Source organism: Oryza brachyantha, chromosome 8 (genome assembly GCF_000231095.2).
Source record: "Oryza brachyantha chromosome 8, ObraRS2, whole genome shotgun sequence".
In the NCBI taxonomy this organism is placed as follows: domain Eukaryota; kingdom Viridiplantae; phylum Streptophyta; class Magnoliopsida; order Poales; family Poaceae; genus Oryza; species Oryza brachyantha.
In genome coordinates this window covers 3,111,118-3,172,065 of record NC_023170.2, presented here as the reverse complement: position 1 = coordinate 3,172,065, position 60,948 = coordinate 3,111,118, and the positions used below count along the sequence as shown (strand labels likewise).

Genomic DNA, 60,948 nt, shown 5'->3' with positions numbered 1-60,948 from the left:
TTATAGATGTATATGAATAGTAACACACACACATATATATATATAATACATTACTTATATATAAATACATAAAAACTAAAATATTTTATAACCTAAAACAAAATAGGGAAATTTGCAAACGTGTCATTATAATTTTGCAAAGTTGGAGATTTGTCATTGGTATCTCAATGACATGTAGGACCCGCATGAGTCAATTAATGACATATGGGTCAGGATAGCATATCTCCGATTTTGCAAAATTATAATGACATCTTTACAATTTTCCCAACAAAATAAGGGAATACTTTGCTAACAAGCTTTGCTTGAGCTGAGCCACTAGAAGTAAAGCTAAAAGACCAACCTATAATTGGCTTGTTCAAAACATGATATAAAGAACCGGACCTAGGGATGGCAATTCCTCTCTTGGGCGCACGGCCCTATAGGGACCCGTCCCTATGTAGATGGGCATGGATGGTGTTTTCGCCTCGTGGGTGAGCTGGGTCAGGGCCCCAATATTTTTCAGGGGTTAGGGAAGGGGCAACATGTTACCCACGGGTACCCGTAATAGATATGGTAACTTAGGGTGTATTTGGTTTAAGGTTGGGTTGTGACTGAGCCAATCCATTATTAGGGTTGTTTGGTTTGGAGATGGGTAGGACGGCTTGGACCCATGACAATAACATTCCTTGTAGATCTGGGTCCAACTCGTCTGTCAAAATCAGCTTGACTGAGCCAACCTACCTGTATCGAGTGACGTCGTCTGCTAACCATCATCAAACTTGCTCTTGCACGCACACATGTCGTTGCTAAGCTCACTCCTTTGCGTGCTTCCACCTCGCCAGCTATCGCTCCTCTGTGCACACTAGATCCGACCGTCGTGTCGTAGGACAGGAGGGAGAGGAGGAGGACGACGAGGTGGCTATTGCTCCTCCGCATTCCAGATCTAGAGGATGCAAATGTCGATGTTCGGTACTGCTTGCTTATATAATAGCCCGCTAGGCCATCGTGCTGATACGCCTTGTGTGTTGTGTCCTGGTGGGTTCTATGATGAGAAGCCTGCTCGGTGTCACGAGGTCATCTTTGCCGTCGTGAACGCGCGGTGCATGGACTGGCAGGCACACGGGCGGAGCTGCACGGGGACGTTCCTCGGTGACCTATTGGTGGTGGGCATGGCAAACTAGTGGAGGCTGCTGGTGCAGGGGCTCACGTTGTTGGTCTTCCTATGTGCTCATGCTGATGAGTACGTACGACCATAGCTGAGCTCGCTAAACACGGGTTTTGACGGTGCACAACAAGTCGACCTCACATTCTCAGCAGGTGCATGTGTTTTGTTGGGCTGCACAGTGTGCAGAGTTTGGCACTTGTAGGTCTTTTTTATAAATGCTTTGTTGTTTTAGTTTTGACCTAACGTTGTCCATCCCACTCCACCTCCATCCCTAAACAAAAAATAATGTCCATCCCACCCCTAAGACAACTGAAGACATCCCATTCCCCCAAAAAAGGAATGGGTCTAACCCATCCCAAAGTCATATAAAATCTTATCAACCGTAACCCTAAAAATCTTTTCACCATCCCTATCATAGCCCTCATCCGTCACCGCCGCCTTTTGATGCCGCCCATCTGCCGTTACACGCCTTCCCCTAGACAGGCGCTACGAGACACCCCCTACCCTCTACATAAGCGTTGTCACCGGCCGTTGGACGTCGCCAGCCGCTGGTTGACATGCTCACTGTCGCTTGATGTTGCCGGTTGCTGCATATCGCCAGGGATGCGGATTCCCACTCACCCATCGGGTTCGCTGCGAGGTTAGGGCCGAGGAGAGGAATTTGGGGGCAGAGTGTTCCTGCCAACCCGACCCTGCCTCGTCCCTTTGTCAATTCTAACCAGATCGGACCAACGGTTGAACTAGAAATACACCATCACCAGTGATCCCGATGACTTAATTCTACTCCCTGCAATTGAACGGTAAAAAACCGATGAATCTGACGATTTTTGAATCGAGGACGGTTTTTTTAAATTGAATCCGTTTTTAAAATTTTCATATGACAATATTATTACGAGTTTATTGGGTTACTGCCCTACAATTATCTTTTCTATGTTGTGCTTATACAATAATAGATATATTAGTTTATTTATATATGTTTTAGGGATTTATGTTGGTTGTATATTAAAATAATATATAATATTAATAAATAACAAACCGATGATTGAGTGGAGAGATCGGGTGGATGTGATTTTTTCTTTACTTTGGTTGAAAATCACTCCCTCGCCTGACACCGTTAACCCAAAAGCTGCCCTTCCGAGGCACAGATACAGCGGCACGGCGCCGAGCGAGCCGAATCAAATCGAAACCCTCCTCCCGATTCCGGCGGCATCCCATCCCTTCCCGGCGGCGATCACCGGCGGCATGAACAAGCGTCCCCGCGACGACCCCTCCTCCTCCTTCGCCTCCGCCCCCAAGCGCCAATTCGGCGCAGGTAACTCCTCCTCCTCCTCTCACCAACCCCCAACCCAGCCAAATCCTGCGCCCTGCCCACCCTAATACGAGGGCGCGGCGGCGGCGGCGGGCGGTAGCTAACTAGGGTTTTGGTGTTTCTGGGTAGGCGGCGGCGGCGGGGCAGGAGGGTATGGCGGGCAGGGGTACTCGGAGGAGCGGAGCAGCGCGCGGCGGGTGGCGGACCACTACAGCGCGCGGTCGAACCAGACGCTCGAGGAGCGCGAGAACAGCCCCATTATCCACCTCAAGAAGCTCAATAACTGGGTACACCGTACACCTCTTGTTTTTTTTTTCTGCCCCCATCTGTCAAATCCCTAAAATCGGTAAATCAGATGATGCCTACACTTCTGGTACATCTCGCAAGCGGCCATGCTCACCCTTCAATCTTGCTGTGGGCAGATAAAGAGTGTTTTGATCCAGCTGTACGCCCATCCGGGGGACTGCGTTCTTGATCTGGCTTGCGGGAAGGTGATCAGCGTGCTGAGCATTGATTGGAAATATAATGATTTTGCAGTAAAAAAAATAGTGCTAAATTGTTTCAACTGTTTTTGGATCTCAGGGAGGTGACTTGATAAAGTGGGACAAAGCCAAGGTTGGATATTACGTAGGAGTTGATATCGCCGAAGGCTCGGTTAGTCTCCTACCAAGGGACATCTATGCTATATATATATATATATATATATATATATATATATATATATATATATATATATATATATGCATTCAAATTATTGTTGTAACATGACATCTGCTCAATGATTTGCTTTCTCTGTGTAACAATTTGGTGTAGTTGAATATGTAATGTGTACCTCCCAAACATTTAAGAGGAGTATACACATATTCAATCTCATCCCACTGCACCACTGCAATTTGTTTGTGTGGTTAATTGGTTATTATTCCAAATCTAAGGATCTAGAAAGCCTTATAGCATATTATTTCTGATCTTCTAGGTCTCAAGTAGCCAGTAATAGAATTAACATTGTTATTGATGTATTTGCATTACTTTGGAGCGCAAGTAAATAAAATGACCTTTAATTACAGATAAAAGACTGCATGACTCGCTATAATGGTGACACGGATCAACAGCGAAGGAAGAAGTTCAGTTTTCCTGCACGGCTTATTTGTGCTGATTGTTATGAGGTAAACAGAAAACAAATGCTACATTGTATTTTCCAATAATCTGATGTGATGTTTTATTGTTATGCCCTGTATGCACATCACACAAACACATTGAAAATAAGCTGTATTCCCTTCCATAAAACTGCTCTTGACAGACTTAGATTTTGCTAATGGTAGATGTTCCTGTCTTAATACTTTGACATAAGAACACTTCACCCTGAACTCTCGTATTCTATTCAATTATGTTAATTGTTATTTTACTGATTCTTTCCTTTTTTTATGTATTAGGCTCGTTTGGATGAGCATTTATGTGAGGATGCTCCATTTGACATATGTAGCTGCCAGGTGAGTGACCAACCTATATATTTCATGGCTATGACTTATCATTGTTCATATCCACTGCTATTGTTGTGTGGGTTTAACTGATTATTTGGGAATTTAGAAACTGCCACTTTGCCATTGCAACTTTATATTTTCTGAATTTTCTCTGAATACAAATGTTTTTAGTACAGTCAGTATCGCCAATTACCAAGCACAGTGCTTTCTTCTGTGATTTTGAAATTGAAAGGATCATTGATTCATGAGTCGTGGCTTTGTTCTATATATTGTACATGATAAGACCTAAACATGTTTAAATATTACCTAAATATTGCTTTGGGTGTTAATTGCATCTTCCTATTTTGAACTTCTCTTTATATTTTTTCAGTTTGCGTTACATTACTCATGGTCTACCGAGGCACGGGCAAGACAAGCCCTCGCTAATGTATCTGCTTTGCTTCGTCCTGGAGGCATTTTCATCGGGACAATGCCTGATGCTAATGTCATCATCAAAAGGCTTCGAGAAAGTAGGTTGTCATCTTCACAGGGTGACCTATATTTTTATTATTTTTCTTGAAATTGTAATTGCCACAAGCTGCATATCTTCTGTTCTCTCAATTTTTCCTATCCTCAGCTGATGGAATGGAATTTGGGAACAGTGTTTACTGGATTAGTTTTGGTGAAGAGTATGCCGAAAAGGTAGTTCTGTTCATATGTTCATGATAACTGCTTTCTGTTTGGTCTTGGTACCAATTTATCGTTTCTATTTTTGATATTTTATAATGGTGTAGAAATTTCCTGCATCCAGACCTTTCGGTATCAAGTACAAGTTTCACTTAGAGGTAACTTCAGAATTAGTTATAATTTGTTTATCTTGTCTGCTTTGTTTTGTGCTTCCATACGGTGGTTATCTTAGCACTTGTGTCTTTTAGTTGTTTTAACTGAGTACAGAGTTACGGACAATCTCATTGAGTATTATCTCAATTATTAACTAAGCAAATTAGAAAATTTGTGATTTAAACGAATTTCATCCTGGTGATTCTGTATTCTTGTCTGGTTTATTCCCTTGTTTAGTTTAATTCCAAACCAGTGATTGTTTGCATTGGAAATATCTCAAGTGCTGTGCACGCATTTACACCTTGTTGGTTTGTTACAAACTATAGGTTCTTTCAGGTTACACATCACATAATATCAATATTGGCAGTGATTACTATTACTTTATCCTAGACATTGTATTTGGAGTTTAGAAGCAATATCCTTGCCTTCCTTGGACATTATTGTTTGTTAAAGTATTACCCTTTTCAGACACAAACAGTTCATGTTACAACTTGTTTGCCTATCTGAACTTTTTTAGACTTCTGTCCTACATTGTAGCTTCAGACTAATGTTGTACTGGCATGCCGGATGTTATTTTTTCTCCAGTGTGGCATCCTTCTTTGTTTTCTTTTTAGGTGAAGTTTGGAAATTTATGATGTAACGAAGTCTTTGGCAACATGCAGGATGCTGTTGATTGCCCAGAATGGGTTGTTCCATTCCATCTCTTCAAACTACTGGCAGAGGAGGTGCAATTTCTTCTCTTGTTTCAACTATTATAGTCTTACCGAGTAACAGTCTAAGCTTTTTTCCCCTTTATTTGCAGAATTTTGACTGTAAAATTTGTTGAAGTTCATTTTATTTTTCATGTGTGCCACATGATCTCCTTTATATTGCATATAGTACTATACAAAATTACAAATAGATGCCTGGATTTCTGACACATGTTCCAAATGTAATTGCAGTATGACCTAGAGTTGGTTCTAATGAAAAATTTCCACGAATTTGTACACGAGTACTTGCAAAAGCCAGAGTTTGCCGAACTCATGCGGAGGCTAGGTGCTCTCGGTGATGGAAGGCAGGACCAAAGTAAACTTCCACTCTGAACCAAGCAGAATTTCTACCTTGACAAAAATCACTATCGCCACATTAACAACGGAATCTTTGCTGCAGGTACACTGTCCCGGGATGAATGGGAGGTAGCCTATCTCTACCTTGCATTCGTTTTGCGCAAGGTACACTACATAATTTCATCACTTACTCGTTTCATTTAACGTTGGAACCGCATCATCCTTTTGCTGAAATGTAATCTTGCAGCGGGGCCAACCGCCCACCCAGCGGAGGGCCAACAATGCAAACAGAGGAAAGATGTTCCTCACAGAGAGCGACATCGATGTCCTTGGGGTATAAAAGCAGAACTGTTACTCTAGAGCTCACTAACAACTTAACGATTCAGTGCTTCATACAGCATAAAAAAGAAGAAGAAAAGTTGTATCTTTAGTAGCTCACCAGTTGTTCCTCCTCCAAGCTGCACTTGTTGTATACTACATGTATAAACCTTACAAGGGACTTGACATGCAATTTTGCAGAAATGAATGAATAATAGGTACTCGTGATAATCCTTGATGGGCTCTCCTTTTTCTCCTTTGTATTTCACTCGGAATATCCTCGTAATCACGAACACCAAACAGATCGAGGAATGGATATAAGATCATCAGGACCCTGATACGTAATTATCAAAGCATAGAACAATTCGTGTCATTATTTCTTTGAGAGAATAGATGTATAAATCTGCTTGTTTGGAGTAAAATAATATTTCCGTCACCGGGGAAACTAGAAGCATTGCGACTAGAGAATTATCTTACATGGGCTGGGCCTCTTCATTTTTTGTTTACCTGGGCCTTGAACTCCATAGATATTGACTAGAGCAGTAAAGCTGAACATAGAACAGTTTAGTACCGCCTCGGCAGTTTAGAAGAAGCTGGAGCTGGTTATAAGCTTGAGCCGGGGCTCTAGCAGCACGACCTTACTTGAACAGGATCTGTTCTATAGGCTCGTACCGTTGCATCCTTTACCGTAAAGGAGGCAAGCACTCAAGCCTGGTTGATGAGACCAATGACCTTCTGGGCCAGAGCGTGATTAACGGCCAGGATTGCTCCTCTGATCGGAAGCATCCGACGGCTGTAGAGGATCGTTCCTACCTGGGTTACTCCGCGTAGGGTTGGCTCAGAGGTGGTCTGACAGGCTCTCACAATACTTTTTTCCCAACTTACTCCCTCCGTAAAAAAAAAAAGGTTTTTCCAACTTACTCCCTCCGTCAAAAAAAAAATTGTAATATTTTTTTTCCAACTTACTCCCTCCGTAAAAAAAAAACTCTCACAATACTTCCAACTTACTCCTTACTCCCTTAGTCAAAAAAAACCAATTCTTCGGTTTCTGTGTCCAACATTTGACCATCCGTCTATTTGAAAAATTCGACCATCCGTCTTATTTAAAAAGTTTTTAGCAAATTAGAAAAAAATAGTCACACGTAAAGTACTATTTGTGATTCTGACATGCTCTCACAATACTTCCAACTTACTCCCTCCGTCTAAAAAAACCAATTCTCCGGTTTCCATGTCCAACGTTTTATCATCCGTCTTATTTGAAAAATTTTCAGCAAATTAGAAAAAATAGTCACACGTAAAGTACTATTCGTGATTTATCATCTAATAAAAACAAAAATATCAATTACAAAAAAAATTTAAATAAGACGAAGATTCCCTCTGTCCAAAAAAACCAATTCTCTGGTTTTCGTGTTCAACGTTTGACCATCCGTCTTATTTGAAAAAATTTTCAGCAAATTAGAAAAAAATAGTCATACGTAAAGTACTATTTGTGATTCTGACAGGCTCTCACAATACTTTTTTTTCTTTCTTCCAACTTACTCCCTCCGTCAAAAAAACCAATTCTCCGGTTTCCGTGTCCAATGTTTGACCATCCGTCTTATTTGAAAAATTTTCAGCAAATTAGAAAAAATAGTCACACGTAAAGTACTATTCATGATTTATCATCTAATAAAAACAAAAATATCAATTGCAAAAAAAATTAAATAAGACGAAGATTCAAAAATTGTAGATAAAAAGTAAAAAGTTGGTTTATTTTGGGACGGAAGGAGTATTTTTTTGAATATCCAAATATCCACCCTGGTCACTAGCTTAAATATGCAAAAAAAAAACCCGAAACATTTAGGCATTAATACGAATGACATACTACACATGGTCTTTATTGTGTTGTCCTCGAATAAAGATTGATATATCAATAAATTTACTTATCTCACGTGAAAAATGATAATATTTATAGAACACTTAATACTTATTCGTATTACTAACATTATTAGTGATTTCACTATTAAATTTCAACAATAGTGGTCTAGAGCATTGACCGATTTTATGATTAGCGTAATTGTGCCATATTGTTGAACACAAACTTTGGTTTCTTGGCATCATTGTCAGCTCGTGCTACTGCACATGTTGCACCAATATTGTGATTGAACTTTGGTCTAAAAATATATAGTGTACATTTGTAGAAATATTATAATTAAAATTTTATATATTTATCTTTATATAAAGTATCTAATATATATATAAATGTGTTTGAATTGTTCTAATTGGAAAGGTAATTATCACATGGAATCTCTATAATGGGTAAGATAATTTTTAATTTAGAAAGTAAAATCCCACGTAAGTAGAGGTGGAGTATACCCTAACCTCGGATATTACGAAGATTGTTTTAGCCATTAGATTTAAAGAACGATGAATAAAAGATGAAGAATGAATAAAATTAATTAGTGTAATGCATTACAGCAAACCCAACAGATCATCCATTCTGAAAACACATAATATGATGAAAAAAGGTTCCAATAGGTAATCTATTTCATTATCCGAAAACAAAGTATCATCTCTAAATATGAATGTTCTTTACCCTTCCTCCATATCTTAATATCCAATCATATAAGGAAAGATCAATAATACATGAGAGGATATAGTTGTAAAATATTAATAATATATATATAAATAAGATAATATAAATGTTCTGTTGAAGTGATAGCTGATGTGAATAGAGAATTTATTTTAGATGATCCTCCGAATGACAATATGGATGATGACCTGTTGAGAATAGTCTTTAGTAGTAGTCAACAATAAATACAAGTTATTTTCGATGGATTTAAAGCACAATCATTCCCTGGGCGATCGAGCAAAAAAGCTCATGGCCTCCCCAATCTTCTTTTTTCTTTTCTGTCTTCTATATACCCTATTTTTCTTTTGCAAGCTTTTTCTTCCAACATTTTCTGCTATTGGTGATTAATTAAATACAGTCAAGGTATTTTAAACAAACAAAATATGGCTCACGTTTTACTTTAATCAACATTTCCCATAATTGGCCACGATTAAGTAAATACAAACACAGTCAAGGTATTTTAAACAAACATAACTATATCACCGTTTTCTTTAACTTTCATCAACTTTTTTTTTTAATATCCTCCTTGGTCACTAGCTTAAATATGCAAAGAACCATGAGACATTCAGGCATTAACACGAGTTACATACTATAACGCATTGTCTTGGTGCTGTCCTCAAATAAAGCTTCAAGGACACACAGGACAAACTATATATATATATTACATGCAGTAATAGTAGGAGTTAACAACACGATACAAGTTATTTTCGACGGATTTAAAGCACAATCATTCCCAGGGGGGTCGAGCAAAAAAGCTCACGACCTCTTGAACAGAATAACTAGGATGACCCCTATGGCCAGAGCAACGAATGATCCACCAGCAGCCATCTCGGCGAAAGAGTGTGAGCCGCCCTTTCCAGTTGATGCCTGGTTTTCATCAGGTTTGCGGAACATATCTTGGAAGAAGTGGGTTATATTGTCGACAATATCAATCACTGTCTTCTTTGCATTATCCACAAAGTCAGCAAAAGGGAAGCCTGTAGGCTTCTCCCCAAGGTGTACATTCTCCGAGGCGGCGTCTACAAGTTTCTCTGGTGACTCTACTGTGGCAGTATCCTCGGGGAAAGTATAAACCAGACCTGTATCACAGGAAGATATGTTATGGTTGAATCATCTCCAGAAGAAAGGCAATAATGGTAATACAGTTTGCTTGAATAGGAGAATGGCGAAAAATTAGTCGTCGATGTGATACAGACTTTGCTGGTGGGTCTTGTAAAATTCCATGACCTTCTCATTTTTTAGAACTGCTTCCCAAACATTTTTATCTGATGCAAGGGATGCAACGACTCCCTGGAGACCAAGACAAACAAGATTAGTGAAACATGAGCTCTCAGAGTGACTCAAGCTGTATTAAATGATCCATCATAAAAATTTTATGTAGTGATGAAGTGTCATGATACTACAAATATAGATGACACACCATACGAGTAACATACACAAATCATAAATTGGTTGATGTCTTCCAGTTTCCTAAATACAACAAATCTTCAACAATAACAGTGCATGAACTTTGCCCGATGCCATGGTCTATGCATATCCAGATGTTCCCCAATGAAACAAATTTAAAAAACATGGTATGGGATATCCTAATTCAGAAATATAACTGTTCAGTGTGTGTAGATGATCATAACATCTGACATATATTGTCCATAAGACCATAACAGCGATAAAAATACAAAACAGTGTAACACAGACCTGAGCTTCGGGGCTTGATTTCAGCAAGGTAAAAGCTTGCACTACATGTCCTGGCATAGCAGGAATTATTGCATCAGCTCCCAGCTTGCTAAGATCTTTATCCTGTTCTTTCACAACTTCTACGGGAGCCTCGTTGAAATAAACCCTGCAGCCAATCATTTTGTAACAACCAAATAAATATATGTATGCCACAAATTAAATTTAAAGAGAAAAAAATACTGTGCAGATGCAGATTAAAATGTTCATCGCTGCATACAAGGTTCAATGAATTCACAAACAATTTTAATTTAGTGCACACAAATATTTCTCTTCCCAACAAAGCATGAATAGTGGTAGGTTTAAATCCTAGCATGTTCCATGATTATATTGTTGAATTAACACGCGTAGGAAGGCCATTATAAACCTAACGCACAAGTTCTGGGATCTGGGTTGACTGGCATTGCAGAGAAGTATTGAAGTCCATGATCCCATCTTAAGGAGGAGGAGACATGCCCTTCTCAGTGGTGTCTACAATCAGGATACATCTCAGCCTTAAGAAAACCGGATTCACCTTTCAATTGAAGCTGATGAGAGTAGTAATGTGTGGAGGGCTAGAGGCTTAGGAACAACCGAAAACAATGATTTTGTTGAACTTTGTTTATAGAACACAAAATATCATTGGAAGTTTGTATTTCGAAAATAAAATACAATAACGACACAACGTAATCTATTTTTTGTCTCACAATTTTAAATGGAGCAGCCGTGAACTGGACCATGATTGATCAGTGATCACCACACATCACAATTGTAACCCAAAAGCTTAACGCTCTAAACAAAGATGCGATTCATTTCCTATTCCTAAAAACCTAAAGTACTGACAAGTGACAACTTTTCGATCCCACTAACATACCCAAAAGAAATCCTGAGCTCCGTAATCCGAATCCTAACACTTCGCAGGCCAGCAAAATCATAAGCAGGAAACAAAGCGCTAATAGATAATCCAGACCATGTCACAAAGCATCCCCGATTTATCATCCTCCACAATAGATATATGGCCTCCCTCCCCGAATCCTGATCAAATCGACGAATTGGCAAACTAATCCTGTAAAAATTCGCGATATTTCACCTGTCTATGGCGTCCCTAAGCTCGGTTGTGGCCACCTCGGCCTCCTCCCGCGACGGCGGCGCGAACACCAGCCTCGGCTTCCCGGCCGCCGTCACCTCGGGCTCCGCGGCGCCCACGTCCCTCCAGTCCGCGAACTCCCAGTCGTCCATCTCCCACGACGCCGACGCCCACTGCACCCCCGGGGCAGCCACCGCGGGGACCTCGCCGCCCGCGGCGGCGGACACCAGCGGCTGCGCCGCCACGGCCGCGCCGGCCTCGGCGGAGGCGGCCGCCGTGGCGAACGCCGGCGCCGCGTGGCGGAACCTTCCCGCCGCCCCGCCCGCGATCCCGACCTTCGCCGCCGTGCGCATCACGCCTCCTCCCATGGCGACGACGAGCTCTCTCTCTCTCTCTCTCTCGATCCCCACCTCCCCCTCTCTCTCACCTCGCTCTCCTCCTATAGGTGCGGAGTAATTTACATAAAAGCCCATCAAATTATGCGAAATATTAATAGGGGTCCCTAGAGTGGAGATTTTGGTGGAATAACGTCATTTTCAGGGTGTTTTGTGAAAAATGTTGAAATGGGAAAAGATCTCCACCGTGTTGATGAGATAAGAGCGGAGTTGACTTAGCTACGAAGTTATTCGGAGGACGACGGGTGGGGTGGGGACAAGGGGTGAGTGGATGACATGTGGGGCCCACGTGGTTTATTCTTTTAATCCGTGTTGCTTTGAGTGTGTTATTTTTAGTGAAAAAATGTTGCTGAATGCTGATTTTCTCTTACTTTGCGTAGTGGAGTAAGGCATTTGGAGTTTTGATAATCGCTTTTAATTTTAGGATCATAATCTCACTAATGATATTTGGATGATATACGCATGGTCAATGTATCCAGTGTTGTGTACAGTATTGGTTTCTACTCTCTAGTTTATCCAAACATGCATGCTGGATTGAATAAATAGTTACAAATTATCCAAACATGCATGTATCGGATTAATTGCAGCATACTCATACATGCTCATGCGCAGACGAAATAGCAGACGTCTAAAAACATAAAGAAGTGTGTTTAAGTAAATTCCTAGATCAAATCATCGATCTGCACCTCACAACTATGCATCGGTGTAGAGAAGTAGCGGTCTCCTGCCAGTTGGGCCTGAACGGCATGGAGTATACGTGCAACGCGCGGAAGTGTGTATTTGTTGCGTGCGTGGTCCGCGGCCTGGCCCAGAAGCGGCCCATTGCACGAACAGGCCGGCGAACGATCGCGTGTGACGGTGCGAGTGGGATGGCGAGCGCGGCGCGCGACCTGGTGCAGAACGGTCCATGAGGACGAAAGAAAATGACAGAATCGTCAACGTTTTTTTATAATAATATAGATACAGATATAGAGTAATAAACCGTTTTGTTTATGTTAAGTTAAGCGGAATAATGAGGCTATATAAGCATCGCGGTGACGCGGCTTCTGTTCGAGAGCTGAGACGGACACGGCTTCGGTAGAATCGAGAGAATAAAAAGATATTTGCAAGCATGGGCCTTGAAGAAACGGAAGTAACGCGAGCGAGGAGCTGAACATTAGTACCGCCTCGCCAATTTAGAAGAAACTGGGGCTGATTATAAGCTTCAGCCGGGACTCTAGCGGCATGACCTTACTTGAACAGGATCTATTCTATAGGCTCGTACAGTTGCGTCCTTTACCGGAAAGGAGGCTTTTCCTGGTTGATGAGACAATGACCTCTGGGCCAGAGCGCGTGATTAACGGCCAGGATTGCTTCTCTGGTTTACTCCGGCGTAGGGTTGCTCAGTTGTCTGACAGGACTCACAATATTTTTTTTTTACATTTGTTGATTGCAAATTAAGCACAGCTTTATTTACTTAGGTGTTTAATAACACTGGGGAAATTCGGAGAGCGAGTGCCGCCTTTACTGTTTACTACTACTAATTACCTTTCCATTCCCCTGTGTGGCTGTGTTTGATTATCTTTGTTAACCAAGTAATTATGATGCTCATACACGATTCATTAATTACATTACATTGCATAATTAATTGGTTGTTAACCAAGCCACCTATGTCTTCTATAACAAAATGTCTAGTTTCACATAGATGGACAGATATCTAAGCAGCCATGTCCTCTGACAGGAAAGCCTGGCCTGGCGCACGAGCTGAAAGATGACCATGGCAACCAAGTAGCTGCACAGCAAAGACAGTACAATGTCAGATTATCGTGCTGCTGGGCTAATCGATATGAGAACACTACAATAGATTGTCAACTCATAGAACAAAATTACAGAACAAAACATTCGCTACAGGATAAAGAAATAATAACTGGACAAGAAACATAAAGGCTCAAGTGTACACAATAATATCATTGTGATATAACAAAGATAAACATTGGTTAAGAGCATGTTTACCTTGGCATTGACACCATCAGGCACAATTCTACCCTCACTCTTGAGCTTGACATACTCATCACGGCTGAACTTGGTGAAACCCCTGAACAGGAATCACAAAATTAGAAATGGACACAAAGCTCATGATATGCAGGAAAACTATGCATCACCTAATTTGGTACTTACCACTTTCTACTCTCAATGATCTTTTGGCGACCAGGGAACTTGAACTTGGCACGACGGAGGGCTTCACTGGCATGGATAGCATTGTTGGGCTTGCACCGCACTGACAGGAGGACTTGGCCAATATCCACCCTAGCACAGGTTCCCTGTGGCTTCCCAAAAGCACCCCTCATTCCGGTCTGGAGCCTATCTGCCCCAGCACACGAAAGCATCTTGTTGATACGGAGCACATGGAATGGGTGAACACGGACCCTGAGGTGGAAGGCATCCTTTCCTGCAGACTTGGTCATGTACTTGTTGCACGCAATACGGGCAGCCTCAAGAGCCTCACTAGAGACACTCTCCTTCTCCCAGGAGACGAGATGCACACAGTGGGAGAACTCATCCACACCCTTCCTCTTCATCCCGACATCGTAAATCCTGATCTTGGGGTCAGGGACACCACGGCAGTACCTTTGGCTTGGGTAGGGCTTGTTCTTGATCTGGCGATAGCACCTTGCGGGTCCTAACCAAGGCAAAGCCACAAAGTCTTAGTTACTAACAAGTGACAACTCGCCAAAAGAGGCAGACATCAGTGTAAATTGTAGTGCAGAGATGGTTGATAGTAAACATCCTAAAGCACCTACAACCCCATCATTTTTAATCCAAACAGCATAAATAATACTCATAATAGGGCATGCCTGACTTGTTTGCAAACTACAATATGATCAATGATCAGGGAACGCAAAATGACCATGGAAGCAACGGAACTGAATACAGGGTGCCCAACCAATAACTAACGCACAAACAAGACATTTGTAACTAGCGAAAACTAGATTGACTACATGGAGCGAAAACTAAATTCACTACATGGATTCTCCCCAATAATCAGCACAAAAACAAGCCATTTCTAACTGGCGAAAAGTGAGACTTACATCTGCCAGTTTGCTAAGAGCATAAGAATACAGTTCATTTAATCATATAATAATACACCATTATCCTTGAGACCATCAGATACTTCACTCCTAAGGTTAAAACTAAGGAGATATGCATTATGCGCACACACGAGACACCTAAAAAGCATAGATCAACACCGGCAACAGAAGGCGCCACGGATCTAAACCCAGACTCGCACGCGAGCGAGCACCGACCGACGCGCCCAAGCCCCCCCGCATTAAGCAAGCAGCCGCGTCGACCGATCGAACGCCAGGACAGCAGCAATGCCAACGAGTGGTAGAGAGCGAGACGGTGAGTGAGACATACTCCTCCCCATGGCGGCGAGGGGCGGCAGATGGACGCGTCCGCGGCTAGGGTTCGGCGAAGCGCGGGGTGGAGGCCTATATCGAGTGTGGTTGCGTGTTGGGCTTGAGGAGCCCATGGAAGCCCATTCCAATTGGGCCACTTGCAGGCCGGTCGATGTGCTGTTCCGGCCCAAAATGATTGGGCCTCAGGTAGGCCAATTTACGACTGCGGGCTGCGGCCCAATGTGTATGGGGAAGCACGTAGGCCGCACTATCTTCCGGCCCAAATTGTTTTGGGCTGCTACTGCAAGCTGTTTCGGCCCAAATAGCTGTCAAATGCAAAAAGCCCATGCGGCGATAGAAGTCGTATGCAATGCCCAAAGCGGTCGATGCATCGGTGTGTTAAGCTCAGCTTGTAAACCAACATTTTGTCTTTGAGTATCCAATGATGTCAACTCTTAGACTATGCTTGACCATTAACCTTATTCAGAAAAATCAATATTATCATTTATTCTGTTGGGACTGATTTTATTGTTAAAGGTGCTTTAAGATGCTTTTTCATAATTTTCCTAAAATTCTAAATAAGACAAATGATCAAATGTTAGATAGGCCTAAAAGTCAAAATAGTCATATATTTAGAAATGAAGAAAGTATCACTCTATCACACTTTATACTCCTTAATTATATATTATAAGTCACTGTTCTAAGTCAAACATCTTCGAGTTCAATCAAGTTCATAATAAAATGTACTAATATATACGAACCAAATTAGTTTATTTAAATACAACTTTATTATATCTTATTATGTTTGTTATGTGTTGAAATTATTTCTATATTTTTTAATGTATTTGGTCAAACTTAAAAGATGTTTGACTAAACCAAAACTAAAGTGATAGGAAACTTTTAAACCCTCGAGGGATATCCCCTTGTTTTGGTGCATATCGTATAAATGTTTAAGAAAAAAATATATGATAAATAAAGATGTGACATATTACTACACAAATATACAAGATTATATCTGACTTCTATAAGTTAAAAAAGATAAATATGACTCAGAGTTTACCTATGATAATCAGAGTTTAATTTATAGTTTTTGTTGAAGAGATTGTATTTTGTTAAAACACATCACACATTAATCTATCTTATCAAATTATTTTAATTTATTTTATAGCTATTTGGATTAAAAGAAAAACAAAGATATATGTTTTCGAATGATTAGAATCTTATTTTTTTAACTTGACTTATAATACAAGATACAGGGAATATCTCCTGGCTTACTCTACCATCGTCCTGGTTGCTCTCAGGTCTCACCCAAGCCCTTGGTGTCTGAATATGGGAATGGAAGGGCCAAGTGCCAAACACTAGCTAGGAACTGTTTCTGGTCTCTCCAAAGAAGAAAATATCTCAGCGTAGGGTTTGGCACTAAAAGTCAACAGCTCTCTCACAAAATATTTTTCCAAGGTTGACTTTGCACTACCTAGAGTACTTCAAAGAAACGACACACGCTCAGGCCCAATTTTTTTTTTTCAAAAACATCATATCAAATTTTTGGACACCTAAATAAAGTATTAAATATAAATAAACCAAAAAACTAATTGCACAGTTACGGAAAAAATCTCGAGACGAATCTTTTAAGCCTAATTAGTCCATGATTAGCCATATGTGCTACAGTAACCAACATGTGCTAATGACTGATTAATTAGACTCAAAAGATTTGTCTCACGGTTTCTAGGCTAGCCGTGAAATTCGTTTTTTCATTCGTGTCCCAAAACCCCTTCCGACATCCGGTCAAATATTTGACATGACACTTCTCCCAAAAAATTTCTCCATCTAAACACTCTCTCGCACATCCAAGTGTGTTGACACTGGCATCCAAGCCAAACATATTCCATCGTCGAAGAGCAAGTTCAATAGTATAGCCAACTACTAGCTCTCATTTATCTATAGTCAATCTAATAGTCAATTCGTATAGTAGTTAACTATAAAACTATCTTGTCCTACCTGTCATATACACATTGTGTCTTAAAATCCATATTACAGTTGACTATAGACCTTAGCCTACTTCTTTTCTCTCTTGTCTTCCTAAAATATGTTTATAATCCGCTAGGTCTCTGCATGTGGCGATCATGAATTCACGATGAACACGGCAACCAAAAAAAAAACAAAAGGTGATCGATGGGATCTCGAAAGCTAGATCATCGATCGCGTTGACCAAACCGAGTCCACACATTGAGATAATCAGAGGATCATGCGTCAAAACTAAAGCCTCTTACAGTATTAATGATCATCATAGCTCGATCGCGTCGTGTCAACGCTGGACAAATCGATCGATCGATCAAAGCATGTGTGCAAAGACGTCGTCCTCTCTCTCTCTATCTCTATCTCCTAGCTGCTTTCTTTCTTTCTCCTCTTGACATAAACATCCACTTGAGTTTGTTCTCCATCGCTAACTAGCTAGCCTTTGCCAATTACCACGCCCCCGGCCCGTTTCTCTCTAGTCAACCCCCGTTGACCCTTTCAACTGCTGCGTGCTTTGGCTTGTGTTGTTTTTTCTGATGTTTAATTATTCGGGACAAATTTCTCGAACGGTTTAGTCCATATAATATTTGAGTAAGTACACATATATGCAACATTAAAACTTTTCGATCGATTGTTCCAACAAATTGGACATCATTAGATGGCCTTGTTGACAAACATCATCAGTTTATACACGAGTATAGAAAGAAACGTAGGGTCTATTTAGAGAGTTTTAGATTCTAAAAAGTAGATACTTGTTAGTCAACTTCTGAGAATTTAGAAAATCTCCTAAACCCAGCTTCTCCAGCTTCTGGATTTTTAGTTCATTTTTTTAAATCTGTAACTACAGAATCTCAGAAGCTGTGGACCGTTTGGGGTAGCTTCTGGCAGAAGCAGCTTTTAGGAAAAGTTATAACCGGATGAAGCTCCCCCAAACAGACCCAAAATATTAATACTCCCTCCATTTCATAATGTAAGATGTTTGACTTTTTTTGCTTACAATGTTTAACTATTTGTCTTATTCAAAAAATTATGGAAATATCATTTATTTTGCTTATGACTTACTTTATTATCAAAAGAACTTTAAGCACGACTTATCTTTTTTATATTTATACTAAAGTTTTGAATAAAACGAATGGTCAGACGTTAAAAAAAAAAATTAAACACATGAAACGTAAACGGAGGTAGTAGATTCTAGCCTGTAGCAAATTCTCTTATACATGGACGAATTGAACCACTTCCAGGTAGCGTACCGGGAGTCATTGTCTTTGCCTTTTCTCTACAACGATTTGTCTTGAATCTGGACCATTAGATGGTCTCATAGAACATAGAGCCATCAATCCATACGATGATACATACGGTCTAAAGTAGACTAGTTAAGGGCATGTATATCAGTAATAAATAATTAAATTGCTTCATGTCACTGTCATGTGGAATTAATATAGGGCTTGCTTGGGGAGTTTTTTTTGCTACAGCTTTTCTCAGAAGCTATCCTAAACGGTACACAGTTTCTGAAAATCTATATTTACGTATTCTGAAAAATAAACTAAGAATCCAAAAGCTGAAGAAGGTGGGTTTAGAAGCTTTTTCAGATTATCAGAAGCTGGCTACCAAGCAGCTGTTTTTTAAAATCTAAAGCTCCCCAAACATGTCCATAGTAGCTCAGAGCAAAAGCAATAGCAAGAGCACATAGCGAGAGAAGCACGGACTTTCCTGGGCACAGGATAAATGGATATGAGCGATGGAAATTAGGTGATGGCTATGGAAATTAGCTACCCCTCTATTTTTATTTTTATCCATTCATTTTATTTAGAACTTTTGTACAATATAAAAAATATAAGTCATGTTTAAAAAATTTATTTAGTAATAAATTGAATCATACGTATTAAAATGTTTCTAAACTTTTCTATTTAGACTAAAATTTCTCCAAACCAAAACCAGTTTAAAAAGACAGAACTGGTCTCAACTGTGTGTGGCCGCAGTGCTCGCAATCGAGGAAGATCGATGGGGGTGTGTGCGCACTGTGTAGGTACGTAGTACGTGTGAATATAGTATCAAGTGCAGCTGGATCACGCGTGCGTGCGTCAGTGCGCAGCTGGATCGCTTTCCTTTCCGGAGGGGCACGCGTGCAACCCTGCGTGGGGCCCACGCCTGTGGTACATTCCTCAAAGCCTGGCCTACCTACCTACTTTATCTTATCTACGACCAGACTATGAGTCAGCTATAAGCATATTTTAAAAATATAAAATAAGAGAAAGAAGAAATATGTGCTACTAATTTGTACGCAGCTATATACGGGTTTTAAGATAAAATGTGTGTATGACATATGGGACTATATATTGATGTTTTGTTGGTAATTATTATATAAATTGGCTATTAGATTGACTATACATAAATTATACATAAATTAGAGTAAGCAGTTGGCTATACTATCGAACTTTGCTCTAAGCATGACGTCAGCGTCTTCTTACCCGCGCAATTTCTTCTGCGGCTGTGTTCAGTTTAATTTTTTTTCAAAAATATTACATCGAAACTTTGAATATTTAAATAAAGCATTAAATATACATGAGCATTAAAACTAGTTATACGGTTATGGATGAAATCGTGAGACGAATATTTTGAGCCTAGTTAGTACATGATTAGTCATAAGTGCTACAGTAACCAACATATGCTAATGACGGATTAATTAAACTCAAAAGATTGTCTCGCAGTTTTCGAATAAAGTCTGACTATGTTTAATACTTTAAATATATGACCTCTCGTGCAAAATTTTTTGTGAACTGAACGCAACCAAAGTATAATCAAGTAACGATTAAAAAATAATTTATGGATAAAAATTCTGAATACATGATTTATCAATCGAAAAATAAAGACAGAAAAATAAACAGTGACAAAGAAAACCCTAAAATCAAGTCAAAGTTTATGTTTCAACTTTCAAAATTTAGCTTATAAAAATAAGTATAAATGAAAAACAAGTCTTTTCCCTATATACTACTATACTAGCACAATCCCTGTTGTTACGGAATAAACGCAAACTGAACTCTATTTTGAATTTTGAAGGTTTTTGGTTGCCAACTTTAGTTTATAAGGTAATGGACAACAGGGAGCTGGTAGCGGGTTGCTGTGGACAAGGCCATCACTGAACACCACCTCTACTCTCCTCTCCTCTACTCTCTTTTGTAAGTATAGATAATCTCGTATGTAGGGACGGTATGCTCTTGCATATTATACCTCTGTTCCACAATGTCTTTAATTTTATACATAAATCTGGATAAATGTATGTTTAGATTCGTGCAGAAATATGATATTTTTTTTAGAACAAAGAGAGTATATATGTTGGTTTCTTGCATATTTCAGTTGAGGAAATTGTTATTTTCCGATCCTCAAAACGTGGTGTCACTAGAATGCCAGTCCTAGCTTTGGCTTCTCCAAAATGCAATTCTAAGACTGGTGCAACACACTGAAATTCCAGTTTCATTCATTTGATGTAAAAAAATATTTTTGCTCTTTATTCCATAGTTAGTTTAACAAATGGAATAAGTACACTTGAGATTCCTCAATTTATTGTTCAGTCTATTTTTCGTTCTTGGATCGTAAAACCGGACACAACCAGTCCCTAAACTATCAAAACCGACGCAAAAGAGGTCTCTCGGCGGTTTTGGCTAACTTGTGCCTACATGGTGTTAACTCCAGATTTTGGAAATTGCCGTTATGAATTGAATGCACGATGAAATAAGTTCGATCTCCTGCCTAGCTGGTCGACGGTTTACCTAAGTTCTTGTTGTTGTTTTGATCTATTCATAGTTTGAAGTAGTGATAGGTTCTCGATCAAGTCCCCGCGAGTTGCTTTATTCAACTTGGTGACATAAATCTATTCAACTTGATTATGTCTCGGTTTGGTCCGATCAATCTAGTTGACTAGGTTTGTATTGGCAGATTAGATCAAGCGCTCGTGAGGGCTTATCGCTGGAGTTCTAGCCAGCACTATCTCAGGTAATTTATCGGTTTATTTGTTAAACTTATCGATCTTCATGTTTCCTATAAGTATATTGTGCTCGACTACATACTCACTACTATAGAACCAGTTATCTGTGATGGGCCTAAACCCATATTTGTGACGGACAATAGTCTGGTCAGTGATGAGTGGTCACTGATGAGAAAAACCTATCATTGACGGGCTAAAATCCGTCACCGATGGGTATCATTCTTTAACGGGCCAAAAGTAAAGCCTGTCACCGAGATGCTCATAGTTCGTCATGGATGACTCATCTTTGACGGGCTAAAACTATAGCCTGTCACGGATGAGTCATCTGTGACGGGCCATGAGATACGGCCCGTCACGGATGACTCATCCGAGATGGGCACTTATTACGGCCCTTCACGGATAGTGAAATAAAAAAAATAATAATTTGATTTATTTTCTGGCCTCACGATGTTGGTAGCGATGCTGTCAAAAAAATAAATGAAGCAATATATATACACACACATATATCCATCTATACATTATATTAATTTCAACACTAAAATAAAAACTACAGCATGTAGAAATTTTTCAGATTAGTAGTGCACTAAAATAAAAACTACAACCAAGTAAAATTAGTAGTGTGTTAAAACTACATCGCCCACCGCCGTCATCGTTGCCAAGGTTGTTGTCGCCGCGCCGCCCCCGCTCCCACCGCCCACTCCCGCCTACGGATCCGGGCAGGACGAGGCTCGCGTCGCCGCCCACTCGTCGTTGTCGTCGGCGTCAACACCGCTGCCACCACCCGTGTCGTCGTCGTCGCCCACTCGTTGTCATTGCCACCCATTGTCGGGGTCGGCGCCACCACGGAGGAGGCAGCCCGAGCGATGGGGCGACGTGCCGGCCGCCACGCGCACGCCGCCCACTCGAGCTCGGCGCCGAGAGAGGAAGAGAAAGAGAGGAAGAGGAGAGAAAGAGTGAGAGAGGAAGATAAAGAGTGAGGAGAAGGGAAAATATCAGAGGAGGACAGAGAGAAAGGAGAAGGAAATATAAAAATTTTGAAGTGGTGAGGAGGAAAAATTTTCACGAGAAGTTTTTCATGTCATCTTTGACGGGCCATAATTATGGCCCATCACGAATGACTCATCCGTGACGGGCACTAATTTTGGCCATTCACGGATGACTCATTTCATCTTTGACGGGCCTTTATTTTGGCCCTTCACGGATGAGTGTCATCGGTGACGGGCGTTGATTTTGGCCCTGCACGGATAAGTCGTGTCGGACGTAAATTTTAGCCCGACACAGATAATATGTCATCGGTAACGGGCCAAGCCGAATAGAGTCATCTACAACGGGCTTTATTTTGGCCCGTCATAGATGAGTGTAGGTGTGACGGGCTTCTAGATTCCGTCACGGATGACCTGTCAAATTTGTTAGGTTCTGTAGTAGTGACTGTCTCGGTTAGGTTTGATCTATGTACGTTTAGTTCGATCTAGCTATAGGAACTTGTCCGATCAGTTAAGATTAGTAAATAGATTGACGGATTACGCTGGTCTGATATCTGATTACTCATACACTACAATGCTTTACCGATTTTATGCATGATCACGTTTAGGTTTGAACTGTCTTGGTTAGGTTCGATCTTCTAGATCTAACGTGAGCATGTGTGAGTTTGGTTATTATTGTTTTGTACTTGTAATTGCTATATTAGTCCAATCTACCTTAAATTCCATGTTTAGTTTTCTATCAGCTGCTGATTGTACGTGTGTAAGCACCGGATTGGTCCGATCGACTGGTTAATCTTAAGACTGTCTCGATTAGGTCCAATCTTTTATGATTATCTAGTTGATTGAGATATTTGGCGATTATCCTACTTCGGATTCAAACGATAGGGCATATTATTATCTACCATCATGAAATTCCTGTAAAGCCGATCGTCTAGTTCATCGGCTAGGGTTCTGAAACGGAATTGACTATCTGACCGATAGCGATTTTTAGGTTTAACTGCTTTTCCATGTTATATCTTGTCAGTTACATGATCAAACTGATTGGCATGCCCAGCAAATCAAAGAGTTTAGGTCCTACACTGGAGTGGTTTTAGAGCAACTCCTAGACCTTCGTGTGTGATACGTTGTTGTTATTTTCAGCGTCAACACATGGCTAGTTTGACTAAGTCTTCGTTCCATATGATATTGACATAACGCTTACGTGACAATTATATATGAGAAAAACAGTAGACCCACCTGTCAGCTGCACACAAAAAAAATGAATAAAAATGGCAGGCCCATGTGGGCCCACAGTTAGCCTACCATATTTATTTCTTTTGGGTAGCTGACTGTGGACCCAGGTGGGCTTACCATTTTCACTTTTCGGTGTGTGTAAATGAGTACGCCATATCATAGCCATATGACTAAACTAAATTGATTAATATTGTTGGGTTAACCTATCTGTCTGTATGTTCACATATACTTGTGTGCTCTCCTAAAAGCGAGCCCCTAACATTAATCCTAGAAATAACAAGGTCTAGAACTATCTGTCTATATCTTCACATATACTTGGGTGCTCTCATAAAAACGAGCCCCCAACATTAATCCTAGAAATAATAAGGTCTAGAAATTCTCACATATATCAAGAAACTATAAATTCAACATTAATTGGAGATAAAGAAAAATATTCCAAGTAGAATATAATGTAATATATAATAAAATTAGGATTAAAAATGTAATAAAATAATTAATTAGATTACAATGCAAATTTTAAAGTAAAAATAAAAATTACATTGTAAAATTCTATACACAAAATAATGAAAATTAAAAAAGAATCCATGCAGAACACAATGTGAATCAAATAAAATTCAGAACAACAAATATAATAAAATAAACAAATTGGTTACAATACAAATTATAAAGTAAAACAAAACTTCCACTACAAACTGTAAATAAATGAAATTTGGGGCAGGAAACAAAGAATTTTTAAGCACTCAAATGCTAGTAAAACTCTTAAGTAACATAATAGATTAATTAAATAGATGAATTACAAGTCCGTTTCTATTTCCATTATGTATGCCTTTGGTCTAAAGACGACATATATGTAAAGTTGTATAGTGGTTTAATAACAAACTACATCCTGCTTTTAAGCTGGCTGATCTAGTAGATAGGATTTTATAGATAAAAATAAATCAAACCAATAATTTGTGCACGATGAAGGTAAAAAAAGTTTGTGTTCCAAATAATAGTTTAGTGATAAACTAAATTTTAATGATAGTTAAAAAGTAAAATAAACTTGAGTGTTTGGATTGCAAAATATAGATAAAATAAAATCTTTATATTAGATTTGGGGAGGAAAATTAAATTTGAAAGTAAAAAATAGTTAGAACAAAGATTTATATGATTAAATAAACTAGTTTTCTATTCTTTATCCCATGTACTTGCACATGCTGATGGCTAGTTATATTATAAAGATCTCTTGAAAAGAAACTACCATCTTCACTTTGATTTTTTTTGCACTAATCAAAGAAAATAAATTATTTAGGCGATATGGATACATATTTAAACACCCATATATATTGATATTGAATTCTTTTTGAAAGTTCAACTTGAAACATATTCAAAGCAACATGTTTGGAGATCGACCAGATGGGAGTATAACTGAACACATAAATCGAAGTGGACAAAGTTTGTATTATTATTTGGTTACAAGCGAATTAGTTTAATTTGTCCAAGCATTTATCATTCATATTTTGTGTACGTGGATCTCAACTTGAAGGAATTATCTAGTACTTCGTGCCAATAGTTTACATATATCAACAGCTTTCAACTAGTCTAAATTAAAAATGTAAAATATAGTAACAAACTCATATTATATAGGAAAAAGCCCGAATTGCACCCCTAAACTAGAGAGTGTGTACAAATTATCCCCTGAATCTCAAAATCGGACATTTTTTACCCTTATTTGGTAGTACTGAATTGATAACTCACTGGAGCGACTTTGACCGTTTTTTGGATATGCACATGTATGGCCACGTGTACTAATTAATGTAAGCCAAAACCAGTCTCAAAGCTGCTCATGACGGTTCTTTATCTGGTTTTGCCAATTATTGAGGATGAAAAATGTCCTTTTTTGTAATTCTTACCTATCCAATAGTTCATGTGTGTAATTTGTACCCTTTTCCTCTATATATGGTGCCAGGCAATATTATTATGGAACCAATCAAATTGAAATAAATCCCCACTAATTGATTTTATTTCCATCAAAATTAGAGTAGATTAGAGAGGACCACAACACATAAACAAACTCTAGCGTTAGGCGTAATACTACTACTATCAACAACATGATCAATCTTATCCCATGTCAAACATGAATTGTTATTTATCAGGCATTTAATTTGGAGCCTAGCTAGCTCTCGTTACCAAGGCCACGTGTGGATTTCATATAAATCGATTGGAGAGAGGCCACTCAAAGATTGTCCGAGCGTCCTCTCTGGAGAGTATAGTGCGTCTCACACACATACTGGAGATCCATCGATCCATCACTCCAAATATATACGTACTTAATTAACTACTCTCTCCGTTTCACGATATAAGACTTTCTAGCCTTCTCTAATTTTATATAAATGCTAATAAATCTAGACATATATAAATTATATATTCATCGATTGATGAATTTAGACAGGGGTAGTAGCTTAATTGTGATTCTAGACAATTAATTTCTCAAGAAACTGTACCAGCAGTATCAACTCAATTCCTCTCTCTAGCTAATTAATTAAAAATTGTCGTAGTCTCAGATGCTGAGTAAATGCTAATCATGATGGGAGGAAATGGCATGTGATAATGGGTCGCCGTCATACCGTGGACGACCCGACTAACCTTTCCTCTTTCTTCTGCCGGTCAGAAAACCTAAATTCTCTTCTTCTTCTCCCAAGTCTACTCGATCAATCCCCCATTCGATCTCTTCAGCCCTACTTTGGTTCCAATGGCTTATATAAAACCACGTATCGTCGTCACCTCCCCACTCACCTCTCTAAATAATAATTAATTAATCTCCAATAAATCTCATGATTCATTATTAATTGTATTACTCTCTATGTTTCGTGTTATAAGTCACTTTATATTTGTTCTAAGTCAAACATCTTTAAATTTGATAAAATCTATAGAAAATTATATCAACATTCGCAATTAATACAAATTAAATATGCTATGAAAAAAAATATTTTGGTATTGTAATCGATACCGCTAGTGCTTTTTTTTACAAATTTACTCAAGCTTAAAGATTTTTGACCACAGACAACCCAAAAGTACTTTATGAAATATAGATAGAGTATTAATTACTCAATATTGTTAATTCTAAATATCAGCACTTCTAGCCTTCTTAACTCTTTTCCAAATTGAAATTGTACTCTCTCCGTTTTTTATTTGACGATGTTAGACTTTTGAATCTATGTTTGACCATTCATCTTATTAAAAAAAGTTATACAATTATTAATTATTTTTTTATCATTTGATTTATTAATAAAGTAACATTAAGCCTGACTTACAACTTCTCATATTTGCAAAAAGAATTGAATAAGACGAATGGACAAACATATATCCAAAATTTAATGGTGTCAAATAAAAAAAAGACAATTGCTAAAAAAAAATCAGAGGGACTAGCTACTTTTTTTTAATATTTTCCATATTTGTCCTTCTCCCTCTTCTAAACAGATGGCTTCAGTGCCTTCTCGAATGCGGTATAAATGAAGGGCAACAAAGTCATTTGAACTGCTAAAATGGAATTAGTTTGTAATCAAGGCGAATCGTCTCATTATTTTCCTAGCTACTTGCCCACTACACCTGATAGGCGAGCACTTGCCCACATACTCAATTGCTCACCACTAGCTACATGCTTACCTGAGCCTCTCCTCCATTGCTAGCTTGCTCGATCGAAGCCTCGAGCTAGCAAGAGAACCAAATAACAAGATCAATCCAGCATATATATACATATATAGATAGATAGATAGATAGATATCGTATTGATTAGCTACTTTGATCGTTGTAGCAGCTAGCTAGATATGGCAGATCACCAGGAGATGATCCACGCGCCGGCGTCCATGTACGGCGGCGGCGCGGCCGCGAGCAGCGCTACGACGACGACGGGGGGCCATGGTGGTGACTGGTGGAGCGCCGCGGTGTCGTCGTGCTCGGCGCCGGAGCCGACGATGCAAGGGTTCGGCGGCTGGTCGGCCGCGGTGGTCGTCGACGGTGCCTCCAACACGTCGAGGTCAGCTGGCAACGCTGCTGCTTCCTCGGAGTCGCCTGGATCGAACTCGCTCGCCACCGGCAGCTCCGTAACTTTCCAAGAACCCTCCGGCGTCGCCGATCCGGCCGCCATCGCCGTGCATGCACAGACGGTGGCCGGCGGCGGCTGGAATCAGCAGGCTTTCTTGTGAGCTCGATCAGCTAGCTAGCCATAGCTTCAGCTTATATTACTACTCTTGCATGGAACTTAATTAATTTTCATGTCTCGTGATCATATGTGTACTGCATGATGATTGATGAATTGATTACACATATAAAAAGTCTATAACCAAATAGAAGTATATTCTAGCTACATGCTTAATTAATTGCTTATAAGTGGGATTAGTCCATCTATGTATACATGTGTGATTATTTAACAGTTGGCTATATTGATTTATTAATTATGCGTCTGATTTCTGATCAGAGATGGAAGTGGTTTCCATGGGTACATGAGCTCAAGAAGCGATCATACTCATCATCATCATCAGATCAACACGCCAAGCTTGATGAGCCACTCATCATCAAATAACAGCGTGATGCTGCAGCAAGAGCATCACCATGACCAGAACTACCAGTTCTTATCCAACCTCGGGTTCGAGCTGCTCTCGTCGCCGACCTCACCGTACGGCGGCGGCGGCTTCCGCTCCTCGCTGCTCAGAAGCCTCACGGAGCCCGCGGCGGCGGCCAAGACGAACTCATCGCCGGCCGCCGGGTCGTTCCAGCAGTATCATCATCAGCCGGCGGCGATCAACCTGCAGCCGCCAGCCGCCGGAAGGGAGACAACCAACAGCACGGCGCCGTATTGGAACCCTTCCTCCGGGTTCACCGTCGCGGCGGATGGAGCGGCCGCACTAGGTGCCGCCGGCGGAGGAGCTCCGGCGAGCCTTTCAGCTAAGGTTGGCACACACTTACACATATGCACATACTCCAGTTGATAGTTTTATGCATACACTAAAACTAGTTAACAGATATTAGGTGTTTTGCCATGCTTGGTTCTGGAACTTATCTAGACCGTTTATTTTTCCTAATCCAATGTATCGGATCTATTTAAACTACCACAACAACTGGTAGTAGGATACTAGTAGAGAGTATTATAGTCAATCTCTAACTAATATACATGTATATAATTAACGCACACTTCTGATCGAGTTATTCTGACATTTAGTTTGTTCTTGTATCTTTGTAGAGTGCATTAGAAGGAGTAGGAGACTCCAGCTCAATCATCACCAAGAAGGCAAAGGTTGACTCCACGCCACTCAAGAAATCGAGAACGGGGACGCCATCAGCATTGCCGACGACCTTCAAGGCATGTATATTCCCCCCTCTGGTAGTAAATATTAATTGGACGTTTAGGACAATATTCAGTGAAACCTTTGAAATTTCTAATAAAATTTTGTATATGCAAACAATATGCATTAGTGTTGGGAGAAACAATATAGTTACGCATACTCTGGCCACTAGAGATGGAAATAACTGTCTTTTGATATTCTAAGTAGTTTTCCTGTTTTTATTTAAGCTCTAGCTAATTTTGTAATGGAATCGTTCGTTATGCAACCCTAGTAATAATTGGTTGTACCTTCTTGAACCAAAGACTATAACGTGTCTGTTATAAAAATTATGTAAACACTAATACACATTTTAAGTCAACCATTACATTGACTGAATCACTAGCTAACAGATGATCAACCATTACAGGTTAGTAACCGTTCGTCAGAATCACTATTAACTAGATAGTTCCTTTTGCTTTACTATTTGACGCTGTTAACTTTTAAACACACATTTGATTATTTATTTTATTCAAAATAACTTATGCAATTATCGTTTATTTTTTTATAATTTATTTTACCATTACAAGTACTTTAAGGGTGACTTATATTTTTGCATGTTTATATAGTTTTTTTTGAAGAAGATGAATGATCGAATGTATATAAAAAATCAACGGTGTCAAATGTTAAAAACCGGAGGAAATATATCAGCTATGGACTAGTGTACATTGAATTTCACATAAATTATTTTTCAGGTAAGGAAAGAGAAGCTTGGGGACAGGATCACAGCACTCCAACAACTAGTCTCCCCTTTTGGAAAGGTGAGTGCATGCACCATATATGTACATACTATACTATACATCCCAACATCTATAGTGTTCTTGAAGCTTCAAATTCTTGTTGCAAATTAAGACCGAATTTAAGTAGCTAGCTAATTAAGATCGACCAAACAACTCTTCCCCTTTACAACAACAACAACAAAACATGATGGATCAACATCGGCGTGCAGACGGACACGGCATCGGTGCTCCACGAGACAATCGAGTACATCAAGTTCCTGCACGATCAAGTTGGTGTAAGTGCGCATCTACCTGCAATATTTTGTTCTACCTTCTCCTTTTAATCATATTCATGTGGAAATTAACATTGGTCCAAATATATGATCTAATCCAACACCTACTACATTCATTCATTCATTCATTGCACTACATATAATTTTCCCATATAATTTCTCTTCAAACATTAGTTCTTTATAAATATATAATAATGTTCTCATGTATGTCTTATGTATATATATATTTCATATATGCAGGCACTTAGTGCTCCTTACCTAAAGAACAGGCAACAAGTGCCCCACTTGAAGGTACTATTATATATATACACACTACTCCTCAAGTGCTAGTTCATTTTATACTACACACAATAATATATATTGCTTTTCTTCTCCTTTTCACACATATTGCTATCGTCATTGTTTGATCATCAAGTATTACATATGCATATATAGTGCATAAAATACATATGATCCATATATGCATGCTTAATTACTGTATGAACATGCATGCTTCAATTAATTCAGAGCTCCGGCGACAATAATAACTCGAAGCAGGGCGGCGGCGGCGCCGGCGAGGCAGCGGCAGCGGCGGCGAGCAAGAGAGACCTCACCGGAAGAGGGCTGTGCCTGGTCCCGATATCGAGCACCTTCGCCGTGGCTAGCGAGACGCCGGTCGATTTCTGGACGCCGTTTGGCGCCGCCTTCCGGTGACTATAGTTAACAGCTGAGATCATCAGGAGCTAGCTAAGCTCAGCTAGCTTGATTACTACCACTAATAATTTATAAAAATGGCTCACTAAAAGATGCTCACATATATGCATGACGACAATTAATACGTATGTACTGTTTCATGGCAGTACACATATTATCCTAATTAATTAACAACTGATTAGTACTGAGCTAATTAATGAATACTTGCTAGCTAGCTAGTGTAATGTAGCATATATGTACTGTAAGTGAATTAGGTATATATAGATGAACCGTTGGAATGGATGCTTGAAGATTGGATTCATTCTTGAGGTTCATCGATCAGAGAATAAGGGGATCAGGAAATATACTGACTGGGGCATGAAAAATTAAGCTGAAAGTCATTATATATAACTGATCAAGCATAGTTAACCAGTTGCATGTTGTTCTAATTGGTGGGGGTATATACATGTTGAGTATATATGTAATAATAAGTCTGGACGACTGATGTGATTAACTTGTCAAAGTGTTGGCACTTCCGTCTTATCAGCGGTAATTTCTTTAAGAAAGCGGTTTCTAAAGTGAATCAAGTTTGTAGCAGTTCGATGAAACACCAACAGCTCCGGCATATATATTACTATTGGAGCCAACTCCGATACATTTTACTGCATTGATCTATTTTTATCGGACGGATATAATTAAATTATACTACCAACAATATTAGATGTAGTAAAAATTTGAAGTGGTAATATCATCTTTTTTTTATGATCTTTATTGCAAAAAAATACAAAATACTGCTAATCAAGTAATTAACAAAGAAAAAAACCCTTTTTCTACTTGTATTATAATACTACCAATAAAAAGCACTGGAGAGTTGCCCATTACTATTTCTTCGTAATGTTTCGATCTGTTAATGTGTACAATAGTACACTAGCTAAATGTCCGTATTTTACTATGGTTAAAATAAATATATTATAATATTGTCTACAATAATAAAAACATATTTTTTATGAAATGTGTTACACATTTGTTTCTATAGGAATATTAAAATTGATTTGATTTTGAATGTGGCTTAACCCATTTAGATTCGATTGTTTCATAATTTCAAGGGATAATTTGTAAAATTTTCAATGTGAATAGGTGGAGCGACGGATTCATTTCTGTCACAACTACTATATTCTTTTAAAGGACTATAGAAATGTATTGCGCATTTTTTTAGGAATATTTACCTAATATGATTTTATATATGACAATTCATTTAGATTTGATTGTTTTCTAATACCAAGAAGTTTAAATGGTAATTTGCAGTGGGAGTACGTGGGGTGACAAATTCTCCACCACTACCAGTACATTGTTTTAAAGGAGTATCGATATATGTAGGTGTGCTCCGTTTTTATGGGTTGACAAATACACAACAGCTCCGTTTTTATGGTTTGGCAAGTACAACAGTGTAGACGGTTGTTGTCTATTTGACACACACAAATAGCTAAATAGATAGCTTGTATAATGACTTGTCTATTTGTTTGTCTACAAAACATTTAATTTATCCTTTGATACATAAATCAAGTTAATCAATAGTGCTAGCAAATAGACAAGACACGACGTACAACAGTGCTAGCGGTGTCGGTTTGACATTAGAGCACACGCCCCTACCATCTCTTCGCGAAGAGACGCTGTGGCCGTCTGTTATATGGGTTGGGTTTTTTTTAAAAAAATATCGCAACATACAGACGGCTTATATACCGTCGTTGTACGTGTTATGATGAGTTGTTAGTTCAACTCAAACGTAACGTGCTCTAACCAATGACGATCCATTACTACTAAACAATAAAACACCACATTGGTACCGCCGCATCAGTGCTGATTTTTCCTAACCTGCACTGATATAGGAGCTTCATGCCCTCTTAGACCTTGCACACCCTAGTTGGTTAGCGACGGTTCATAAAAGACGACACCGATCGATGAGAACATATCAATGCTACTTTAATTTATGAGTAATTTTATAGTCTTTAAGCAAGTTCTAGTTTCTATGTAAAATTTAGTACCTCCTAATATCTAAGGTATCATGAGATACTAATTTTACATTATAAGTTTGGTACCTCTTGGTACCAACTCAAGGACTGTAAAATTGCTCTTAATTTATTAAAAAAACAACAATAATAATATTTGTATTAGTTCATTTAAATAATCAGCATTAACATGTGCGATTATAAATGGCCATATGCGCCGGGCTTTAATGGGGGCACGGGCACGGCCCGATAAAGCACGGCCCAAACACGGGCCGGCACAAACAATCGCGTGCTCGTGCCGGCCCGGCCCGTGACTATGTGCCGTGCTTGGGCCGTAACCCCGGCACGGTGGGCCGGCACGAGCATGGCCCGTTAACGGGGATGGCCCGATATGGCCCGTTTTATATGCCTATTTGTTTCTTATAGCTTTATATGTGTGATTTCTATGCCTAAAATTATGAATTTGAGGAGTTATGTAATTTTGATTGTCTAGTTGATAATGGATGTCTGGATCATTGGGTGGTTTTCATTGTTAACAAGTGTTTTTTTTATTTTTGAACTATTGACTAGCTGTTAATTTTATATTTTGAGATCTGTGTCTGGAGTTTAGGCCGGCACGGGCACATCGGGCCTAACGGACCGGCACGGCACGTATAAAACATCTCCGTGCCGTGCCTGGGCTTATTGCAAAGCACGGCACATGGCACGGCACGACACGACTAGCCAATTATGCCTATCGTGCTCGTGCCTATTCGTGTCCGTGTCGTGCCGTGCCGGGTGGCCCAGATGGCCATGTATATGTGCGATATCAAAGCCAGTTTTTTTAAAACAACCAATACACATAATGTTGAACTGAGCTGAGCTGATTGCGATTAACTGTTTTAATGCTAAGTCTTGATCTCCCCTTCTCCCATCTCGGCTCCCATCTCTTCGCACACTTTCCTCGCTCGTCTTCTCCACTCCCCTAGATCTACCTCAGTGATCACGCCTCTTCCCGGCCTCCTCCCTTCAATGAGGTGGTCGAGCATGCCTCGATCGATCTAGAAGGCCATGCCGACGATGCCTCTCCCTTGCCTTCTCCCCTTCGATATGTGGATCCAGACCACCCACCATTGACATGGATGAAGTTGGTGACAATAGCAAGCATGTATGAATGCGAGAGTCTCTCTTGCTCTCTCTCTCTCAATCCTAGAGATTTCATGCCGTGCAGCGCCCCTTCCCCCTAGTGAGCCGTGCCAATGGATTTGGCCTCCACGGGTTTTCCATGGCGGCGCGGCGGTTGTGCAGGAATTGTAGTGGCATTGGCCGGCGGTTGCTGCTACTGACCCGGTGGAGGTCTCCATGGAGCCACACGACTAGAAGCACGGTGAATCTCCTTCGTCACATGACGAGTTCGAGGAGTTTGAGATCTACCAAGGCATGCATCGATCCATTTACTTACCTTTACCTTTTTGCCGAAGATCTCGGTGATGTATGGATGCATTCGTGTTGTGGATTTGCAGTGTTACATGAGCTTAGTTGAGCAAATGTGACTATCTTGTTCTTGATCTTTGATGTGAATGCTCCTGTTCTTGATCTTGTTCTATGCATGGCATCATGTAGATGTGAAGATGAAAGGCCCCTCGAAGCATCGCCACTAATTAATGTGTTAAGCTGGCCTCCTTTTTTCTTGGCTCGGGGCACACATTAGTGCCTCGCAAAAGATGAGCTTCCCTCGTCAGTGAAGGAATTACAATGCCACAGTTCGCAATCCGACACCGATAACTATTCTGAACCAGCACTGGTGGAGTTCCCTTACTAGTGATTGTGGCCTAAAATGCAGCTCCCTATGCTAGGCATTGGACGAACAAATTTTGTGGTATATGCTAATTAAGGTTCGAACATGATAATAATGAACTACTATGGGCACTATATTACCTTAAAGATAGAGTAGACTAATTCTATAGTGCACCAATTTATTTTACTAATTCAATATCCTCCATTCATCATTCTTTAAATCCCATGACTAAAATCATCTTCACAGGATCAAACGGCTAATATAGGCCCCAACTCCATTACACAGACTTTCTATATATATTAGAGATTTTTTAAATTAGAAATTATCTTACCAATTATAGAGTTTCCATATGATAGAAATTATATTTTCAATTAGAAACAAGGGAAATACTTTCTTTATATATTAGACTTTATATAAAGATAAATATTATGAACTATTCAATCATAAGGTTCCTATAAATATGCATGGTAAATCTTTAGAATCAAAGTTCAATCACAACATCTGCGTGGCATGGCCAGCATGGCAAGTTGGCATGCGTGGCATGGGCAGCATGACAAGTCGGCATGAGAAGTCATTAGAACGCTACCAATGATACTAAGACAATGTAGTTCATATTCAACACCATGTCGTAGTTGCGTTAATTATAATACCGATCAAGGATCTAGACCACTTTGGTTGGATGCCAAAATAGCCAAATCATAAACAATAACATTAGAGATAAATTTCTAGTAAATATAAATGATTATTTGGGGTTCTAAAACTTTTTTTTGGCACCACCTTTTTATGTGAAAATTCCTTGATTTGTCGAATGATGCATCACTTTAGAATATTTCTTTTAATTGTTGAAAGATATGTGCACCCCGTGATAATGATGAACGGGAAAGACAACCAATTAAAACATCATTAGTAATTTGACTTTGTTAACATTTGTCATATGTTTTAGACCGAAAAGAACTCCTGCGATAAATATTTGCTATGTATTATATGATTACTTACTATTCAATTTTAATATATTTTTATGTACTATAAGAAAACAAGGCGAAAGTTGTTTTTAAACTCATAAAAAATTAGACTATTAATTATATGTTATTTTGAGAATCGCACGATTGTTTCCTTCATTTAGTATATACAAATGCAAACAAATTTTTATTTATTACGAGAAGACGTATAGTTGTATTGGATGTAAAACATGTTTGTATAAATTAGCTTTTATTAAATTTAGCTTTATAGAGTTTAAATTTTTGTGTTAATATTAGATAATGTAAATGAATTATTTAATTAAAATTTTTCTTGCAATGTATGAACTTAATCTTGTACTGATTCTGAAATTAATTTATTAATTTTGTTTTGTAATGTTTCTGAAATTAGTCCTTGCAAGTTTGAAAATTGCTGTCCAAACTCAAAAACTTGTGATTGCAATACATGCACCCTATAGTTAATTTGAAAGCTACAACAGTCACTATGAACTGGTCGTTTGCTATTATTTTTTTGGAGTTTGTTTAAATATTAGTCAAATTAACAATATTTTGATAGACAAATAACTTTGATTGTTTTGCTAATAGATAAACAACTTTGAATGCTATTTGCATATTTTTATAAATTAGAAATTATCTCTTCTAATTATAAAATCCTCATATGTTAGACATTACCATTTCAATTAGAAACAAAACAAACAATTTCTATATATCAAAGACTTTATATAAAGATAATGATACAAACTTTCAGATTATAAAGTTTCCATAAATATAAACTACATATATTAAGAATCAAATTCCAATCACAACATCTATGCGCTGGTGTAGTAGCACATGCCGGCGCGAAATGTTGTTAGAAAACAACAACGATAACAAGACAATTAAGTTTGTGTGCATCACCATGCCATAGTTGCACTAATCATAAAATCAATAACTAGTGTCGGACGTCCAAATAGTCAAATCACTAACAGTAACCACAAAAAAATCTCTAGTAAATATAAATGAGTATCTGGTGGGCCTCACCGTGCACCTGCCGCCCTCGCCCCCGTTCACCCTCTAGCCCAAGAGAGAGTTTAGGGCTATGACAGGTGGGCCCCACCACTAAAAAAGAAAATGCTAACTGGACTGTCATGTGTACGTCACGTATGACAAAACTGTTTTGGATTGAGTCTAGGGGGTAATTTGCCCAGTATTGAAAGTTCAAGGTAAACATTGTCTAGTTTTCGGGTTTAGGGGGTAATTCGGCCAACCACGATAATTCAGGGGTAATTCATACTTTTTCATTGGAGATGGAAAATCTGTCTACTCAATTATAATACCTTGCAAATTCTTAGTAAAAAATGAAATTGGCTGATACGATGATGATATTAGGTAGTATAGATATCGTTATTGGGCCGTGGCTAGAGGGTTTTCTTTTCTTGACTGACAATTGCTAAATGACACAATATATATTTCCGATTAATAATTGAAATTAAAAAAATGTCGTGATGGACAATACACCTTAGCATTTGTTAGCTTAGCTTTTGGATCAGGTAGCTCTAACTAATCCTAACAGAAGATGTGATTGGCATGGAAATGTTTTGAGTACGAAGAGCCCTTCACAGCACGACATTACCATCCATGGCAACATCTATCCAACAAACCAACTATAAGCAATCTTTGCTGGCATTTAGTCATCCAGTGTAGACACCTGTGTCACTCGCATGGACACAAAACCATCCATGGAGTCCCAGGCGTGCACAACTCAAATCAGTTTCATGAACAAAAAAATATCTAATGTACTTCAACACCGTTCGCATGTGCAATATTCTTTTGAAAGTTGCACATGGCTAATTTCTGTTGGTTTCATCATCGAAACACTTAGCCTGATATTACAATCCTGACAGTGAAAGGTTTTCACTTGGGCATTCTTGATATGAACAGATTGGGATATACAATATATACAACCAAGATACCAGATCCATCAGACCATGATAGACATTCAGACAGATGCAGAGCTACTCTTGTGCTCACCACTAATTTTATTATGTATCACTGTTTTCGAGCTCCCTCTTGCTTCAATTAATATATAAGAAAATAAAATGAGCTTTTTAATCTTTGACAAATAACCTAATTTATCATATTTTTAGTATAAAATTTTAATACCTTAAGATATAATGTAACTTAAGTTATCAGAATTTCTATCGTGCTTCGAGCGTTGCAAGGCTCATGTCGTTCACAAGACTTTCCCCTGCTCCATCGGTGCCAAAGCTGCTGTGTGCAAAGCACATAGGTTCTTTGGGCTCTGGGAGCTCAATGTCTTTGTTATCCAAGCTGGACACCACCCATGACATTAGCGGCCGAGCATTTGGGTTGTTTTGTACAGACAAGAGTGCAATGTGGATGCATCTTAGAGCTTCACCAAGTGAAGAACTCTCAGTGACGGAGGAGTCGACTAAACCGCCCATGCTCCCATCCTTCCATAAGCTCCATGCCTAATCCAGTCAAATCATATTTTCTCACACATTTGCATCTGGTATATATTTTGTTAATTAAGTTGTGAATACTTTGAAACACTTACATAGGCTATGAGGTTGGAATGGCCAGCTGATGGGTCTATGACCTTGCTGATCTTCAAGCCACTCACAATCTCCAGGAGAAGCACACCAAAGCTGTAGACGTCGGATTTGACAGAAATTACGCCTTCCAGTGCATATTCAGGTGCCATGTAACCGCTGTATTGACAGTTCAACACACAAAATTTAAATTTCATGAAATCAAGTATAAAGGAAAAAATAATATATTTTGACTGTGGAGTTAATTACTCACTATGTTCCAACAACTCTGTTAGTATTTGTTTGTTGCTCGTTCCCACCAAAGATCCTAGCTGTGCCAAAATCAGATATCTTGGGGTGCATATCAGCATCCAACAGTACATTGCTTGCCTTAAGATCTCTGTGAATTATTGTCAGCCTTGAGTCCTGGTGGAGATAAAGAAGGCCTCTAGCAACACCTTTTATTATCTTGAACCTTGTTGTCCAGTCAAGTGCTGAATCACTTGAAGGATCTGTAAATGATGGAATCACAAATGCATCATCAATACATGCACATTCCTTCCACTGAAAGTTGAGCATTTGCAATGGGTGGCTAGAACATACTGAAAAGGAAGGCATCCAAGCTTTTGTTAGGTAGGTACTCATAAATTAGTAGTTTTTCATCTCCATGAATGCAGCAGCCAAGAAGCTTAACCAAGTTTCTGTGCTGCAACTTGGCAATCAGAAATACTTCATTTTTGAATTCCACTACACCTTGCCCAGAACCTTTGGCGAGCCTTTTGACAGCAATATCCTTATCACCTTCCATTATTCCCTGCAAAATTGAATGGACATCAAACCAAACAAGTTATAAATTCCATTGAATTTCCGGTGCTGACATTATCTGTGCCAGCCTCATTACCTTGTAAACAGTACCAAATCCTCCATGACCAAGTATGTTGGAATCAGAGAAGTTGTTCGTTGCGGAAGCAATCTCTCTGAAGCTGAAAAATGGAAACTCTGTTTTCCTGTCAGACAGCTCACTAGAGGTGCTACTGTCTCCCAGCATCAGTCCACTGAATACCTCGTTGCTCCTCTGCTTACCTGACAAAAATGCAGGTACAATTTATTCAATTTGCTTGGATTTAGGGACAAATGAAAATGACAACACTTCCTGGGGTGTACCTCGAATGCAGCAGATCCAAATAAGCATGCATATGAGCATCAGCAAACTGGCCACAGCTAGCAGCACAGTTCCTAGGATATTGGTTTTTCTCTTGTTACCTGCACACATGTAATTCACAGATAGCCATCCATCTCAGACATCACATATAAGGTCAAGTAATGTTCATACCGCCTATCTGTTTTTTCTCATTGTTTTTTTAATAAAATATGGCCACATTGATTCCTCTTTTCATATAAAAGGTTTCTCCATCTCACCAGCCACAGTAGAATAAAATGTTTGTATAAAGGTAATGTTTTTTTACCATTCTTAAAAAGTAAAGTTTAGTACAAAATTTTAGTGAGGTTTACTCCAGCCCTTCCTTTTGTACCGCGAGGTCACAGCACTAATATCCTCACTCGTGCTATCTACCTCACGATCAAGTTGGTACCTCAAGGTACCATGCAATCGTGACCGTTCGATCTATCATCACCAACAGTCAGGATTTTAGTACCAACTTAATCGTGAGGTGGATAGCACGAGTGAGGATTTTAATACCTCCCGGTACTAGTATCTCGCGGTACAAAAGGAAGAACTGAAGTAAAGCTTAATTTTGGTATCTTAAGATTATATCTTAATATACTAAATTTTTACACTAAAAAATATGTTATCTCGAGTTATTTCAAGGAGAAAAAAGAACTCATAGAGGTAAGTAGGTGAAGAGAAGCAAGAAACCATACCGTTTAACCTACCGTTTAACCTGGTAACTCGAACGTAGAGGTCCTCCCCTCCCTGGGAAACCTTCTCCATATCGATGAGCTCGCCCATCCACACGAGGCACCTCGTGTTATCTCCTTCACTAGCCCCGATGCTAATGTTGGAGTAAGCATACGCAACGCAGGAGCAGTTGCCCCTGCACTCCGCCGTGCACTCGTCGAAGCTTCTGTTCCGGACGTGGACGAACCTGTCGGGCACCTTCATGCCCGGGTACACCAAGAAGCCGTTCCCATGGCCGCACCGCAGCGCCCTCCTGCGCCGGCATCCCCGCGAGAACGTCGTCTTGCTGCCGCCGCCGCTGCTCCATGCTGGCTCGAAGCCGTCGAGGCACTTGCAGGTCGAGACGGTCTCCGTGTTGTCGCAGTAGCCGTTGGGGCCGCAGTAGCCATAGACGTCGCACTCGCGCGCGGGCTCCGAGAAGAGGGACGCCCACGCCAACGTGTTGCTCTGCCAGAAGAGCATGTTCACCTTGCCCAGGTAGTCGATCTCCATCCTGATCAGCGCGCTGGAGGGCCCCGCCGTCGGCATGCCGAACGACATGTACACCTCGTCGCCGTCGTGGTTGATCGCCATGTAGATCGTGGAGTTCATGAGGTTGTCGTTGTCGTTGCTGTTGCTGTAGCTGCCGAGGAGGAGGTAGCTGTGCCACACGGGGCTTCGCCGGTGCGGCGCCGAGCCGTGCCAGATGAAGCGCTGCAGCAGGTTGTCCGGGTCGGCGCCGTAGGAGAAGGGGCCCGGGGACGGGTCCTCCGCGCCGTTCCACGAGACGAGGCGCTGCAGTGGGTGCGTGTTGTGGCTGAGCCTGAGGTTCATGCCGGGCAGGAGGGTGTCGGTCGGGTGATCGAAGCTCTGCCACAGGATCGCGTTGTCCGCCAGTGACCGGAGAACGAGGTTCCCGGTGTTCTCGATCATGGCTTCCGTCGAGACGTTCCCGGTGACCGCCGCCGCCGCCGCCGTCGTCGTCGTCCAAACGACATGGCCATTGCTATCGGACAAGGTGAGACCGCCGCCGGAGCTGCCGGTCAGGGCGAGCGCCGCGGACGAAGCATCGGTGATCGGCACTGCGCGGTTGGCCACCCACACGACGGTGAACTCGGGGATGTTGTTGTACCATATGCCAACATAGTGGTGTTTCTTGGGGTTGGATGGGGAGAAGAAGCCCAGCGCAAAGGTGCCATCGTCGGAGACAATGGTGCTACCGGGAGAGAGCGGCTTACCGGCGACCAGCCGGTTGTCGGATGCACAAAGATGAACTGAACTGAGTACCCAACAAAGAAGAAGAAGAATGATGTTAGAGAATCGAAGGGAACACATTAGCATTTTTTCTTTGGTGCCCTGACTGTAATGAAAATGGTTATGGCACCAAGGATGTTAATGGGGATATTAGAAGCAATAATAAGAGGGTCAGGTTGCCTTAAAAGTTGGAGCCAAGGAACAAAAGGGAAGTTAAGCTGTTCTACAATTGGTACTAGCTCCTGCCGTCAGTTGCTTGCTGGATATGATACTAATAATGATGTGATATTCTGAATGATGTGCTCCTCCCCTCAATTTTAAGATAAGCACATAGAAAAATGTTATTTGGAGCAAAAAAAAATTGCACAGCAGAAAGAAGTCAAGATATTCCTTGTAGGTCATTTGAAGTTTTTTTTAATACCATAGAATTTGGGAAATATCTGGGAAAAAGTATAAAGTATGTTGACTAGAAGTATGGAAGCCTCACTGAAGTTTTATGCCATAAGGTTCATTTAGTTTTCATTCTTAGTCAATAATGTCCAGGTTTCCTTCTCTGTTACGTATTCGCGTAATGGAATTAAAGGGAAATGAAGGAAAATACTTGTGTGTTTTAAGTAGAGCCTGATTCAGAGAAACTATGCAGTTTATAGTACTAGGCGAACTATTCAAAAAAAAATAGTACTAGGCGAAATTGGGAACAAGACAAGCTCCAATGGAAGAGAAAAATATTTAATTTATAGTATTCTATATGTTACATATGGATAAAATATAAAACATGTCCACTAGGTTTTCAGGTCCTAGGTGGGCATATCCACATGTAAAAAATTGAACCAACGCTCATGCCCATCTAGCATAGTAAAATTACCGTCCCTACCTCGATGGCTCAACCGGTTAGAATGTTTGCAGATAATAATTTGCAGAATATCCATAATATGTTGGTCATCGAAACGTAAATATTTGTATGGTTTGAATTTTCTACTAAAATGCAAGTACTTCTTATATTATTCGCAATATCACTTATCTTATTAATTACTTAATATTCAAAATTGTCCCTCGTTTATCCTCACGCTTCTATTCATTCCTTGTTTATTAAGTGAACTATAGTTTCTTCCTCTAACCTTAGTTTATACTAAATAACGTGGAAATTCTTATATTTTGGGATGGAGGTAATAGTACCGGTGAAACTTCCAGTTTGCAGAATAGCCCTAGTTTTATGTTTGGGTCACTGTTGCAAGTTTTGAACTTCTGTATTGGCATGTTTTGACTATGTGTCACCATCCTATCATCCTTCATGATCTTCGCCAGTTTGATCAAGACGCTTGCAAGTTCCACTGAATTGAATGGGAAAGCTGAACTCAAGTCAAAAGGTGCTGTGCTGCATCTTGAAGTTCATGGGAGTGCCAAGTATATGTTTCAAGTCACAAGAACCTGCATTTTGAAGCTTCTGAGAGTTTGAAATACAGGTGAGCTAATTAGTGGCTTAGCCTTTAGTTTGAGCAGTGGTTTCCCATTTGATCAAGGGAAAATATCCCTAGGTTTAGCAAGCCAAACCCGCTGGAGGTGTGCCCGGCATTGTATCAACAAAGCAAGAAAAATCTCTTGATTCAGTATTCAGAAACCAACTGTTCTTGTCATTGGCAGGAGTAACATTTTACAGCACAAGGCGCACGCAGATAACTACATAATCTCATTTGCAGGAGATGCCAATTTTTTAACTTTGAGCAGGAGTTTTTGTGTCAACGAGAAGTTAAGGAAAATTATTTATTCAGTATTCAGGAACCGGTTGTTCCTGTCATTGACAGCAGGTGCAGTTTACAGCGCAGAACGCATGCAGGCAGCTGCTGCTCAGCAAAAATGTTACTACGATGATTTACAGCATGAGCAGAGTTGCAGGGAATGCAGATTCAGATCGCATGCTGAACATATCCAGATGCATGCTTTGGGATAACTGCATGATCCCATCTCATGTCAGAGGATAAGTTCTTCAGGATAAGTTGGTTGGTGTGCGTGCAGGACAGCCCGAAAGGGAGAAAGAAACTGCAGAAGCAACAGATCGATGTCTTTCTGACGGCATCGAGATCTGCTGACTGGTACTACTGAACGCATCAAGAATAGAAATCGAATAGAATGCATATGCACAAAACAGAGTTTTGGAAAACATGAGAAAAATAAAAGAATAATCATTTATTAGTCAAAACGTAGCAATGTTTAATACACCTTTTCCGTTTTTTATGTTTGATGTTGTAAACTTTTGGACACACGTTTAATCATTCATTTTATTTAAAAACTTTGTGTAAACATATAAATATATAAGTTATGTTTTAAGTATCTTTAATGATAAAATAAATAATATTTACATATTATTTTTAATAACATGAATGGTTAAACGTAGATTCTAAAGTCAATATCACCGAACTAAAAAAAACTAAAGAGCATACAAGTTAATGCAAATTAGATTTGGATGCTTTAATCCATGAAACATGAGCAAAAGGTCTCTTTCATTAGAAGAAAAGATATATTCCGTATGAATTTTGTTTGGTTTCATCATATAACATTTTTCTTCTAAGTGACTATTGAATCCTAAAAAAATCATACATAATATCTCACTCCATATAAGTTTTTGGGAAAATTTAATAGGATTTTTATGCTTTTTCGCTCCTTAAATTTATGAGTGTGTTTTTGCAGTCGAATCAAATGGTCATTCACGTAAGTACCCCATTTTTTCGCTTCTGTTTATATTTATATGCTAAAATTTGAATTTTCAACCTTAAATTTAAAGTTGATTCGGTGTTTTTATCGAACTTTATATGCTAAGAATATGTATGTAAAAATTATATTCACAAATTATTTTTTGTTTGGATTTTTAGGATTTTAATTTCATAACACAAGTACTCCCTCTGGTCAAAAATATTTATCATTTAGGACAAAATTTGGTCAAACTCTAAAATTTTGACAACCAATGATTTCTTAAACACTTAGTTTAAATACAAAAGAAATGATATGCATAAATTGTCCTCGAAATATACTATTATAATACCATAAACTTATTTAGTTTTTATAAATTTATTCTAACAAAAAAACTTATTTACTGTTTATATATTAAAACTGACCTGCTAAAGGGGGCAACAATGGTAGTACTCCATCCTTTCCAAAATATAAGCATTTCTAATATTTAAATCTTACTCAAAATATATGTATCGGTAGCATTATTCACATTAATATTTGTCTCATCAATCACCTGTTATTTAAGATTATTTCTACTTTATCCTCGTGTACACTTACACTTTCATCCATTTATTATTTATTAAAGATCGCTATATTCTTTTCTTGTTAATTTTAATCTATATTTAAAAATCTAAAAATACTTATATTTAAAACAGAGATCACAGGATTTCAGAGGAGGCTAGGCAAGGAAGCACAACGGAGCAACAAAGCATGCGGCGAGGTCCATTATTTATTTTAGGCATGTTTAGTTCCAAAAACATCACAGATGTGATCTTTAATGTCTAAATAAAACATTAAATATATATAAATATTAAAACTAATTATACAGCTATTGAGAATTGTGAGACGAATCTTTTAAATCTAATTAGTATATGATTAGTCATAAGTGCTATAATAACCAATATATATTAATGACAAATTAATTAGACTCAAAAAATTTGTCTCACGATTTTCGGAATTTGATATTTATTTCGTGCCCATATATATCGAGGTGACCGCTCTTCCACTAAGGATGTGTTTGGTTGGTGGGATATGCCTGGATGGGAGATGGCCATCCAGGTTTTTGATGTGTTTGGTTCGTGGGCGAAACTGGATACGGTGGCCTAGAAAGGGAATATTCCACGAAGATGCTGGATGGGTGTATCCGGTCAAATTGGCCGGATTAACTCATCCACCTTCGCGAACCATGATCATTAGTGATTATTTAGTGATAATTAGCTTGTTTTACATTAATTAGTAATTAACAAGTTTAAATTAGTATTGATTAATGATGATAGATATATTTAATTGATAATTTATATTAATTACGATAAAAAATATGATAATTAATTTATATTATTATTTATTAGTAATTCAATATGTCCATCCTATCTATCCTCATCCATCTAACCAAACAAAAAATTGAATCATCCCATCCATCTAACCAAACATAAAATCGGATCACTATATTCCTAAAAATATACATGAACATATCCCATCCCTTGAGCACCAATTAAACACACCTAGGTTTTTCCCGAGCGAAAAGTGCCTAGGCGGTGACTTTATCGGGCCTGTTCTCGCGGGCGGGCCCACCGTGCAGGGTGTGTAGTATAGGAGGGGGGACGCGCAAAGCGATCCGGCCCACGCCACCTTCACGTGGCCTCCCTACCGGGCCCACCCAGCTCCCAGCCACAAGTTCTTCTTCTTTCTGTATCTTTATCTATCTATGTCCATCCCTATCTCTATTGACACTTGTAGTGTTACGTACAGTGTCAGATAGCTCTGCTTCACTCGCTGTGTGGCCAGTTCTTCTCTCTTTGCTTTTTTATTTTTTTTGCCCCACGTCATCGTCATTTAATTCATAATCTGTGCTAATTACTCTCTCTGTTTTCTTTTAACTGGTCGTTCAGGATATCAACACAGATTTTCCATGTTCATTATTGTATATATTTTTCAAGTCATGTATTTATAAAGATTACTAGAGAGAAGAATGTGAATACATAGAAGGGTATCTTTCATGACAGATCTACTAATGTCATTTGAACCGATTAGATCGATTTATGTCCTTTTTTGTGTAAATGTGCTGAGTTTGAATTTTAGGGTTTGACTGCATGTATCAAAAACGATGTTAACAAAATCATTGTCACTCCAAATTATCAGTCCTGTCATAAATATTTTAGTCACTGTGTAAATGTAAATGTATGTGTGTGTATATATACACACATATGCATGCATGGAACCATCTCGTGCAAACAGCTTCAGAGCTGTGCGTCACTGTTCTGATCTTGACGGATGGATGTGGATTGGCCGTCGATTAATTAGGTAGGATTTAATGTAAAATAATTGGAACGTGTCGATCCATCGACCGAGCGGGTAGTGTTGGTGGTAGCTGTAGCTGTATACATCGCAGCTTCCTGCAGCCAAGCAATCCACATCACGCGTTGCCTGTCGAAGTATCTTGCTACTGGCGTCGAGGGTTGCTGGCCATACGGTTTTTTATTGTCTCACGACCGTGGGCTGAACGGTTCACAGGAAAAAAGTGAGTACTACAGAACAGAACGGAATCAATTTTATGGCCATTGTGGCCATGATATAGGCCACACGTATAGATTCACCTGTGGTCCAATAACACGTGGACGGAATATATTTATATGGATATTCAGTCAATTCGATCAGCTTCCATACTACGTTTTACGTAGATATTCCGTCAATCAGGTTTGATCGTACGTTTTATATATTACATGAGTTAAGATCTAATAAATACGCACACATATTTTAATATATAAATTAAATAAAAGATAATAGCTTTGTTAAAAGTAGATCGATAGAAATAATTTTACGGTCAAATTAATTTTAAGTTCATACATGGAGGTTTAGTGGAGGTTTAGACTTGTACAATGAAATGAAATATATATTTGATAAGTATATAAACTTTTTAAACCTCTAATCTATGTCAACCAAGAAAACTAATATCCACAATAAAAAATGCATAGGGAGTCCTAAGTCAACTAAGAAAAAAACTGAAACAAAAATTGATTCAAAAAAACATCAGTAAACCTTAAACCAAGATAGATTCGGTTCCACTCAAGTAACCCGGCGGGTCCGCCAGGATTAATTTGGCGGGGAACAGGTGAGAAACGGCGGGAAAAAAACAGAGAAGAGACACGGACGCGAGGGGACGGGCCCCACCTGGCAGCGACGCTGCGCGCGGGGGCGGGGCGGTGGGGCCGACCCCCTCGGGAAACGTGCGGCCGCGGTTGGGCGCCGTCACGTGGGCCGCGCGGGGCCCACCCACCGCTCGCGATCCCACACAGCCACCCGTGCTCCCCGCCTCCTCCTCGGCCACTCGCTCCGCGCGACGCCGTCTCCGCCGTCCGATCCGGATCGAACGGCCCCACGTGGGGAGGAGGGACTCCTTCCCGCTTTTTTTTTTTTTTTTTTGCCAACGTGTGGCCACCGGCGAGCGGCGGGAAACCAACGGTGGGGGTGGTGGGGGGGGGGGGGGGGGGGGGGGGGAAACAGACCAAAATCATGGGGCTGCGCTTTGCTTTTCTGGAAAAGAAGAGAAGTGAAGACTGAAGAGAGGGAAAGGATGTCGCTGTTGGATTTGTATCGATGTTTGTCTCTCTATCAGCCTTGCAACTACCATCATTTCAAGGGAATTTAAACTGTTATTCATTCTTACGTTCACATTTAAATTTAGAGTTGATTTTAGATTTTTTATAATGATTTATTTTTTAGACTTGACTTCTAAATTGTTAAGAACATGCATATAAAAATTTTATTCATAAAAATATTGTTTCGTTTACAAATATGTCATTTGGTTTTTTTCATTAAAAAGCGAAAAGATGATCCCATTAGTTTTTATGAAAATTTGACAGAGGAAAACTTAAAAGTACGGAATGTGATATTTTCTTATCTATTATGTTTGTATCGATTTTATAATATCGTAAAAGGGTTATTTCATAACCATGAGAAACATAACATGTTAGTTCAAAATTCAAGCAAAGTCGATATCGAGTGGTTGAGACTAGTGGCTGGGGTGCATGCGTGTACTATGTTAGGATGCATATCTTGATGTTGTCTTTGCCCCCTTTTTCCTTTTCTTCTTCACCCTTCTGATGAGAGAACTAGATACATGTGTGTGTGATCACTTGTGGAGTGCTCAAAAGTTGCTTTGGGCTCGTTCGCAGGAAAGAGTGCCAAGCAGTCTAATCAGTTCATGCAAACCAAAGAAAAGTTATTAGTATATGATTAATTAAATTTTAGCTATTAAAATTTTGAAAAATGGATTAATATGATTTTTAAAACAACTTTCGTATAAATTTTTTTAAAAAAAATATATCGTTTAACAGTTCGGAAAGCGTGCGCGTGAAAAAAGAGATGAAAATTATACTCAACATTGTCTCGAGAACGAGCCCTTTCTTTTTTATCATGCTAAAGCTAGCCATAGCCCTAATATTAAAAGGATTGGGGGAATATGTTAACTTTGCAGCTCAAATGATACATGTGTTGTTTTCAACTGTTTGGATTGTCCACTTGAAAATCGACACAGTGGAACAAGGAGATGCAAGGGGTGAAGAACCGGAGATATTCTCCATAGGATGGCAATGTGTTTCACTTGACATGCACATGAGATAACTATTCTGATCTTAATTAAGTCAAATGGTCCATACCGATGAGAATGACATGTTCAAAGGTAAGTTAATAGCTTTTTCGGAGAATTCAGTGAAAGAATAGTTACTGACTTTAGTCTCTCCCTGTTCTAAAATACCACTACATTTTTAGTTTGAATTTAAACTAGAAAGGTCCTAATATTTAAACACCCTTCAAAAAACAATGTGTAAATTGAAATTTGACCATGTTGCCGCTTTATGGTTCATAACCATACATTTGTTGTATGAGAGTAGCATAATCTTGTGGCTGAAAATTTATAAACCTATAGATGGCAAAATGATGTGGCTCCTTAATTCGGCCATTTCTCCATCCTTATCCTCTTTCAACTTTCCTCCTAGGCTTTCATTTTATCTTTTTCCGGGTGTTGTACATCATGATATCTCCTCTCCTAATAGACTAATACCCTTATAACTTATTGCCCTCACCGCCAAACCCCCTTCACGCCTAGTCTCCGTCACTTCTATGATATTTCTCCTCTCCTAATAGACTAATACCCTTATAACTTATTGCCCTCACCGCCAAACCCCCATCACGCCTAGTCTCCGTCACTTCTATGATATTTCTCTGTCGACACCATCATATACACATTGATATTCTCTATCGTATCTACGGACTTTCTTAAGATGTATGTGCGGAACCCAAAACCGATTTAAAATTTAGATCTTAACTTACTATATTTTTCGAGAAAATTTTATACATACCCCTAAAAACTTAATCTATCCTTTTTATACCTTTGAATTTTACATCATCCTTTATTGCTCCGAGTTTTCATCTCGATTCCTAGTATAACTATTTTCGTTAGTTGTCCGTTAAATATTTCTAAAATAATTATATTACATCTATCATACTTATCTGCTATCTACTCCATAAATTTTTCACCGAAAAATTAACCGGAACTAACTATCCACAAGTAAAATGAGTAGGCAAGTGATCCAAATAAAACAAGAGATGTGGTGAAATTATAGGGGCATAAATGGAATTGGCTTTTTTTCGTTTTTGTCGCCTGGCTTAATTTGTCTCTTTCGAAGTAGAAATATAAGAAACTTAACCCAAATTAACGTATTTTTATTGTTTCAATTACATGTCTTCAGCTTATAAATAGCACAAAAAGCCCTCCAACAGGGATCTTTGGTTAGCGTACCCATATCTCCACACCAAACTGACATCAATTATTGTATTTTGACAGAAACATTCGTGCTTTCACCCCTGCCATCACATTTTATAGAAAGGGGGCGTCCGAAATATTTATTTGCTACTATAATACTTGTTGATGTCCTCGTACAAATGTACTAGAATATATAAAACAGTACAATCAGATCACGGATAAAACGCAAAGAAACTAGAAGGCGTGATCGAAATATTTATTTGCTATACACGTATGCATCAGAATAAAATACTCTCTCCGTCCTAAATAACTTTTTTTACACATCCCCACATACCAAGAGAAAACAAAAATACTATATTGTTCTTCGCTTTATTGTAGCAAACCCCAAGCAATTATCGCTTACTTTATATAGTTTTTAGTGTATAACATTTATTTTTTTACTTTTACAAACTCTTATATAATATTAATTGTTTAAATATAAATTTATTTGAGAACAAACCAACATGAGATAAAAATGATCTTAGGTTGAGACTAGACGAGGGAGTGGATTCCTATATGTACTGTCCACAGGTTGGAGCAAATTAAGGCCCCGTTTAGTAAAAAAACTTTTTCTAAAATCATCACATTGAATCTTTGGATAACTAAATTAAACATTAAATATGGATAAACCAAAAAACTAATTGCATAGTTATGGGGGAAATCGTGAGACGAATCTTTTGAGACTAATTAGTACGTGATTAGCTATAAGTGCTACAGTAACCAATATGTGCTAATGACAGAGTAATTAGACTCAAAAGATTCGTCTCACAGTTTCCAAGCAAGCTGTGAAATTCATTTTTTTCATTCTTATCTGAAAACTTCTTCCGACGTCCGGTCAAAGGTCCTATGTGATATTTTTGCCAAAAAATTTTACAATCTAAACACCACCTTAAGGACATCCACGATGTGGACAAAAGGCATGTAGTAAGGGTCTTATTACCCACTTTAAGACCTTATTACCCACTTTAACATTGTGGAGATAGATAGTAGATGTGGTAGTAGTAAGATTCGATAGCAGTACTACTACCTGCTAATAAGCACTAAAAAATATTAAAAGTCTATCATTTCTCATCTTCTCTCTTCTTCACTATCCTATGTGGAATTCATCTTAATACCTTCGTACCGTAAGAAACAAAGTAACTATTATCTGGTATTGTGGGCCCCACTCTTACTAAATATATACTGAGGATGCCCTAGTCCGGATCAGGGTGGATCAAATCGTAGGAGAAGATTACTAGTTGGCTAGTATACAATAAACAAAAATTGACACGAAATCTGATGGATCAGCGTCATCGGAAAAGGTAAAATAAGATCCAACCATGTAACAATCTCGCAAGCACCCGAATAGTACTACTTTGGCCAAATTCTTCTAAACCAAAAGGAAAGCCGTCAAAACACAAAAAAAAAAACCCCGCAAAATCCGTGCTGCCATAATAGTAGTGTCAGTTATTTTACTCTCCAACTATTATACTTAAATTCCTCAAGGTAAAGAAGCTACCCTAGTTAAAACAAACATCCCCGTAAAAAAAACTACGTTCCCGTAACCACCCCAAAAAAGGTAAAACCACCAAATAATTAGGAGGTCATCTTTTTGTTTTTTAAAAGTGGAATGACATATTTATAAAAAAAATTATTTATGAATAAAATTTTTATATACATGTTTTTAGTGCTCAAAAAGTAAAGGGTAAAAAATAAACTATGAAAAAAAATCTTAAAACCAACTCCAAAAATATTTTTTAATTTTTAGTTTATAAGCAATTTTTTTTTTGAAAAGATACGGTGTTATTCCGTCCTTCTTTAGATCGTGGACTGCTTCAAAAAACCGGAGAGATTTTTTTTTGAGAGAAAAAACCGGAGAGATTAGGATGCCCATGAACCATGACGATTAGTACGTGTAGCAACCTACGTAGTTAAAGAAATAGCAACTTGGTTAGAGGAGAAAACAAATGCAGGCCAGGGGGATGCAGTGGTGGAGGTAGGCATGGATATGAGATGAGAGAGGCGAAAAATATCTGGAGGCCGGGAGGAGGCGAGGGGGGCGGGGGGAACGAGGAATACGAGGTGGGGCGGGTCGTCACGTGGGGCCCACCTACCACCACCACATCAGCAGCCTCCGCCGCGCGCGCGGGGCTTGTGTGGCCCTCGCTCGCTCGCTCGCCGCGCATCTCTTCCTCGCTTGCTACCCTCATGTCCACGGCTCTACTACTACTACCAGTCGTAGTACGGGATTTCTTTTTCATCTTATTAATTTCTTTCTTCCCACCGTCTGCGACTGCAGGGCTGCTACTGGCAGCCTACCCCTACTGCTGTGATTGCACCGGCGATTAGACCCAAGTTCATTAGTATAGTTAACTACTGGCTCTAATTTATTTATAGTTAATCTAATAACCAATTTATATAATAATTATCTACGAAACATTAATACATGATCCCACATGTCATACATACATTTTATCTTAGAGCCCGTGTGCAGCTAGCTACAAATTAGTAGCACACTTCTGTTCTCTCTTCGCTGTTATCTCTTTAAAATATGTTTATAGTTGGCTTATAGACTGCTACTGCTATTGCTATTGCTATTGCTATTGTACCTGCTCTTAATCTGGTCTATCCGTTATAGTTACTATTTAAATTTTATTTTTTAACACAAATATTTTTATTAATCTCATGGCCCTAATCGTTCCAATGACTTCAAAATCAGTCAGATACTTATTAGAAAATAAAATCTAACAATTTAAAGTTAAAAAATTGACTACTGGTATTACTAAGAGGGATTTTTAACATCTTCTTAAGTTATGCTTAATAACTGAAAATGCTTATATATTAGGACAAATGTAGTACTATATTATTTATCATATTTAAGGGTAAATTTATGACAAAACTAAATGTTTAAGCCCATGCTGTCACGAGATTACAGGTTTGCTATTTGCAGCACTGCATGTTAGCTCGGTCACAAAACTGAAGATATTTAAAGCCTTCATTAGGATAATAATAGTATTAGGATGAATCATATTTAATATGTTATATTCCGATACAATAGTATTATGATAGTATATCCTAAATATATATCTTATGATAAATTTGTTCTTAATTGTGTAGTTTTATAATGTCTTAAATGCTACTACATTGGTTGTATTATTTTGACGACGAAAGATTAGTTGATTTTTTATAGCTATTTAATAGTATATATAAAAAATTAACTATTATGAAATTAATAATCTGTTTTAGAAAGATGAGGTGGTGAACTTATACCTAGAAACTTTTAAAAACACACATGGTTTAGAAGTTCGTACGTATAAAAACCGAGAAATAAATCCAAGAATAATCCGTTCAAAAGAAAACAACCATTCCGTGGTGATTATCCTAAGGTTGCGTTTACTTGGTAAAAAGAAAATTTTTGGGTGTCATGTCGGACGTTTGATTGGATATCAGCAAGGGTTTTAGGACACAAATGAAAAAAAATGAATTTTATAGCTCGTCTGGAAGCCACGAGACGAATCTTTTGAGCCGAATTAATCCACCATTAGCACAAGTAGGTTATTGTATCATTTATGGCTAATTATGGACTAATTAGGCTCAAAAGATTCGTCTCACGATTTTTTCTTAGCTGTGCAGTTAGTTTTTATTAATTTATATTTAATGCTTGTCTAGATGTACACAGATTTGATACGATGTTTTTAGAAAGAAATTTTTAGATCCGGTTTAGTTCCCAAAAATTTTCACCCAAAAACATCACATCAAATTTTTGAACACCTAAATAGAGTATTAAACATAGATAAATCGAAAAACTAATTGCATAGTTATGTGAGAAATCGTGAGACGAATCTTTTAAGACTAATTAGTACATGATTAGCCATAAGTGCTACAGTAACCCACTTGCGCTAATGATGGATTAATTAGGCTCAAAAGATTCTTTCTTGCGGTAAATTTGTTTTTTCATTCTTGTCCGAAAACCCCTTCCGATATCCGATCAAATGTCTGGTCTGACACGCAAACATTTTCATTTCACCAACTAAACGTCCCCTTAAAAACTAAACGGGCCCTAAAACTCCCGCAGTAAAAACACAAGGACTAATAGCCTAGTAGCAGAAGAAAGATTTGGAGTAGGAGTGGAGACGGAACAAGGGGCCAAGATTGACCCAAGGAGGAAGGAGAAGGAAAGAGTGAAAATAAAGAAAGCAGCGAATGTCCACCTGGCGGCTCCAGCGCCAGTAGTGGTCGTCCCCAGCGCATCCGCAGAGGATCCTCCCTTCCAGGCTCAAAACCACCCTCCTCCTCCCTCTCCTCCACACCCACACACTCTTCTTGACTCCTCCCCTCGCGAACCCAGCCGAGACCATACTAGGGAGATCTTGATCTTGGTCTTGATCTTGATGACGTCTTCTGCGGCGGAGGGGAAGGAGAAGGGGGCGTGCGAGCTGTGCGGGGCGGCGGCGAGGGTGTACTGCGGGGCGGACGAGGCCACGCTCTGCTGGGGCTGCGACGCGCAGGTGCACGGGGCCAACTTCCTGGTGGCGCGCCACGCCAGGGCGCTGCTGTGCCGCGGCTGCGCCAGGCCCACGCCGTGGCGCGCCGCCGGGCCCAGGCTCGGCCCCACCGCCTCGCTCTGCGACCGCTGCGTCCGCCGCGGGGGCGGTGGGGGTGGGCGTGGGGGTGGGGGTGGTGGGGGCGATGAGGTGATGGGCGGCGGGGACGGCGATGGCGTGGACGGCGAGGAGGTGGTCGTCGAGGGCGAGGAGGAGGACGAGGACGAGGACGACGACGAGGAGGAAGAAGGGGAGGGGGAGAACCAGGTGGTTCCGTGGGCGGAGGAGGCGGAGGCCACGCCGCCCCCCGTCGCGAGCTCCACCTCGAGCAGCAGCCGGGAGGCCGCCGCCAACGGCGCGAATGCCGCCGACCACGCCAAGGTGCCCTGCCCGCTCTTCTTCTCCCTCTTCCAGTTTCGATTTGCTTTCTCGCCGCTCCTCATCTTGCAACGGGGAGTGGGTCATTCTCATCATGGCGCGACAGATCGATCGATCATTTCTCGCGATTCAGCAGGCGAATTAGACCATGTTCTTGCAAAAGGTTTTTTGCGAATGCTGATCGATGCGTCTCTTGCAGGAGGACCAGCCGTGCTCGACGTCCCAGCCGAGCTTGCGCCGGTACGCGTCGTCGGCTCGCCACGGTGGCCGGAGCGACGAGGCCACGTCCTCCCGGAACGGCACGGGCGGCCGCTTCCTCGCCCCCCGGCATAGGAAGAGATCGCCTTCGGATTTCCGCAGGTCGGGGTCGGCGCAGTCGGGGAGCGGCACGCAGGGGAGGAATTGCTCCAATGCGGCCATCGGCCGAAATGAGTGAGTTCTCAATCCTGCGTTTCCCACGAATTCTTAGGCATTCAACTATAATTTCACACAAGTAAGAAAAAAATAAAAAGATCAACTTTTTAAACAATGGCGCCATGATTCATACATATTGCAAGCAAAGCATGATGTGAAAATATCAAGATTTTGATAGATCAATGTGCAAGTAGTAAATTGCTGGGTTGCAAGACAGTAAAAGAAGGGGACTAGAAAAAAAAGGTGGGTGAACTGATGTAAAAGTTGTAGTGAGGTGTTGATAACAACTTGTAGGTTTACTGTCATGAAGCTTCTACCGGTGAAAAGATGGCTACATCATAAGGAGATAGATAGCTTTGCTTGCCTTGCTGAGTGCTATCATATGATGCTTGGAGTGCTCTGCAATCTCACTACTGCTGTAGTTGATTCATACTAGTATCAAACTAGCTTTTAGATTCCAATAGCATTCGCAATTCTGCTTCTCCTTCATCTAGTTTAAGACTATTGCCATGTAGATGGCAGGTGGGCCAGTGTGGTGTTCAAGTGCTGGTTCGTGTCGAACATTACAGTCCTGTTTTTACTGCTTATCTTTCCAACCTTTAACTTGAAAAAGTTTGTGCATGTATCTGTGTTAAGATTGGCAGTTCTTGAAGGTTGAAAGATCTTCATGTTCTCCTTTTGGTGGCAAAAATTGAGCAACCTTGATCGGTCAGTGCTCTTTTATTTTAACAAAGTGACTGATGTTATCCTTTTTGTTATGCAGCTTTTCCTGAGGCAACTCGAAACGATGATGTAGATGCTGATGCTAACTACATTAGAAGGTCACTTTTAGTGTATCCAAGCATTGGGGAGATATGGATCACTGCAAGTTCAAACCTCCACTGAGCACACATCTTTTCCATCAACAACTTGCAGAGTTGAGTTATCAAGCAGCCATCCCAGAACTTGGTAGTATTCATAATTGCGACGGCTTGCTGGAGCTTGTATATGTGCCCCCACACTACTTTCATGTGTTTAATCCTTTTTCTCCTTTTTGTTTGTGGATGAGGAGTGCTGGCTAACTTAAGACATGATATAGGTTCTTGTTCGCAGTGCAATTCTTCCATGGTTTCACTGTCTGAATGGTTCCATTGTGCCTTATGTTCAGTCTCACAACTCACAAGCTTGTTCAGAGATCAGAATCTTGGCTGAAATGTGTTGAAATCTGTAAATTTGAGGGGTTTTGAATTTGCATAGCTCACATAGTTAATGGAGCATGAAAGAAATACACATCACCCTGCAATTTGCACAAAATGCCTTGTATATTCCACTACACTTACCTCAATTCCAGGTAGGATCTATAGGATTAGGATGAGGTTCCTGTACAGATACTTATGTGGTCAATTCAGTGTGTTCTTAAATGGAAAAATCCGGCTTGGTGGGGAAAATGGATAAGTAACCTCTTTTGAAAAACTTTGCCCCATGTTGAAATCTATCAGTATCAGGTCAGTGAAAGCAACACACAAGTGCTAATAATATTGGGGGTAAGTCTCCCCTTTTCCTTCTTCAGGGCATCAAATTCTTCATCCTGATCTTTCCATTCACCCATGTCATTATCAGACATCTCTCACCACAGAAAATTAAAGAACAAAAAAAAAACAGAAAGATGCATTGCTGTGGCCTTGCTTTGTGGTGTGAAAGTAGTAGAAACCCATTGGTGTTTGGTACAGGCACATCATGCATGCCACATGCTTTGCTGAACTGATCTGGAGATTTTTGCTTGGAAATGGGCCACTTGCTGAATAAGATAAGTGAGTTTGGGTCAATAGGAGCTGAGGAGCGTGCAGAGGAGATTAGGTCCTTCTCATTGACCTGGTTCTTCGTTTTAAAAGACCTCTCATTTCACATGGCTAACTTGCCATCCCATCGAGCCATATCATTCTCAAGCTTGCACAATTGCATAAAATAATTTGACATGCGCTTCTAAGTTGAAGAAAAATCTACACCAATTATACCTCCCTAATTTGGCATAGGAAGGGACTTCCACAGGTCAAGGACCGCGTTAGGGGCATGGGTTAGTAACACGTGTGAAAGATATAGCAGCGTATTAACATATTATTAATTAATAATTAGCTATAAAAACTTTAAAAAAATATATGTTGATACGGTTTTTAACCAACTTTCTAATAGAATATTGTTTAAAAAACACACAGGTGAGTAGTTCGACGTGTGCATAAAAAAAAGGTTAGAAAGAGCTAAATCGTACTTTCCCCAAGTACTTAAATAGGGAATAGTGCGAGAGTTCATGGGTTGATCCTCGCAAAGAGACTAACCAATCACGGGTTACTTGATCATGTGGTTCTAAAGAGGTGTGGTTGGTTTAAGGACAGTCCTTGCACAAATAATGGTCCCTCTCCATCTCACCGATTGAGCTGCCAACCATAGGAGGATACATGCATTGAAATGAGGTGAGGCAGCGTTCGTTGCCCACCTCTTTCCACGTACACACTTCATAAACTGAAATACTAAGCGGTGTATTTTTTGCAAAATATTTTTATAGAAAAGTTATTTTAAAAAATCATATTAATCTATTTTATATTTTTTAATAATTAATAATTAATTAATCATATACTAATCTGTTACTGCGTTTTCCGTAACAGGGTAAGTTAACTTACACTCCTTCAAATGAACACGGCAGGGAGGAGGAAGCAGGGAGGAGGAAGAAGAAGGCCATGGCCATTGCCACAGCCTCTGGTGCAGGACAGAAATCCCAGGCAATGTGGTCCATGCAAAATATATGAACCATATCAGTTGCCGATCTGAAAAGATCTTTGCGCAAGGGAACAAGAAAATGTAGGCCACTAGATATCCACGCACCACAGAGTTTATTCTCCTCTCAATAAAGGCATGCCATGCCATGACAGAGAGAGTTGCTTGCTCCGTACCCCCATCTGCTCTCTCAATCTCTCTCCACGGCTTAAAAATAAAGAGGTGTTTGTACTTTTCATAAAAAATCGAACGTACAACGATATATTTATAAATGAAAAATAATATGTAAATAAAACTTTTATATATGTACTCTTAACGATCTAAAAATCAATGGTGAAAAATAAACTTTGGTGAAAAACCTCAAAATTAACTCTAAATTTAATGTTTGAAAAAATATCAAATTTTGGCTTATAAGCACAAACAAAAAACGGGCCGAAAGAACCCGAAAAAATAGAACATTGTAAATGTACCTTTTTTCAGGCTAATTCATACACCAGATCTGTTTAGTTTGGAAAAATTTGGTGTTAATTTTATAGAAAGTAACTTTTATAAAAGGAGAAAAGAAACAAGCCGACATCTATTTTTGAAATCAAAGGAGTAGAAGATCGAAGAAACTCAGTACAAATTTACGACATTTAATGTTTCCATTGGTCTAGGCTTGCTTTGGAAGTAAGAAAAGAGATGGTGACAAAAAAATGGATGTGCAAAATCCAAAGAAGAGGTTTGTACCGAAGAGTTTGAGGCCCTAATGCCAAATGCAAATGAGACCTATATTTGCGAAAAACCGATAAACAAAAATATATTTCTCTACATTATATCCTACTTATTCTCTCACCCTTAGCAACAAATCGATCAATCATCGTAGTGTACACCTTTAGCTGTAGAACACCACAAAGTCGTGAATTATCTCTAGGATACACTTAAAAAACATGCAATTAGTTGATAGATATTCTTATTATTATTTTATTATATGCAGTGCAGAGAAAGAGAGAAACATTGAAAAGGCAATAATTTACTATATCTCAATCGACTTGTATGGTGACTTGGAACAAATGGTTCGGCCCTAGCTGTCGACACCACCGGCTTCCCCGGACCCGGATTCGATGATATTGTCCCATAACATTCTCGATAATATTGAGTAATTGACGTGTGGGATCCACGTAGGTCCAGGCACATATGTGTCCCACACATCAGTGACTCAATATCATCGAGAATGTCACGGGTCAATGTCTCTGAATCTGCGGGGGGCTTTCCCTATGAAAAATAAAGGTAAAACAATGAACTCTTGGTGTAGTCTATAAATCACTATGACTTATACATGCCACTGGAATAAGATGGCAAAAATGTATTTTTGGAAATGTTTCTCTCCCATAGAAATAATAAAATAATACCGATAGTATCCATCAGTTAATTACATAATTTTTGGTGTATCCTAAAGCCAGCTTATGTGTTTGCGGTATCCTGCAGCTATGTTTATTTTTCTTGGCGTCGTATAGTAAATTTTGCTTATGGGGAACAATCCACCCTATAATCTATTACTCATGTTTTAAAATATAAGTATTTCTAGTTTGTTTAGTATACCTTGTTTTTCTCCCATAGATGTTATTAAAAGATTCTATTCTAGTTACTTCTGTGGTCAACATTTGAATTTTAAGTTGATTAGATTTTTTTTTAAGTATGTGATTAGCTCTCTAATCATTTGAATGGTTGAAATTATAGAAATCTATGCATAAATACTTATGTCGTGGTACAAAATTTGAATATTAGAAATACTTATATTTTAGATTTTGGAACGGAGGCAGTGATTCAAACGGCAGGCTATGTAGATTGTAGATTACTACAACTCACCTATTTTTGGGCCGTGTGAGATGGTAGCCCATGCTGCACCCAAAGAATTTTAAAAGTCAAACAAATAGGTAATTTGGGCCAGGAGAATCTATTCTAGCTGAAAGTTTTAAGCAAGATTAGCAATACTTATTTTTTTCTACAAAAGTTGAACTTGAATGTCTATAATCTTATATACGCCCTTAGTTCATATATACTCCCTCTGTTGACGTTGTTGACCTTTTTATACGTATTTGACTATTCGTCTTATTCAAAAAACTTACATAATTATTAATTATTTTTATATCATTTTATTTATCGTTAAATATATTTTTATGCATATATATAGATTTACATATTTGACAAGAAAATTAAATAAGACGAATAGTCAAATGTATATAGAACAGTCAACGGCATCAAACATTTAGGGACGAAGGTAGTATAAAGTATTATATGTTGTCTGCTTAGGATAAAATTAGTAAAATTATTTTGTTGCTTCATAACAGTTCACCTGATTGAAAAAAAGATCAGGCTTGGCGATGCAACTAGTACCAGTGAGCAATAAATATAATAGGTAGGTACTTTCCCTTTTTGAAACTATAAATTGGGCCTGTTTAGTTTCAATTTTTTTCTCAAACACATCTTATTGAATTTTTGGACATCTAAATGGAGCATTAAACATAGATAAAACAAAAGAAACTAATTATACAGTTATGGGGAGAAATCGTGGGACAAATCATTTCAGTTTAATTAGTCTATAATTAGTCATAAGTGCTACAGTACCCACATGTGTTAATGATGAATTAATTACGCTTAAAAGATTCATCTCGCGGTTTCCATGCAAGCTATGAAATTCATTTTTTATTCGTGTCTGAAAACTCCTTCTGACATCAGATCAAATATCCGATACGACACCTAAAAATTTTCTTTTCGCGATCTAAAATGGGCCCTAGGTCACTTTCATAGGAGTTTATTTCAATCTAACAGGGTGTCATATCAGTACTTTGAATGGTAGCATGTTACAAAATTTATAAATAAATAGGCAAAATGTGTTTCATCTGGATGAAACATGACTACACGTTTCTAAAGCAGTTTGCCTCTTGTATACATTGTCTATGAAATAAAAGAATAAAATAAATGCATAGTATTACCTATTTCAACTATCTGCAGAAACACAAAAAATAAAATTTCCACTACAAATAGCCTAGTATCAACAACGTATACAGCAACATATATAACGTTTTCATCAACGTAAGATAACATTAATGATTCCGGCTAAACAACAGCTACACAAAACCTAGGCCTCGTTTAGTTTGCAAAATAATTTTACAAAAACATCACGTCAAAACTTTAAACACATATTTGAAGTATTAAACATAGTCTAATTACAAAACAAATTTCAAATTCCGCCTGGAAACCACGAGACGAATCTTTTAAGTCTAATTAATCCGTCATTAGCATATGTTGGTTAATGTAGCACTTGTGGCTAATCACGCCCTAATTAGGCTCAAAAAATTCGTCTCACTATTTCCTCTATAAATATGTA

General features: G+C 39.2%; 6 protein-coding genes and 2 non-coding genes across 9 annotated transcripts; 5 read left to right on the top strand and 3 right to left on the bottom strand.

The window, feature by feature from the left end:
• The first annotated feature begins 2,274 nt into the window (after positions 1-2,274).
• Positions 2,275-6,350, top strand: LOC102713294 (mRNA cap guanine-N7 methyltransferase 1). Its single transcript, XM_006659828.2, has 13 exons — positions 2,275-2,456; positions 2,583-2,740; positions 2,876-2,944; positions 3,036-3,107; positions 3,518-3,616; positions 3,884-3,940; positions 4,302-4,440; positions 4,548-4,612; positions 4,705-4,755; positions 5,413-5,475; positions 5,692-5,815; positions 5,900-5,961; positions 6,044-6,350. The coding sequence occupies exons 1-13, from the start codon at positions 2,387-2,389 to the stop codon at positions 6,134-6,136; spliced, it is 1,122 nt and encodes a 373-aa protein (XP_006659891.1). The 5' UTR covers positions 2,275-2,386; the 3' UTR covers positions 6,137-6,350.
• Positions 6,351-6,746: 396 nt separating this feature from the next.
• Positions 6,747-6,973, top strand: LOC121055248. Its single transcript, XR_005812395.1, has one exon. It is a non-coding gene; the product is annotated as a small nucleolar RNA U3 (small nucleolar RNA).
• Positions 6,974-9,293: 2,320 nt separating this feature from the next.
• On the bottom strand, positions 9,294-11,890 carry LOC102713016. Its single transcript, XM_040527233.1, has 4 exons — positions 11,526-11,890; positions 10,421-10,565; positions 9,922-10,015; positions 9,294-9,804 (listed from the first exon to the last, which is right to left on the bottom strand). The coding sequence occupies exons 1-4, from the start codon at positions 11,888-11,890 to the stop codon at positions 9,482-9,484; spliced, it is 927 nt and encodes a 308-aa protein (XP_040383167.1). The 3' UTR covers positions 9,294-9,481.
• A 1,251-nt stretch (positions 11,891-13,141) lies between these two features.
• Positions 13,142-13,317, top strand: LOC121055249. Its single transcript, XR_005812396.1, has one exon. It is a non-coding gene; the product is annotated as a small nucleolar RNA U3 (small nucleolar RNA).
• LOC102708357 (60S ribosomal protein L10-2-like) lies at positions 13,317-15,346 on the bottom strand. Its single transcript, XM_006659119.3, has 4 exons — positions 15,314-15,346; positions 14,075-14,576; positions 13,910-13,991; positions 13,317-13,688 (listed from the first exon to the last, which is right to left on the bottom strand). Exons 1-4 carry the CDS (start codon positions 15,321-15,323, stop codon positions 13,614-13,616), a joined length of 669 nt encoding a protein of 222 aa, XP_006659182.1. The 5' UTR covers positions 15,324-15,346; the 3' UTR covers positions 13,317-13,613.
• An 11,854-nt stretch (positions 15,347-27,200) lies between these two features.
• LOC102708078 (transcription factor bHLH112-like) lies at positions 27,201-31,165 on the top strand. The gene is made up of 7 exons (XM_040527042.1): positions 27,201-27,688; positions 27,965-28,436; positions 28,727-28,846; positions 29,561-29,626; positions 29,815-29,880; positions 30,118-30,168; positions 30,385-31,165. Exons 1-7 carry the CDS (start codon positions 27,315-27,317, stop codon positions 30,568-30,570), a joined length of 1,335 nt encoding a protein of 444 aa, XP_040382976.1. The 5' UTR covers positions 27,201-27,314; the 3' UTR covers positions 30,571-31,165.
• Positions 31,166-37,085: 5,920 nt separating this feature from the next.
• On the bottom strand, positions 37,086-41,141 carry LOC102707792 (G-type lectin S-receptor-like serine/threonine-protein kinase B120). 2 transcript variants are annotated; one of them, XM_015840231.2, is made up of 7 exons: positions 39,722-41,141; positions 39,005-39,103; positions 38,742-38,923; positions 38,444-38,654; positions 38,115-38,352; positions 37,867-38,020; positions 37,086-37,780 (listed from the first exon to the last, which is right to left on the bottom strand). In XM_015840231.2, the coding sequence occupies exons 1-7, from the start codon at positions 41,076-41,078 to the stop codon at positions 37,487-37,489; spliced, it is 2,535 nt and encodes an 844-aa protein (XP_015695717.1). In that variant the 5' UTR covers positions 41,079-41,141; the 3' UTR covers positions 37,086-37,486. The 2 variants fall into 2 exon arrangements, with proteins under 2 accessions (XP_015695717.1, XP_006659181.1); XM_006659118.3 differs by having other exon boundaries at positions 39,734-41,141.
• A 12,511-nt stretch (positions 41,142-53,652) lies between these two features.
• LOC107304702 (zinc finger Ran-binding domain-containing protein 2-like) lies at positions 53,653-56,282 on the top strand. Its single transcript, XM_040526842.1, has 3 exons — positions 53,653-54,419; positions 54,616-54,848; positions 55,594-56,282. Exons 1-3 carry the CDS (start codon positions 53,886-53,888, stop codon positions 55,601-55,603), a joined length of 777 nt encoding a protein of 258 aa, XP_040382776.1. The 5' UTR covers positions 53,653-53,885; the 3' UTR covers positions 55,604-56,282.
• The last annotated feature ends 4,666 nt before the right edge of the window (positions 56,283-60,948 follow it).

Bases quoted from the DNA above. Each gene is read 5' to 3' on its own strand.
- LOC107304702 (XM_040526842.1), top strand. From the start codon at position 53,886: ATGACGTCTTCTGCGGCGGAGGGGAAGGAGAAGGGGGCGTGCGAGCTG. The intron at 54,420-54,615 runs GTGCCCTGCCCG...CGTCTCTTGCAG, and splicing joins ATGCCGCCGACCACGCCAAG to GAGGACCAGCCGTGCTCGAC.
- LOC102707792 (XM_015840231.2), bottom strand. From the start codon at position 41,078: ATGCTAATGTGTTCCCTTCGATTCTCTAACATCATTCTTCTTCTTCTT. The intron at 38,924-39,004 runs GTACACCCCAGG...CATTTTTGTCAG, and splicing joins TTGGATCTGCTGCATTCGAG to GTAAGCAGAGGAGCAACGAG. The intron at 38,021-38,114 runs GTGAGTAATTAA...CTGTCAATACAG, and splicing joins AACAGAGTTGTTGGAACATA to CGGTTACATGGCACCTGAAT.
- LOC102713294 (XM_006659828.2), top strand. From the start codon at position 2,387: ATGAACAAGCGTCCCCGCGACGACCCCTCCTCCTCCTTCGCCTCCGCC. The intron at 2,457-2,582 runs GTAACTCCTCCT...GTTTCTGGGTAG, and splicing joins CAAGCGCCAATTCGGCGCAG to GCGGCGGCGGCGGGGCAGGA. The intron at 5,962-6,043 runs GTACACTACATA...GTAATCTTGCAG, and splicing joins TTGCATTCGTTTTGCGCAAG to CGGGGCCAACCGCCCACCCA.
- LOC102713016 (XM_040527233.1), bottom strand. From the start codon at position 11,890: ATGGGAGGAGGCGTGATGCGCACGGCGGCGAAGGTCGGGATCGCGGGC. The intron at 10,016-10,420 runs GTCTGTGTTACA...CTTGGTCTCCAG, and splicing joins AATCAAGCCCCGAAGCTCAG to GGAGTCGTTGCATCCCTTGC. The intron at 9,805-9,921 runs GTCTGTATCACA...CCTGTGATACAG, and splicing joins TTACAAGACCCACCAGCAAA to GTCTGGTTTATACTTTCCCC.
- LOC102708357 (XM_006659119.3), bottom strand. The intron at 13,992-14,074 runs GTAAGTACCAAA...ATTCCTGTTCAG, and splicing joins ATCATTGAGAGTAGAAAGTG to GGGTTTCACCAAGTTCAGCC. The intron at 13,689-13,909 runs GTAAACATGCTC...TTTGCTGTGCAG, and splicing joins CTGATGGTGTCAATGCCAAG to CTACTTGGTTGCCATGGTCA.
- LOC102708078 (XM_040527042.1), top strand. From the start codon at position 27,315: ATGGCAGATCACCAGGAGATGATCCACGCGCCGGCGTCCATGTACGGC. The intron at 29,627-29,814 runs GTGAGTGCATGC...ATCGGCGTGCAG, and splicing joins TAGTCTCCCCTTTTGGAAAG to ACGGACACGGCATCGGTGCT. The intron at 30,169-30,384 runs GTACTATTATAT...CAATTAATTCAG, and splicing joins AACAAGTGCCCCACTTGAAG to AGCTCCGGCGACAATAATAA.